This window comes from Coturnix japonica, chromosome 20 (genome assembly GCF_001577835.2).
Source record: "Coturnix japonica isolate 7356 chromosome 20, Coturnix japonica 2.1, whole genome shotgun sequence".
NCBI classification, from domain to species: Eukaryota; Metazoa; Chordata; class Aves; order Galliformes; family Phasianidae; genus Coturnix; species Coturnix japonica.
Window position 1 is genome coordinate 11,789,371 of NC_029535.1, and position 70,208 is coordinate 11,859,578.

General features: G+C 46.0%; 2 protein-coding genes and 1 long non-coding RNA gene across 6 annotated transcripts in view; 2 read left to right on the forward strand and 1 right to left on the reverse strand.

Moving 5' to 3' along the window:
- Positions 1-9,606, forward strand: part of SALL4 (spalt like transcription factor 4) — a 14,399-nt gene extending 4,793 nt beyond the window's left edge. For 3 of the 4 annotated variants that reach the window (XM_015882030.2, XM_015882031.2, XM_015882032.2), the window contains exons 2-4: positions 3,237-5,762; positions 6,389-6,696; positions 7,443-9,606. In XM_015882030.2, the coding sequence (XP_015737516.1) occupies positions 3,237-5,762; positions 6,389-6,696; positions 7,443-7,865 (3,257 nt within the window). In that variant the 3' untranslated portion in view covers positions 7,866-9,606. Of the gene's footprint in view, positions 259-3,236; positions 5,763-6,388; positions 6,697-7,442 lie in introns of all 4 variants that reach the window. The other variant, XM_015882033.2, reaches the window with a different exon arrangement.
- Positions 8,397-11,715, reverse strand: LOC116654285. Its single transcript, XR_004309407.1, has 2 exons — positions 11,561-11,715; positions 8,397-10,780 (listed from the first exon to the last, which is right to left on the reverse strand). It is a non-coding gene; the product is annotated as an uncharacterized LOC116654285 (long non-coding RNA).
- Positions 11,716-13,318: 1,603 nt separating this feature from the next.
- Positions 13,319-60,735, forward strand: ATP9A (ATPase phospholipid transporting 9A (putative)). The gene is made up of 28 exons (XM_015882050.2): positions 13,319-13,481; positions 18,715-18,859; positions 19,595-19,708; positions 21,986-22,094; positions 27,427-27,485; positions 28,290-28,341; positions 28,905-28,999; positions 29,739-29,819; positions 30,475-30,550; positions 33,005-33,081; positions 33,704-33,864; positions 34,603-34,745; positions 35,292-35,404; positions 36,747-36,959; positions 40,253-40,414; positions 44,978-45,070; positions 45,908-45,991; positions 46,755-46,925; positions 48,496-48,594; positions 48,703-48,792; positions 48,884-49,028; positions 49,666-49,730; positions 50,460-50,615; positions 51,709-51,773; positions 52,571-52,679; positions 53,954-54,011; positions 55,079-55,282; positions 56,403-60,735. The coding sequence occupies exons 1-28, from the start codon at positions 13,414-13,416 to the stop codon at positions 56,537-56,539; spliced, it is 3,144 nt and encodes a 1,047-aa protein (XP_015737536.1). The 5' UTR covers positions 13,319-13,413; the 3' UTR covers positions 56,540-60,735.
- The last annotated feature ends 9,473 nt before the right edge of the window (positions 60,736-70,208 follow it).

A 70,208-nucleotide genomic window follows, 5' to 3' on the forward strand; every position in this document is an offset into this window, starting at 1 on the left:
CCAGTGATTCAATCTAACCCCCCTGCTGGGTTTACTGCATTCTTCTAACTGATTGGATAACTAGATGCTGGGAGATAACATTCCTGAAATTCGGGGGTGGGGAGATTTAAAAGAAAAAAAAAAAAAATAAAGCAAAAACCACAGGCCAAAGCCAGGAGAAGCCCTGCTCATGAGCAGCCTTTGGAGATGGCAGAGCACAGCGCTGTGGCTCCGGCTGCTCTGGAACTGCTCACAGAGTTGGGGCTCTGCTGGGTTCAGGTGTGGTGGTGGTGTCAGTGGGGTGCTGGAGTGCTCCTCTGTGTCCCAGCTTCTGTGGGGTAACTGAGCACCGTATTCCTATGTGTATCTTCAGTACCACCACCAACAAAGCATTCTGAGATAAATGCTGTGTGCTCAGTTTCCCTGAGTTGTAGGGAAGTGTTAAGCCTTACTTTCCCTTCTGTGTCATAGCAGGTCAATGCAAGCTGGGAATTCAGTTCATTTGGAGCGCTCAGCTGGTGCCTTCTGTCGGATGGGGGAACTGGAGACCAGAATGTGATGGTAACTGTGCTAGTGGCTGCACAGAGCCCCACCTGCTGCTCCTGGACCTGGGGATCTGCTGCTCCATGCAGCGGCGGGGATGTGTGAGACCAGAAAAGTAATTTCTGGAGCTCCTCAGAGTTATGGGAATGGGGAACGTGGATTGTGCTGGAGCTGGAGGGGAATGACAGTCTTTGGATGTAGCACAGTCTTATTGGTGAAAAATAAGAAGGAGCTGTTGAGGGGAGGGAGATAAATGATGATGTGTTTGGAAGGAGTTTAGCTTTGAGAACTTGTCTGGACATGGTTATGCTGGAATAGCTCCTTGAGGTGGGCTGCAGTCTGTTGTGCAGCATCCCAGCTCCACCTGAAGCATTTCATGTGGCCACCACGGAGGTGCAAATGGCGATGTGATGTGTGTGCTCACAGGAGAGGTGGGCAGAAAGTGTTGTGCTTCCTGAAGGAAAACTTTTGGGGTATTTTGCAACACAGGGGAAGGTAAAGCTCCAAATACTAAAGGGCTCAAAAAAGAGACTTTGCTGTTTATGGTTCTGTGAAGTACCTGCTGGGTGGGAATAGTTACCCATGTAGTCAAAGAAAGACACAGGGCTTGTGCAGCTCAGAGAAGATGCCTTTTCCATTCTTTGGTGCTTTCTTTCCCATTGTAACTGCTTGGATTCTCCCAGAAATGGGAGCTTGAAGACATCCATTCTTGACCTCAGCTGACACTAATTATTGACCAAGTCCTGCATCATGTACGTCTACTTAAATACTCTACAGATCAGACTTGGATTTCCGTAGTTCAATTGAATTCAGACACATCAGTTTCCCATTTGCAATGGGGAGCACGTCAACAAAACTCTTACTTTCTTTCATTTTCTTTTTTTCATTTGTGAAAGTTGTTTGGGGGGGGGGGGGAGGAATGAAAAAAAGTCCATCGCTCTCCCTGTGTTGCTGTTTAGATGTGAGGTTTGAGTCAGTGTTGATCGTAGCTGAGAACGCCTCTTCTCCTTGCTCAGGGAGATCTTGAAATGTGACCTGTAGTGAATGTGTTTAGCAGAGTTCTGTGCGCACAGACCTGGACGTGTTGCCCTGCAGTACAGCAGGTCTCTGATACGCAGAGGTTTGAGTTGAACTAGTTTTCTAACAAAGCTTTTGTGTGTACTTCCATCACTCCACATTCAGCAGTCGAGGTTTGGATTAGTTGAATATATATGTATTTGTTATACCCTTTTTACCCGGACGAATGTCAAGGTTTACAATATCACCCCCCCACAGAGCTCTTATGCTGCCCCAGAGCAGACGGTGAACATGCTGTGGCTGCTGCCCAGACACCTCCACCCTGCCGTGTACAGGATATACATGTATCGGATGTGTGGTTCAGTTACACCTTTAAAATAAAAGCCACAGATAACTGGTGCTTGCAGGGTGCTTGGTTCCATTTCAGGATGGTGTGGGTTAATAGTGTGGAGCTGGAGCTCAGCCCTGGGGTGAACCACTGGAGGTGCAGGACCTGAATCCAAGGGCTCTTTCAGTTTAGAAGTTGTTGCGTTGGGGCCTGCAACGTGGCCCTGGTGTGTGTGGGAGGTGAGCGGAGGACTTGCTTGCTGTACCCATGGCACCCATAAAGGCTGGGGCACTTAGTGCAGGTTGCAGGATACTGCATGGTGCTGGACTGTTCAGAGCTGCGCCTGTTTCCCCCTCACTGCAGTGCAGGAACCTGGGGCTTTGCCTCCTGTGTGCTCACCCACCTCAAGCTCAGCTTGGTGCTTGAAGGGTGGCTGGGTTGAACAAAAACATCCTGTTTTGGTTTAGAATTTCTCGGCCTCTTTTCCCATTCTGGTACTTCCCTGAATCATATTTTGTGCGTGTCCTCTGCGAATAGTGCTCTGTTGTGGGGCAGCAGCAGGTGGGGGGCAGGAGTGGATCTGTGGGCTTTGTTTCCTTTTAGGGTGATAGAAGGAATAAGTTACGGGTGCAACTAAGCACTGCATCCTCCTTGGGTCTGAAACTTCATGTGTGTCACAAGCAGGGCTACAACTCTTTGCTCTGGTAGTTGTCAGCATCAGTGTAGGTTCATTCCTGCCTCTGGGATTCTTGTAAGTTAATCGTTGTCTTGTTATTGCAGTGACTTTCTGGAGGCTTTTTCAGTTTGCTTCTGAAATATTTCAGAGCTAATATTGGAGTTAAATTTTGCCTCTGTCAGCCCTCTTAGGTAGTAATTACCTTCGTAATGGAGGAGTAAATGTCATTTACTGTATTGGTTTACGGTGAAGAACGAACTGCTCTGAACTTTGTGCTAGCAATTTCTGTTAGGCCATTAACTTAAGAATTTTGAATTTCAAACAAAAATAACCAAACACAAAGCTTACAGCAATCAGGTTTTTCTTCTGTTAAAGTGCTTGTTCTGTCTCACCTGGGTTACACTCCATTTTGCAGGGACAGACTGGCTTGTAGTGTTTCATTTCTACCTGGATGAAGGGATTTGCAATAAACTTCTCAGGTCTTGTGAGACTTCCTTTTGGTTGGATTTCTGGAAAGCAGAACTGAGATGCATAATTTCTTAAGGCTGCAAGTGTACTTGTGGCAGAGGAGTAGGGTTTTAATTTGCAAACTGAGCTGTGGGACTCTGAGAGCATCCTGTATCCTTGGTTTGCAGCTCTCATGGGGCCAGTCTAAATCCAGCTATTAACGTTGTGACTTTCTTTTGTTTTAAGGGAGTCCACAAGACGTCCCAGGTGATAGAGATGGCGAAATGAGCTCCAAAAGGTGCCGAACAGAGGAAACCAAGATCTGTGAGAAATGCTGTGCAGAATTCTTCGATCTCTCTGAATTCCTTGAGCATAAGAAAAATTGCACTAAAAATCCACCTGTCCTAATAATGAATGACAGTGAGGGAGCCGTCCCTCCTGAAGGCTTCTCCGAAGCAGCTGTCGGGGGCTTCTCAAGTGACCGAGGGGATAGCAGGGCACGCAAGGATACTCAGGCGAAGGGCTGCACTGGTTCTGCAGAGAAGAGAGAAGGAAAAATTGATGTAGAATCGGTAGGAGGAATGTACCTCAAAATAGAGCCCCCAGCTGCACCCACCACTCCTGGGCTGAGTTATCTACCAAAATCCAAAGTACCGAACACTAATGTGACTTTGCAGACGATACGTGGCACTAAAGTGGCTGTGAATCAACGTACCACTGATGCCATCGCTTCTTCAGCCGCCAGCTTTAACGCTATTCCGATGATCCTGGAGCAGCTCGTGTGCTTGCAGCAGCAGCAGCTCCAGCAGATCCAGCTGACGGAGCAGATCCGCATCCAGATCGCCATGATGGCCCCTCATGCCCTGCACCCCTCCATAGCTGCTGCCACCGACCCACTGAAGGCGCTGGGTGCTCACATGTCTCAGCAGCTGTCGGCCGCCGTGGCGCTGATCGGGCAGAAGGCGGGGAGCCAGAGCCTATCGCTGGAATCCTTGAAGCAAGGCAAACTACCTCATGCTAACACTGGTGTTGCGGCCGCTGGCTCGCTGGCTGCCGGCCTCTCCTCCTCCTTCCCCCTGAAGCCGGAGGCGAGCAGAACCTTCGCTGGCTCCATTTCTCGGTTCCCAAATCCTTTGCTACCTCAATCCTCCCACTCCGTCATCTTCCAGAATCCACTGTCAGCAGTTTCTTCTGTCATAGATTCCTCAAAGAGGGTGAAAGGAAAACCTCCCAATATTTGTGTGTCTGAAAGCAAATCGAGCGCAGAGGAGCCGTTCTTCAAACACAAGTGTAAATTCTGCGGGAAGGTCTTTGGCAACGACAGCGCCCTGCAGATCCACCTCCGTTCCCACACTGGAGAGAGACCCTACAAGTGTAACATTTGTGGTAACCGCTTTACAACCAAAGGAAACCTTAAAGTGCATTTTCAGCGTCACAAAGACAAATACCCTCACATCAAGATGAACCCTTACCCGGTTCCTGAGCACCTGGACAATGTTCCCACAAGCAGTGGGATCCCGTATGGGATGTCTGTGCCACTGGATGAGTCTAACCTAATCGTGGATAGTAAACCCCTGCTGACAACCCTGCCTACCTCCACAGCCTCCAGCGCTCCTCCGAATGCCCCAGGCCTCGCAGGCACCAAGGAGCCGGCTGCCTTCTCCGCCGATCTGCCCTCACGGCCTTCTCCAGACAGTGAAGGTGGCTCTTCCTCATCTGGGGTGGTCGGTCACGAGTCAGGAACGGAGCAGAGCTTGAGCTCCCCACAACCTGCCTCCAGTATGAGCATCTTCCACGTGGGCGGGTCGAATGAGCAAGGCTCAGAAACATCCAAGCTTCAGCAGCTGGTTGAGAACATCGATAAGTCCACTGCGGACCCCAACGAGTGCCTGATCTGTCACAGAGTGCTGAGCTGCCAGAGCTCCCTCAAAATGCATTATCGAACCCACACTGGGGAGAGGCCCTTCAAGTGTAAAATCTGTGGCCGTGCCTTCTCCACCAAAGGGAATCTTAAAACTCATTATGGTGTCCACCGGGCCAATACTCCTCTGAAGATGCAACACTCGTGTCCTATCTGCCAGAAGAAGTTCACAAATGCAGTTGTGTTGCAGCAGCACATCCGCATGCATATGGGGGGACAGATACCCAACACACCCATGCCGGAAAACACCTGTGACAATGCCGAAGTGGATCCTGCTGCAGCTGAGAAGAACGATGACATCAGCCGCCCAGATGAGAGCATGGAAAGCATGGAGATGGAAGAGGACCTGGAGTCTCAGGATGGCCCCAGGAGTTCCTCGAAGCCTCCTACCCCATTCGATGCACAGTCAGAATTGCCGGCCACAGCTGCTGGCTTCTCTGGCATTGCAGCACTGGAGAATCAAATGAAGATTGTTAACTCTGCTCTGAACCTGCAACGGCAAAGCAGCTTGAAGTCCAGTGACAATGGCTCTACAGAAAGCGATGGCATGACAAACGATTCATCTTCTGTGGCTGGAGATCCAGAGTATCAGAATGGCCGGAGTCCTGCTGCCTCTGAGTCTGCCTCGCTGCAGGCTCTGTCCCCAGCCAACAGCCAGACTGAGAGCGTGAGGTCAAAGTCACCGAGCTTCACCAGCCAAGAAGATGTAGGCATGGGAAGTAAATCAGAGGGTCCTGAGAGCGCTCCTGGAGAGATGGAAGGGGTTGTTGCTTTGGATTTAACTTATGGCAACATTGGTCGCAAAGTCATTAAAGAAGAGCCTGGGCTACACTTTGCAAATGGAGAGTATGGTGAGTAATGTGAAATGCTGGCAGTAAGCTGGGTTGGGGGAGTGGGATGGAAGGAAGCCTTCTTTAGCAGGACTGACAGGAGGCAAAACCTATTCAGTTTCCCCTTCTCCATTCCAACCAGGAGATCTTTTCTGACTCAAGACTCAAAATTAAACAAAAGTTCAGAGCTTAAATACTGTCTTCTTATGTAAGGGGGGAGCACAGGTCCTTTAAATAATTAGGGGCTGTGTACTTGCTGTCTTTCTTGGTCTCACCTGATACCTCCTTGTAGCTATTTAAAATACACACATTGATGTTCTATGGAAAACTATTTAACCCAGGAATGTGGCATTAAAACACCAGAGCATTTTGTGGGGCTTTTGTGAACTCTTTAGCACTGATAATGATGTTTAGCTGAATTTGATGAGGAAGTGAGAATGCTGAAGTCTTAAGTTTGCTAGGAAAAAACAGGAATGAGAAAATTTGAGTGTAGCAGCCCTACCATGGGGCTCTATATGGCTCTGCAAGCGTGCGTTTCTAAAGGTGGGGACTTCTGTATCCCAGACAGCTTTTTCCTTGAATACAGGTGGAGGTGGGATAAATACTGTGTGTGTGTATATATGTGTATATTCCTTTTTCCTCTCAAGGTCGAAATAGCATTCCAGCTGCTTTTGTTAGAGCCCCGCCAGCCCTCATAAAAATGGAAATACCAACTGACCGTCCCATTAGCACTAGCCATTTCATTGGCCCCCCAGCTCTGTCCCCTGGTGTTGCCCCTCTCCTCGTGCCACGACCGAAATTCTGCCGTCCAGCCAAACAGCACATCTGCACTACGTGTGGGAAGAACTTCTCCTCCGCCAGCGCCCTGCAGATTCACGAGCGGACCCATACAGGGGAAAAGCCATTTGCCTGCACCATCTGTGGGAGAGCCTTTACAACAAAAGGGAACCTGAAGGTAAGCTGCCTCCTGCATTGTTGATCCCCTTTGCTGGGGAAGGCCTTACCAGGGAGGGAGTGACTATTGCTGCTAGTGCAGCCTCTGGGAACAGCTGGGGCTTTCTTTTGGTGCTTCAGTCACTTGGACTCCTGTCTGTCTGTCTTCAGATTAGTCCATTTGCTCTACAGGGGACTCGCAGCTCCCTCGTGCAGTCTTATGAGAACCTCTTCAGTTTGCTTGCATAAATGCAGCTGGGGTGGGAAGAACTTTAAACTGTGCAGTTTGTGAGCAGTCACCTGTGGGAAGCAGCAGCACCTTGTGTGTGGCATGGAAGATTTTAGCTTAGGTGTAACAACTCTTCCAAACTGCTTGGTGAGGCTTTTTTTTCCCCTTTTTTTTTGCATTGAGTAGTACTTTTTCAGTGCAGCCTGTTGATGGCAAACCATGTGGCTTTTCCTTTTTGAGAGGTAGGGGAGCAACAATGCTGATGTCATTCCACAGAAGTGTGGGAACACATTCCTACAAGCACTTCAGTAGTAAGCTTGAGAGCCGTGGTTACATAAGGCTGCTGAATGTTGTACAGGTGGAGGGGTGAGGATAAAGGTAGGGTAGAACAAACCAGCTTAAATACCTACCTGAAGGCACAGTCTGAATGCACACGTAACTACTTCTGAGCGGCTTGGCTGCAAGCAAAACTGAATGTGAGCTTGTCATAAAAGAATTGCGGCATTAATGATTCTCTTTGTTTTTCCCCTCTTGGAAAGGTCCATGTGGGAACTCACATGTGGAATAATTCTGCCAGACGGGGAAGAAGGCTTTCAATTGACAACCCCATGGCTCTACTTGGGAATGACCCCAAGAAGGTATCTGAAATGTTTCCCAAGGATATCATGGCTCCTTCAGTGAGCATTGACCCCACAGTATGGAATCAGTACACAGCGGTACTCAGCAATGGCATAGCAATGAAGACCAATGAGATCTCGGTGATCCAGAGTGGCGGCTTACCGACCCTTCCGGGCTCCGTTGCAGGTGGTTCGGCAATAAACACTGCTACGGTTACCAAAACGGATGGGACCCAGACTGGGACTGGTTCTGATACGGAAAAGGCTGGTGGTGCTGCTGCTGACAACGTGCCAAAACATCAATTCCCTCACTTCATGGAGGAGAACAAAATTGCTGTTAGCTAAGGACTCTACTGAAGATGACATACAGAAAGAACATATATATATATACAAACATATATTTTTAAGAGATTCCACTTCAGCCTCCTATTTTCCTATTGACGTGCAAATGATTTTATGGTTGTCTTTGTAAGATTACGTTGCCCAGAGTACAATCATGGTATTGCTTTGCAAATAGTAAATAATAAAGAATAGGATTTCCTTTTATTTGGAAAGATGCGGGTCTTGCAAAGTAGTTCTAACGTGTGACTTTAATGTGTACAGCCTTACAGAAGTTTCTACAACTTGAAATTCCAAAGGTTTCGATTATTTACCTCTTCATTTAGAGTGAAATACTTGGGGGTTTTGAATGGAGTGGAAACAGCCTGCTGTGGGTGGAGAAGCTTGTATTTACTGGTAAGAAATGAAAGCTGTTAATGCGGGTAAATATCCTAGAATGTCTGCCACCCTCTTAGAAGTAGTTTTTCTGTTAATTTTTGGCTCTGTGTGATTTCTGAATGTATTTTTTTTTTCTATAATGGTGATAAAAATGACTTTTTTTTTAAAAAATTCCTTTTTGCCTCAGAAGTTCTATGAAAGGAAGTTGCTGTTTTTCTTCAATCACTGCTTCTAAGGAATTCTGTTGTGCTGACTGCTGCTTATTTAATACTACTACTAGAACAGGCCTCCAAGTTTAGTGCCAAACTCCCTCCTTCCAAAGACGTGCAGTTTTTCCGAGATGTTTTATTTCAGAGCCCCAAACCAAATGTGGGTGGGTATGTATATACTTTTTTCTTTCTTGAAAGGGAAGACTTGCCTTGGGAAGTCAGGTCTGAAAGCTCTGCAAGGAATCTCAGGTGACTGTTGCAATTAGGCATGGGAACTAGCTTCCTTAGCAAGAGACTTTGTTGTGGTGTTTTGTTTTGTTTTTTACTTTTATTGTTTTTAATTTGAGTAATTTAGAAGATCAGTCTGTGTAAACCTGTATTTAAATATGAAGTATTCATGCTTAGGTTAAATGTCGTGGGTTTTTTGGGGGGTTTTGGATGGCATTCCTACTCTGGTCATTAAGTTTCTTGGTGGTCTGTGAAGTTACATTCTGCCAAAATGGTAATTAATGATCCGTGCATATTGTATGAAGGTTGCTGGGATGGTCATCTGGATTCTAAGTTATCTACCTCATTTTTTTCTTTTTGTAGATGTAGTGTCTATTTTTCTATTAATGACCACTGTAATAAACTGAGATTCAAGCAGATGCTTCCATGCACTATCTGAAACCAAAACCCAATGTATTAGTGGGAGCACCTGAGGATTACTGGACTGACCTTTCACTATTCCTCTAATGTCTACTGGAACTGTGTGTAATGGGATCTAAACCGGACTGGAAATAGCATTTGGTAAAGAAGGACTGAGCGATGGAAAGAAGTCTTTGTGGACCGCAGGAAATCAAGTCCAGTCTCTGTTGTGAAAGGCTCCAAAAGTACAGATTACCAAAAGTTTGTGTAATGTTGTTGCACCTGATTCTTGCTTATGATCTCTGTATGCCGAGTTGTGCCTTTCCTGCTGGACTTGTAAGTGAGAACATACCAGTACCTGTTTACACTGTAAGATGGATATTGTTACATGGAACATGCAAAAGGCATCCCTGTTGTCAAGTTTTCTGCATTGTGAATGTATGACTTTTATGTAAGAACTCTGTAGTTTTGAGTATCTACTGATGAGTTTCTGTTGACATTTTGAGAATAAATTTTGGGATGGCTTTTTCACACATAGTGCTCAAGTTTTTCTGCTGAAGCAGAATGTTTCAAAAAGTGAGCAGGGACTTCAAGGTGTGGGGCTCCCTCAGAGTTGGGTAGCAGCTCCCTAGGTTAGGCTGATGAGTGCAGGCTGAAGCAATGCATGAGTGGCCATGGAGGTCTGTGCTGGGCTGTGTGAGTGAGCTCTGGACATCTCGTGTTCATTGCTGACCTAGAAAAAGTGTCTTTTTGTGCACACCCAGCATGGCAGGAAATGTAACTCAGAAGCAAAATCAACCCAAAACCATCAGCTGCATGCTGCTGCAAATTATTACGTTATCTATTTTATCATATTTTCTGAACTTAGAAAGCAACTTATAAGCAACTGAACTTAGTTGCTTATAATGAGTAGCTTTCTTTGTAGCCTTGTGCTGTTAATGCCACTGATACTTGAGAGGGTGTCTGACAGATGCTGATTTATTGGCATGGGTTTTAGAGCTCATTGTGTCTAAATTATGTGCTGGCCATCCCAGCCAGTCTAATGCAGCATCCCTCTCCTTTCAGAGTTCCTTATGAGTCTCACTGCTTGTCGCACTGTGTAGCCCAAAGATTAACTTCTGGCATGGGCTGCGGAGGCACATACTCCAGTTAGCTATCAGCTTTAAAACCAGGAGGCTACAGGAATATGGGCCAGCTGTGCCCACATTAGGGCTGATGGGGCAGAACACTGCTGGGTGTAATGCACTGCTGCTGCGGTGAGGCAGGGTCTGCCCTGCAACTCCGCGTGTGTTACCTTCCTAGTTCACCAATGGCTGTGGGATCCTGTGCATGTGGTGACTGAGAGGGCTTAATCAGGTTAACAGAGCTGATTTAATGTCCCCTTGCACTCCAGAACACCTTCTTCTGCACATTTGTTGCAGGAAAAAACATTGTCCATGTTCAGGGCAGCAAACACACATCATTTGTCGGCATGTTGGCTGTTTTGGTGAAGCCAGCTTGGTTATGCAGGTCCTTAATGTTTAGCAGGAGGTTGCTCCATTTGCTGGCTTCAGTATCTACAGTGTCCTCGTGTGTATTCTCAGCTCCCGGTGTCCAGATTTGGAAAAGTGTGATTTCTTTGTTGTCCCTTCCTCAGCTCCTCCATCAGTGCTGTGGAACTGCCACGGTGCCCAGTGCCTAAAGGTGCTTTTGGTAAAGTTTGCAAACCTAAAATGTATGACAAATGGATAAGCCATTGATTCTCAGTTTAAAGGCTTACATTTCTTTGATCCCACCCACAGGACGTGTAACAGTAAAAATCAGCATGGGAACAGCTTAGAAAACAGCTGAGGCTAATTGCAAAATCATCTCAAGGGCAAACAGAATGAAATGGGTGCTTATTTTTCTTGAAAAAGCCCCTTTTTCTGTCTTTGTTCCTCATACCTGCCAGCTGTCCTAAAGGAACAGCAGCTTGACAATATTCCTGTTGTGAAAATGCGATATTGAGGGATTGTCCTCCTCTTGATCTGCAACACATGATTGTGTGAGGAGGGAAAGGATCCTATCCAAATACTGCACTTCCTCGGATCAGCGTGAGAAGTCTCTGCTCTGCAGCATCATTATGAGAACGCCAAATGTTCTCTCCGTAGCGGAGCCTATGGCAGTATGGGCTTTATTGTAGTTTCCCTTAGCAAGTGTTGATGGATTTATGGAGGGCTTCATTAAATATAGGCTTAAAGGATATCCGCTATCGCCCACTTGTCAAAAGAAAAAAAATAATATCAAAGCCATCCGCACGGCTCAGAGATGCAGGTGTTAACAGGGCATTGTAATCTGGTAGTGTTTAACTCACCCATTAATTGCAGTAGTCTTGTCTGAGTTCAGACACTTGAAAGATAAATTTAAGAGATGAATGCATCCCAAGTAGACTTGGGGCACACAAGCAAGGACAGCATGCAGCTAACGGCTCCTGCTCTGATATCCCTGTTCATTTTGTGTTTCTCTTACCAAAATGCTCCTTCCTGACGATGACTGTGCAAGCAGCCGCTGAGCTCTGGGAGTGGGCATCTTGCTTTGAGTGAATGCCATGGCCCGGGTCTGTCCCAGTAGTGCCTTGAGACTGTGATGTTTTACCTCCCCTGAGCTTCTGTTTCCGTGTCATCTGTGTGACTGAGCCCATGGTGTGGGGGAATCATGCACGCATGCCTGCAGGTTTGCAAGCCCTTAGCAACCAGCTCTCTGCGCCTACACGTTTGTGTGCCTTGCCAATGGAGCTGCACCGTGTGCACCGGGCTGCATTTTGAGACAAAGAAGGAGTATCCTGGTCTTTGTAAAATGTGCAGTTACAAAACGAGATAAAATGTCACAGTGTGAGCTGCCTGTGGAACCACGGGCATTTTGTGTGAGCAGTTACACAGCTCCAGCTGAGCCACCCCCTTTGATGTCATAATTGCAAAAAGCAAAAGCAAACAGAGTTACACACAAACTCTGACAGGACTTCTTTTGTTCTTCGCTCTTCTCCTTAATAAACAAATAACTAAATAGATAATTATTATACATATAATCTTTCTTTCCTTTTTCTTTCCTTGTTTTTCCCTTTTGCATTGGGAACGTTCTGACAGTTACTTCAGATTACATTAAGCTTAATCTTAAAAAAAAAGTTCCATCCAGTTGGAATTTGATAAGCTGAAAAATGGAGTGTGAGCAGCCTCTGAAGGATCGGAGCACAGATCTCTCTGCATGGAGGCCAATTCTAAGCAAATTATTTGGTAAGGGAAAGGTTTTGCCAACAGTCTGCAAATGGAAAAGAAAAAGCTGTCTCTGAACTAGATTTTGTGGTGACCAGGACTGCAGCAGAAGATGCTGAGATGGACACGTTCTATTTGTTCTATTTGATCCTTATCTGCACTGGGCATTTCCTCCATCCATAGAGCGCACAGCTGAGAATCTGGTGGTTTCAGGTAGGAAGGAGGTGGTCAGCAGGAGCTGGTCATCCCTCCATGCTGCCACTGGTGAGGCTGCACCGCAAGTGATGTTCTCATTGTTGGGCCCCTTTCTACAGAAAGGTCACTGAGGCCCCAGGAACATACCCAGAGATGGGCAGCAAAGCTGCACAGGGCCTGGAGCACAAGTCTTATGGGAAGTGGCTGAAGGAACGGGGAAAGAAAAGCTTTGCAAAGAAAAGCTTGGAACAGAAATGTTGGGATAACGCCTATATGAATGTATGGCTGAAATCTGAACCAGGTCTGATTGATCTGGAAGTAAATCTTGGCTGGGTGTGGGTGACGGTCACCAAGCAAGAGCAATGCAAGGGGCAGGGCTGGGAAACCTGGTCCTGTGATGTGGGTGGGGGGATGGTGTAATGGGAGACACTACCAGCACTTCCGTACGTTCACGTGAGCTGGCTGAAGGAGGCAGAGGACACGCAGGACGTCACGGGCCTTCTGCTCTGATGAAGCCCAGATGGCCGCACGTGCAGAGGCCGAACGTGCAGGAGGCCAACGGTGCCAGTATGGGGGTGCTGAGATGGGCTGGGAAAATGATCTGGGGGCACCAAGGGGAAGCGGCAGGTGGGATGAGGGATGCGGGCGGGCAGCGGGAGCCAGGAACACGGTACCCAACAACACGGTACCCAGCAACACGGCACCCAACAACACTGTACCCCTCCTGCGGGCTGCGAGCTGGTGCCGCCCGTAGGACAGAACCGAGCCGGGGCGGGGCGAACCGGGCGGGGCGGGCGCAGCACCTGCGTGCTGGGAGTGCGGCCCCCTCGGCGGAGCCGCCAGACGGCGCGGGCCGGGCCGAGCCGAGGCGCTGCTGGGAAGCGCATCCCTCCCCGCTCCGCCCCGGCAGCCGCGGCCATGACCGACAATATCCCGCTGCAGCCGGTCCGGCAGAAGAAGCGGATGGACAACAAGCACCGCAGCGGGTGAGCGCTCCGCGGGGCGGCTGCCCGAGGCCGGGGCTCCGCCGTCTCGCCCCGCTGCTGCTGCTGCTGCTCGTGTCGCGGTTCTGCTCGGGGAGGACGAGGCTCCGCTCGGGGCCTCTGCGGGGCGGGGGTCGCCGCTGGGCAGCGGCTGAGAGAGCGAACCGGGAGGGGAAGGAGGAGGAAGAGGAGGCCGGGGCTGGGCGCCGCTGACAGGTTGCTCCTGGCGCCATTGCCGTGGCACGCCCGGCGCTGGGAAGGATCCAGCCGGGCGGCCCCGAGAGCCGGGGCTGGGGGACAACGCGGCCTGCAGGTATCGCAGCCCGCGGGGGGTCGGTGGGCGCGGAGCCGCGCGGCCGGAGCAGCCGGTGTCGGAACCGGGAGCTGCGGAACGGTCCGTGGGAGCGGCTGCGGCTGTGACAAAGCTCTGCGACTGTATACAGCTTTAACTGTATCAGTGAGAGCAATACAGTATCCTTGGGTTGGGATGGTGCGGTGGGATGCGTTCTGCCGGTGTTTCCAGGCAGGAAGCTGAGTAAGATGAATGACCCGTTAACGTGATTTCGGTGGGAAATGGCACTGCCGTGCACACGGGTTGATGTGCGCGGGGTATCCACGTTACCCGGCTGTCAGGTTGCCGTACTGAACTTGGGCCTGCATTGGGTGTGTTTGTAGGAGCGGCGAGTGATGCTGGCAAAATAAAGCAAAGCCTCGAAGGAAATAATGCCTGCTAGAGCGAGAGGGGATGGTTATTATAACAAACATTATGGTCTGTGCTGATGGCCTTCATTCAGGTTCCTCTGATTGAAGGTACTTAATAAGGAGTAGTTCATGTAATGAATAAACTACCAGCACAGTTTCTGTGAGCTGACGTAGCAGTGACTGTGGCAGTTAATACTGAGCTGGGAGGTACGTGTGATGCAGCACAGAACTCTCCATCTCCTGCGTGACATGCGTTGCTGGACAGGTTCCACAGGGTGCAGCCACCATGGCATTAAATTCAGTGATGTGATTGAAAAGGCTCAGAGAGAAGAGGCAAAGAGGCAGCCAGAGAAATTTCTCAAAGCTTCTTGAATCTTTTTTTGTCAGAAAGTGCTGTGATCTCTGACACGTCTCTATTGCCACGTGGTTGGTAGCAGCTGACAGTAATAACTTCCATTTAACCTAAGTTGCAGCTCAGTGGCTCTGGACCTCACCTGGTCAGCAGACACACAGATGGTGCTTCTGTGCCATCAAGAAATGCTGCCGGCGTAAAGTTATGAAGGAAGATTACGTGGGATTTTTCTTAATGGCAGTCTGAGTAACTTGGCGTTGGGTTTTCTGTTTGGGTATGTGATTGCTTCCTGGGAGCTTACGTCTTGTTTTGCTGATTATTAGGCTGTAATTCAATCAGATGGTAGTGTGGGTAGCAAAGTACTGAGGTGGAGGAAATCCAAAGCAACTGCAGGAGGAGTCAGCCTGCAGGCCAGGGCAGGACCTGGGGTCAGGTCCAGGATGGAGCCTGGGGAGCCCTGAGCTGTCATCAGGACCTTTCTTCTGTTTCCTCAGAGAAAAATGCAAACAAAAGCACTCACAAGTCATCTTTGTTTGTACATATGAAAACCTGCTGGTAACCAAGCTGTGAAAGGCTTCATTTGGACATAACCTGACTGCAGTTTCTAGCATGTCTGTCTTTTTCCCCAGTGGGGGCAAGTTCTTAGACACCAAGCCAGCAAAATCTGTCTTTGGGAGTGAGAAATAGATTCCATTTCATGGACTGAATGACTTCATAGAAATCTTAGCATAAATGCCCCATTCTCATACCTAATTCTTATACAGGCAGCGAAGGGCCGGTGTCATCTCAATGCTGCTTTGATTACAGCCTCAGCCTGTAGTGCTTTGAAGAGCAGGCAGGCAGAGACTCACACAGAGGCTTTGCAGAGATGAATAATAGTCCAGACAGCTGAGATCTGTGTCAGAGAGAGAAAGCATGTGCTCAATAAACCAATGGGAGTAGTGGTTATCTGTTCCTGAGCATAATTTCATGTGGATCTTCCTGGCTGTTGTCAAAGTGTGTGTGCGCTCTGTGCTTTGTGCTTTGCAGCTGTACTCCTTGAATTCAGCCATCTTTCCCAGAGGCCTTGCAGCACTGTGAAAACCACTCAGATGTGAGCCAGCTGGGAGGGGGGAATGGCACAAAGTGTGGACTGTTGGTGGTGTGGCTTGGGAGCCCCAGCTTCCCAGGGTTGGGTGCTGATGGGATGTGAGTTATAGGCTCCCAAAGCACCCGGGCACTCCTTTCAGTGCACCACAAGTTGTTCCCTAAATAGCTTATGGTCTCATTCTGCAATCATGCAAGGCTTTTTTTGAACCCAGCAAACTACTGTGCTCATAGAGCCTCTGCAATGTAGAGAGGCCTTGATCCAGGAACGCGGGAGGGAGAACAGGGAATGAGACGGGGGAGGAGGAGCCTTACGGTCTGTGTGTGCTCTGTGGCTCCGCTTAAAATGGCAAATTCCATTTCAAAGTCAACAGAGGGAGATGGGAGCTCCTGGCCACCGCCTGCCTGGGTGGGTGTGCCAGGACTGGGCTGGGACAGCGCTGTGAGGACGCAGCTTTCCCAGCACCGGCTGGTGGCAGGACATGGGCTGCAGGGCTGGGCAGTGTGCCTGCCTGGCTTGGCTTAGTTCGTTTGTTTTTAATATCAGTAGACAATTGTTTATATGCATTTAATATACTGATCTGCGGGAGGCTGGTTTGTAGGTTGCAGGTCCTTAACAGTGTCACCTGTGAGAAACACGGAAATGTCATCTGAGAAATAGGATTGTAGGAATGATTATAAATATGTGGATGTGCTTCAGCTCTGATTGGGCCAAACCTACTCCAGTTTTAGGAAAATGTGGCACCTTTTCACTGGTTTCATAAATTAAAAGTTTTTATAAGCTTTTTTTTTTTTTTTTTTTTTTCCATTTTCTCTCTAAAATGTTTCTGTCCAACACGCTGCCTTTATAAACAAGAACTGCTGCTGGTGGCTGCTGTTCATCACACACCTGACAGTGGAATGGGCAGCCCGGGGAGGTGGTGGAGTCACAAAGCCCGGAGATGTTCAAGGAACTTTTAGACATTGTGTTGAGGGACATGGCTTAGTGAGAACTGTTGGTGATGGGCAGATGGTTGGAGTGACTGACCTTGAAGGTCTTTCCCAACCTTGGTGATTCTGTGATCGTTCTGTGTTTGAGCCTTGTCTGTGTTCCTACCAACAGCTCCATTGCTAGCAATGTACCAGGCCATGCACTCACTGGCACAACTCTGAGTGCCCAGCAAGGCGCACAGGGTGCAGGCAGTCTGTGGGACAGGAGGGGAACAGGTTCAGGGAATAGGGGTGAGTTAAATGCCATGCTGGGGACTGGTACCTGCTTTCATTTAGGAAAGCAAGAATGAAAAACATTCTCTTTGGGGATCTCCTTGGATGTATTTGAGATAAAGATCAGCCCTGCATGTGTTCAGCTGGGAGCAGTGGGGCGGTGCCTGGTGGGATTCCAGCTCTGCAGCTGAATGCTGTTGCAACACATGGCTTAGTTATTGCTGGTTGTAGTATTGTTGGTATTATCTCATTGGTTGGAAGCTTCATGGGGTTGTTTTGTTTTGTTTTTTGACAAATTCCTTTATGTTGCTTAGAAGCCTTGTGTACAAAGGCTGTGCAGGAGACTTTGTGGGAGAAATGCTGTGGATTCTTAATGCAAACGTTGATACTTCTGGTGCTTACCTTTGAAAACTTGCTGAGCAGGAAGTTTTTCCTTTGTCCAATGAGGCTTTAGGTTTGCTTTCCCTGTAATTCAGGATGTTGCAAAAGCTGTGAGTGTAGCAGGGCAGGAATGTCACAAACCTGTGACTTTGCATGGCAAGGCCTTCATGTTTGTACTGAGAACTCTTATTTTTAGATGGATTCTCAAACCTCGTAGTAACACATCGTTTGTGCATTTAAATTCCAGCAGCCCCAAGTGTCTCTGCAGTGGGAACGCGCTGGGAGGTTGTGGCTTTGATTGCAGAACATGTGTGAAATTTGGGGTTGTTTCATTTTTGAGAAGTTATGTTGCACTTCCGTCCCTTTGGAGGTGCTGTCAGTGCTGGAGGTTGCAGTGCCCTTCAGGAAGGAGCAGTTATAAGGGGTTTTGCAGTGCTAGGTATTAACTTCCTTCTAGACTGACAGCAGTGTAATTGCATGTAAACAGCTGGGTGGAGCACACTGCTCTAAAGGTGGAACATCCTGTGTACCTGATGGGGTTCACTCGCTGTTTTCTTGTGCGTTCTGGACTAAATATTCTGTAAGTTATTGAACTTAATGTGTCTGGAGTTCTGTTTGGAGGTTTAGGTGTTGGCCTGACAGTCTGCCCAGATGGCTGGAAATGGCTCTGGGGCATGTTGGTGAATATCAGCTCAAGTAAAATATCTATTATATGACAGTAATTTGCTGTTTAAGCTTTGTCCTATTGGGAATATTTGGATGTAGGTACCTACCTCCTTTTGCTGTTAAGTAGAATCCCTAAAAGAGGCGCAGCCTACAGAATAAACAAAGGTGACTGGTTTCAGGTGTCTGGAAGGGTTGAGTGTTTCCCACCATAGCTGGAAACCCATCCCCATGAAGCTGTGAATACCAGCCTTGTTCCTGTGGGCAGAGCCTCTTGTCTGGATTGCTATCATTCTGAGTTCACTGGAGTTAAAACATGAGATCCTGACTAATCTTGTATGATTTCCTCCATTATGGAAAAAAGGGATACTTTTTTTCTGTAGGCCATTTTACTTTTTCATTACAATCTGAACATGACAATTTAATCTGTTATCCATTCAAACTTAGTTGAGAGACAAGTTGCTTGTGAAATGACTATTTATCTTATCTCTTCATCTTCAAAGGAAAAAGAGAACTCCCAATTAAATGTATCAAGCTAATAAAATATATCGCTGATGTTAAGTTTGTGAACATGTTTGCCCCATGTTGCAAACAGCTTTTGTGATGTGGGTATCGTGTGGAAGAAAGACTTGCTCTTTAAGTTTTCTTAGTAAGACAAAGATTAGTTTGTAGGTCTGCCCCGCTGGCTGGTGAAGAGAGCTCCTGGTTTAAAGGTGATTTAAAGTGGTGGAAAACCGTAGCAGCTGAGAGTTGACTGTTTGTCCTGGTTGGTGGAGAGTGCCTGGGGTGTGTGTGAGAATCATGATTAAAGGGTAACTCTTGGTTTAAAATCAGGTGTTCCTCTCGTAGGTGCTGTGAGTGCTTAAGATGCTGTGGGAGAAGAGACCCAAGGCCTCGTACGGTTTGGCTTGGCCACCCAGAGAAGAGAGACCAGAGATACCCCCGCAATGTTATCAACAACCAGAAATACAACTTTTTTACCTTTCTCCCTGGGGTAAGTGTGAAGAAAGTTGCTTCTTGTCATCCTACCCAATGCTGTGCCCAGTTCCAGTGCTGTTACATTGGGCGAGCACAGAAGTGAATGGTACCATCTGGTTTGTGTTTGTGGGTTGCCTTCAGGCTGCCTGGGCCACAGCAGAACAGCCCCATGTGTAGAGCCTCTCACCTGTCACTGCTGGGGGAGCATCCTGCTGTGTGGGATGGGCAGCAGCTCCTCGGCGTCCATCATCCCTGGCAGAGCAGCTGGATTATCCATCCTACCCTTCAGGTAGCAGCAGCAGAAACAAGTCTGATTCTGCCTGCTTTTAATGTCAGAAAGCAGTCACTGTCTGGTTGAGTGTTAAAATAAGCCAAGTTTTCTAAGTTCATCATCTTCTTCTAATGTCTACACTGTGATTTTTTGCAAACCAAATCCCGTAGCTAGCAATGTTACTGTTTGCTATGAGTGTCTCCTTGCAGAGTGGAGGTAGTCAGAAGCTTAAAACCAAAACAAAATGACTTATTTGTGTTAAAGTCTCGGGTCTGGCTGTGTGGCAGTGTTATCCAACCAGGATAACATCAGCCAGGCAGAGTAGGTTGATCTTCAGAACAGAGTTTCCAGGAGTACTTTAAGACTCCTGTAAGTGAGCGTGTATGTACTGACAAAGCAAGCAAAAATGTTTCAGAGCATTAGTTCAACTTGTCTAAACTCTGTAATGGACCTCTCTTCTCTTTTTGTCTTTTCTATTAGGTGTTATTTAACCAATTCAAATACTTCTTCAACCTTTACTTCTTGCTTTTGGCCTGCTCTCAGTTTGTTGTTGAAATGAGGCTTGGTGCACTCTACACATACTGGGTTCCTCTGGTAAGTGATTGGCAGTTTATTTATTTAAGAAACTTTCATTTTTTGACATTATTTCTTTTGCTGCCCTTTTTCCAGGGTGTAAGTTTATACCTTAAATCATTTTGTTAGCTGACTGTTTCAGGCTTTGCTCTGTACGTGTCTCATAGATCATTGCTCTGGCTTTAGGCTTTGTTTTGTACAGCTGTTTCTGGGGTGTGAGAGGTGTCCGCCTCTACCTTGTTCATCAGTGGGATGCCAGCAGAGACAAAGCTCTCAGCCACTGCACATGGTGACTACAAAGGCATCAGGGTTTTGTGTATAAAGTGATGAAGTAATAGACTTCCCCGTGAAGATGGGGACTGGAGTAAACACGTTCCCCTGATGATTTGTGTGTTGCTCACAGCTTCTCTGAAGGCAGGGTGTGCTGGTGGAGGGTCTGTGAGGGCATGTGGCCCTCCCAAGGAGCCCAAGCACAGGGAGCCCAGACCAGCCTGGTTACTGCAGTGAGGGACCAAAGGGCACCTCTCTGAAGTGACCTTAAAGAGTGGCCATATGCGCAATGGAGGCAAATTATGCTCTCCTGCCAAACAGTTTGACCTGCAGTTTAGGCGTAGGTCAACAGACTGATTCATGGTTTAACCACATTGTGAAATACAAATGAGAGAAACCTGAGAAACAGCCCTCAACAAACCTGCATGTAAATTAAATGCTATTTTTTATTATAAAAAACATATATATAAATATAGAGACAAACTTGCAGGTTTGTCTCCTACCTGTTCAAGGTGCAGATACTCCTTCTTTTGTCTGAGTGTTTGCCCTTTTCTTTTGATAGCCATATGTTTTGCCTGATCAAAGGAAATCAATAATAATCAGTTTTGAAGCAGAGACTCATATGCTGTCAAATGATGTAATAACGAATAGTTGTGTGGGGCTGTTAGATCTCTGAACTGCACTGCAGGAGCCAGTCAGAACTGTGCAAACGCTTTTATATGGGGAGCTGTATTTTTTTCCCAGCTTTTATCCAAGTGCAGCTGTTATTTCTCTCTTTCTGTAAATATCTTTCCTGCTGCACTTCAGCTGACAGAGCTGTGGAATAACTTTGATTCATCCTCTGCTGCGACTTCTGCTCAGAGCAGAGACTGACTCAGGTTGGGTTCATTCACCTTCCTGAGCTTTGAAAACTTGTTTTTAGAAATCTTTTTTTGCCTTAAAGAAGCATTTAAAAAAAAATGGACTGAGATTTGCTAATGAAAGCACAGTGCTCTGGGACACCATTTGTTTGCTGCTTTGTGAAAGAGCTGTGGTAAAAATCCATGGTTCTGTTGGAAGGGGGTGGGATGAGGAGGATGCAATGGGAATTTTTCTTGCCTTCCATTACAGTGAAATCCTCGGTGTAAGTCCAGAAAAAGTAAAAGTGCAGCTTGAGGACATGGCTGCTAAAGCTCTGTTTGTGTCAAAGCCTGGATCACACTGCTTTCTCTCTCAAATTAGTACTTACGCATTTGCAGTGTGAATCCAACAAGAATATCACCAGATCCTATTCCCCATGTACACCTTTCTGGTTTTGTATAGGCAGCTGTGACTTGTCTGTGCCAGGTGAGCAACTGGGGATTGGCTCCGGAGTGGCCAGAAAGCAGCATAAGAAAAGTCTTTGTTCACCACTGGCTGCTGGTCCCAGGGCTGGGGGTAGGATGACCTGTGTGATGGCATAGTGAGATTGCACATGTGGGAATATTTTGAGGTCATTATTTGAAGACTCTTCAAGTGGCTAAAACATAAGCTGAAAATTCCACTGCTTTATTTTCCCCCACCCCTTTTTGAGAAGCAGATAGGAATTTCTAGCAAAGCACACAGGTGCAGATTGCACACAGAAGAGAAATGTCTGTTGCTTTCTCAATTTGTTGGTTATCGGAATGAAAACTTGCGTGGTGTTCCAGAGCAGCACTGTGGGGTGCGGCGCTTCTCTGTAAAGGTTGTCTGATGGATTCCCAGTTTCAGCATTTGTAAAAACAGCAGCAAGTGCATTTAAAAAAAAATGAAGTAAATTGCCCCTGCTTTGGACTCTGCACGTGCAGTTTGAGCTGGGGAAGTCAGACAGGCATGTTGTAAAGTCTGACCTGTCCAGGTGATCCTCATCGTTCTCTGTGTGCCAGAAACGTTGCTTTTATTTGTGGCAGGAACTTTCCCTCTCAGTTAATGAATGGCATTACTGCTGCCAAATGTAGTGCACGGCGCCTGTTAGAGGCAGATGCCTTTTGTGCTGCCTTTCCATCCGCTCTTTCCCCTGCTCTCTTTCAGGGATTTGTGCTCGCCGTTACCGTCATCCGAGAGGCCGCAGAGGAGATCAGGTGTTACATGCGCGACAAAGAGGTGAACTCACAGATCTACAGCAAGCTCACAGGGAGAGGTCAGTGCTGTGTGGGGCTGTGCTGGGAGCTGTGTGTACCTGCAGGAGCTGCCCAGCATCGCAGCGCTGGGGCTCAACGCGCAGCCTGCAGCACCATGGGCTTCCATGCAGCTGATGGCATTTCTTTTTTACTCTCAATTCTGGCACAGGCCAAACCTTTTCTCCAGGTTACTGTTCCTTCTTGGTAGATTTGAGTTACTGAAGGAAATGAAGTTGGATGTGAATCGCCCTGGGGTTTGGGGGTGGCTTCTTCCAGAAAGGAAACACATTTACCTTTCTGCAGAGAGAAGTGGTGCAGGAATGAAAGGAGGGAGGCAAGTACTGCAAGCATATGGTAGGATAGATTCGTGCTGTGTTTCGGTTGCTGCTGTTGTCCTCATTTTCTCCTGACCTTCCTCTTGCCTGTGCTTCTTGCTTGGTCACAGTGCAAGTGAGAGAAGCAGATGTAAGAACAATTCCTATAAACGAGCACTTCATATTCCTTGATGGGAACAATTGTGTGCCAAAGGAAGCGAGGGGGGTCCACAGTGTCAGGTTATTTGCAAAAGTATTTTACCAAGAATTTAAACCTTGGTCTGTGAAACTGTCAGAAGGTGCTTTCTGCAAAAGGAGACTCAACATGTGAGGGTGGACGTGGGCCATGTGGCCATGTCTAGTGCTGGGAGCCCTTCCAGTCTGCATACTGCAAACCATAGTTCAGTTCAAGTACTCCGTCCTGCTGGAGCTTGTGTATGCACATGCTACCTTTTAGGTGAATTGCTTGACACACTGACATACTCCATCCCTTGCTGAAATGCAGTACTGGTTGAGTTTCATAGTTGTTTTGTGGCATGCATCGTGCAGGTTTTTTGCTAGAAGAGGTTGTGTGTGCTGTTTGCGCACCTTCCGTGTGTTTCTGTAAGCAGTAACAAATGCAGTTCCTTAGTATTGATCTCTCATTTTTGTTTGCATCTTCTTTAGCCCCATCCTCCAGCAGTGAGGAATGCAGACCCTCACTTCCATGAGCACAGCCTGCAGCCCTGGTGCTGCTCGCTGCCTCTGCCTGTTGTTTACACTCTGTCACACCTAACAAAGGCATTTAAATTCTCATCTGAAAAATTGAATGCTGCCTTGCTATAGTGACTGCTAATACTGTGGCAGTGTTGGTGATACTACAGCTTTGTTTTTAAACAGGGAATTAACTGAATTTAAGCAACTTTTTAAAAATTTTTTTTTTTCTGTTTTCAAGTTTCTTTGCTATGGAAGTTTACACCCCTGAAATAAGATGCAGTGCAGGAGCATGTTAGAACTGCACAGCTTCCAACAACTTCACTTTAAGAATAAGCTTGCTTTTAAAAACTGATTGCTTAGGGCTGTGTATGTTTCACATGCTGGGAATTATGAGACATCTCCAAACTGGGGAATCTGTGTTTCTGAATATTAAATCCTCTTTTAATAACATGTTCTTACTACAACACTTAAAGTGCTTGGCAACCAACAAAAGCCTCACCCGAGAGGGGTATACTACATCTATTTAAAAATATAAAAGAGTTGCCTTCTGGATTCCATTCAGTGATCTATAAGGGGCCTGACCCCTCCTTTAGTTCTTTTCATATTGCTATTACGTTTCCCATGAATGATTTCCCTTCCCCCAATCCTTTAACTTCTCTAATTTTGTGAAAGAACCCAAGCAGGATTGGCAGCTGGGCAGTGGTTGAAAATCCTAAGCCACTGTGTTTGTTATTTACACACGTTTGGTGTAGAATCGGTAATGAAACCCTCAAGCAGCGTAGGTTAGAGTCAGAAAACCACAGAAAATTCTTTGTGATTATGGAGTTGGTTGGGGAGCGAAGCCATTTTCTGTCTCACATGAAGTTCAGCATCTGTCAGTAGTTGAGCTTTTCAGAGGACATGAACATCCACGTTTGAAAAGGCCGCCACCTCTGAGAGTCATTTCTGACTGCGGCAGCAGTGTGTGATGCCAGCATGGCTGGGGTGGGTGGTGGGTCTGTGAGTGGATGTGTCTGTGTGAGTAGTGGAAAAAGGAGGCTGACTTTCAAGCAGGGGCTTCTTTGGGTCAGAAGTAAAAGCAGGCAAATAGCAAAGTTGAAGTTAAGTTGAAAACTGCTGAATGTAACTATGAATTTTTAGTGCAGCTGGAAAACTGCAGGTAGGGCTTGTTTTGTTTTTGTTTCACAGCACAGTTTGTGCTTTGGGATATTGGCACTGCCATGTAGTGCAGAGGGGCACTCTGCTCAAAAGCCCTTTGGATTGTTGTTGGCTGGTTGAAGGCTGACAATAGTTTCACTGCTAAAACCAGTGCTTAGGATGGGGAGATTAGGCGAGGCATGATGCTGAGTGCTGCTGTTCTTGGAGACTGGCAATAATGGATCTAATGGCTCCGTAGTTTTCTCCAAGCTATTTTTATTTCCCCTGAGTAATTGCACTAAGCTGCCATTAAGGTGACTGGAGAATAGTTTTCCCATCTTCAGCCTTACTTCCCCACAACATCCTCAAGGCTGAGAGTACATTCTCTGGTCTAAATAAAGTCAGGTTGACTTAAGCACGTCTGTGCGTAAACATACTGAAGTATCAACCAACAAAGCTGCCTGTGTGCTGTTCTGAGTGAGGGTACAGGTGAGCACAGATATGGGAGCTTCCCCTGCTCAGGGTGCTCTGGTCCCCACACAGCCCAGCCCTTTTAATAGAAAGCTCTTTCTTTAAAAGACATTTGTTTGGGTTGTAATAAAAAATAATCAGATCTCAGTCCCCTATTCATAAACTTACAAACCTCCTTGTGTTCAGTGGGCTGTGTGCTGACTTTCTGCATGATAGAAAGCTTAGAACCATGCTCACAAATTCTTGGTTTGTTTTTCTTCTCTCTCTCTTGCCCTCCCTGGGTAACACTGCATAACAGAGAGAGACTGCACTGAAAGGAATGGGAGGAGACCTCCTATGGAGGGGTGCTCCTAAAGATACAGATCATTGGCATTTACCAGCCATAGAAAAAACAATATTTTCCCAGCCCCTCTGAGCCCCACTCTGCAGTTTACACAGCGTAAAGCTGCAGAAACCCAAAGTTGGGTGCAGTGCATCCAAACCACCCTTTCATTTCTTGGCATGCATTCAGCTTGTTTCAAGAAACTGCTCCACAATCTTCAGTTCCAGATGAGCTGTTCTGAACTCTGCCTTAGCTGTGCACATCTATGGTGAGATCTGAAGTTCTCATGGGACAGAAGGCGGCGTCTCTCCTGGCTGATGTGCTGAGTACTTTAAATAATCTGCTTTGTGGTATGTCCATTGCACTGCAAATTGGGTGGTGATTCCAAAGGCCGCAGATGAAGTTGCAGTGAAGTGTTTGCATTATATTATCTCCTTCCTGTTTTTTCTCCAAACCAAACAATTCAGAATGAAACGTGAATCACGTTTTAAGAACTGATGTTTTTTTTTTTAACAGAAGATATCAGATTTAGCTGCTTTTTTTGTACTAACAGTCCTGGGTCTACATAGAAAGCACTTCTAAATGCCTTTATAAAAGCAGCTATTTCTTATTGCAGGCATACTTTAATGGCAGAGCAGTACTGGGAAATGAAGCAGTGGTGTTATTAGCTAGTTCCTGAAATGTGCGAGGAAACATCTAACGTTTAGGAGCTGGCTTCCCTGCAGAAGGAGAAAGGAATTGCAGAATTCCCAAGATCAAAATAAAACCCATTCCAGTAAGTTGCTTTATGGGAGTCCTGAGTCAAAGGAAACATCTGATTGTGTACCATTGTAGAGGGACATCTGGTGCAGACTGCAGAGATGTCATCCACGAGAGGACGGGGCTATGGCTGGGGAGCAGAATTAGGGCACCTCGCTTGCGTATACAAGAGTTGTAAAAGCATGCAGTGCTTATGGAGCTCCTCTCTTCTTTCACTTTAAACAGCTGATGTTGGGAGGGTTATTGAACAGGGAAATCTGTTCCAGTTATTTTTTGGAAAACATTTTGGGGCAGATAAAGCTGTGTTCAGAGTAGTGATGCAAAAAGCCCTTTACTACGTGTAATGATAGGAAATAATTGTGCTGTAGCTTTGCCAGAACGTTTGTTTTTTTACAGAATGACTTTATTTCATTGAGGAAAAGTGATACAAAACCAATTCTCCATTCCTGAGCCCTGCTGGAAGCACTTCTGCACTGCCAACCACCAACAGAATCCATGTGATCGTTAAGAGAAAATGTCCCTGTAGGGTTAAAGGAGTGCATCTCTCCTCCCATGGGCTGCTCTGCACAGGGGCTGCTGTGTGGGGTTCAGACCTTTGCACAGAGGAATATTCAAAAGCACTTTTTGTTGTTTCATGAATAACTGTATTAAAAGGGGAGGCAGAGATGTTATCTGTCAGACCCTTTTAGTGTCAGAGCACCTACGTAGCTTTGGCTGGCCGTACAGAAGGCTGCCAGGGATGCTTTTTTGCATCCTCTCAGAGCACAGCTTTTCTTTTCAAGCCTCTGCAGTAATGGACTCTTAATCCCCGGTGCTTTTCCTGCCTGGCAGGGATGTCTTTAGCCCAGCATTCATTTTGTTTACTTTTTTAAAGAAACAAACAAACAACCCCAAATGTAAATCTCTCAGATGGCAAAACCCAGAATCTGCAGAAGGACGATGAGATATTTGTGCAATGGCCCGTGACTGCTTATAATTTGTAGGAATAATTACAGCAAGCAAGGAAGTCTGCGTTTATTAGCAGCAGTGATGAAGCATGTTGTTAAGCACACAGTGTGTCACCAAAGCAGCAGGCTGCCAGGAGCCCAGAAAGGCTTTCATTGTTAATTTGGAGCAGAAACACTGAAGCATATCCTGGGAAGGATGCTAATGAAGGGACTGCCAGTAGTAAAATCCCAGTGACCTTTGTGCTTTGTGCTAATTTCTGCTCCCCCTCCCTTCCCCCTTCTTCACCCCTGTGCAGCTATCTGGCCAGTTAGCCCTGAATTTGGAGGTGCAGGCAGAGGGCTGTCTGTGCCAGGGTGAGCTGCCACGTGCCTTCCCCACTTCTACCCAAATCACAGCATGTTGTAGAGGCTTTAGTTGAAGTACAACAGAGAGATGCAAAGTTTAACTTAATTGATTTTTAAATCGCTAGTTAGTTTGAGAACATGAATCAGGAGCTGGCTAGTGATCTGAAATTACTGGCCAGCTGTTAAATTAACCCTCTGTTTTGGAGCTACTGCAAAGAAAGAAATATGTAGGTGTGTTCTGCAGTGCCTGTTCTCTGCAGGGATGGCTGCAGTGTCAGAGCTGTCACTGGGGGTGACGGGCAGCAGCCCTGCCCTGTCCTGCTGCACGGGGCTGTGACACGCTGCTGTCTTCCCTCTGCAGGGACTGTGAAGGTGAAGAGCTCTAACATACAAGTAGGAGACCTCATCATTGTTGAAAAGGTGAGCCTTTATGTGTGTTGTTTTTGGAAAGTGCTTTTCTTGGGGAACAAGATATTTGATTTGTGGTAGGCTTACAATATTGGGTGTTGAATAATACAGTATTTAATTACTTTTCAGGGTCTCCCTTTTTCCGCCTGGCCCTGGTAGTAGCATCATTGCCTTTACAAAGCAGATGTCAGAATAACAGCCTATAAGCGGCATTTTCTGATCGCCCTGTAGCAAGAGAAAAAGACTCCCTGACCCTGTCTCTGACTGCTGAACATTGGTTAAATGTCTGATGCAAATACATCATACAACATCAAAATGTGTTTGGTGTGACCAACACACAGGTGGAGAGACAGATCCATTTGCAGACACTGGGCTGTACATTTTCCCTTTGTTTTTTCCATGTGAGCAGCTGTGTCCTCTAAAACTGTTAGTGTGAGAATACTGAGTGAAAAAACAACCCTGATCCTGGTACCTGTAGGCCCCAGGTACTGCGCTTTCCTCTAGCATAGATCTTCCTTGAAAGGAAACCGGCATTGGTTTAACGTTTCTTCTGAGCTCAGGAGTTATCAGTGGCTCTTTTGTAAAGCTAGACATTGGCCAGTCTGGTCAGTGGGAGCTGGCTCCGGTTGTTATTCTGCACTCGGGATTCTGCAGGGAAGTGAGCTTAGGATTCAAAGCAAAATGAATCCCAAACCTCAGCTTGACAAAGAAATGCTCTTTCTCCTCTATAGCCTTTGCTTGTGGCCGGGGCTGTGGAAGGAGGCTGTGCACGCGTGTGGGGTGTGTGCACAATAATGGCCTTTCTTCTTGTAACAGAACCAGCGGGTCCCTGCTGACATGATCTTCCTGAGGACGTCGGAGAAGAATGGTAAACATCTGGAACCAATTGTCAATATAGCCATTAACCTTTCACTGGTTGTTTAGAGAAAATTGTCTTTTGAAAATGTGAAAGAAATAGATAATAGTAAAATTTAGAAGAGTTGGGGAATTCAAAGGCTGTAAGGGACCACCGGCTCTCAGGATGTTACACTCGGATTTTGTTTGCTACTCCAAGAATGTAGGAAGTTGAATGGAGGGTGAATGAGGTCACAAAATGCCGTGCGTTATAAATGTAAATCATTTTACGTGCTGTTCAGGTTTGTTTTGTTAAGTGTGGAATAAGGAAATGCTTGATCTGCATGTTTATGGAGCATGGTGACTAATTTCAAATGTCTTAAAGGTACAGAGCAGAATCCTGCTGTACTTTGGACTGGTGGGAGGAAACAAATGTATGATGTGGGAATATAATTCCTTGATTCTTACCTTATTAACAAGTATTACTTTAAATGAGGTACCGTTTCCAAAGAAAGGAAGATGTCCTAGAAACAAAACCATTCTATGAGCTGTAGGTGTACCTACACGAGGGCACTCATGGGTGTGGATGCTCCCCAGGGTCTTGCTTCCTTCGCACCGACCAGCTGGATGGTGAGACAGACTGGAAATTGCGGCTGCCGGTTACCTGCACCCAGAGACTGCCCACTGCCTCTGTAAGCTGCCTGCTAAACGTACTCGCTTTGGTGAAGAGGTATCAGTCAGTCACCTGAAAAATGTTCCTCTGCTTCAGTTAATGGTTTGGAGAAACAAGTGAGCATTGTTGTGCGCAGGACTGGGTGCGTATGGCAGGTTAGGTCTGGCAACAAAGAGAAGATGTGGGGTGCGGTGAAGCTGGCTGGCTGTGCCACGTGGCCGTCCTGCCAGAAGGAAGAAAGGAAGAAATCTGGGTCCCTGCTTTACTGATGTTCTATGTAAAGTTGCAGGAAGATTATTTTATACCAGACCTCTTAAGCTAAACATTCTGTCTGTGAAGTGAGTAGTTTGCATGGAGTCAGCACTGGAAGTGCTGCTCAGAACTGACGTATCTCCTTGTCAGCATGGAACTGTTCTCATAGCCACTAAATATTGAGAGTTGGGATGTTCCTTGGTTACCTTGGAAGGTCCAGACCTTCTCTGGTAGGAAGCAATGTGTTTGTTAGGCTCTCTTGATTTTTTTTTCCAGGCTGCATTTGCTTTTATGGGGCACTAACAACCAAGTAACTCCCAGGAGTCTCTTTGGTTTTAGTCCAGTGAATACTTCAGACCTGCTGGCAAAATGGTTATATTTTCTCTTAGGTAGTTGGGCTCAAGAAAATAGTATAATTTAAGTAACTAGAAGTGTTTTGTTAGAAACATTTGTATGATATTAAAATGTGGTTGTCTAAATGCCTGCCCAAACACATCTGTTTTTAGGACCTGCTGCAAATCCGGTCATATATATATGCAGAAGAGCCCAATATTGATATACACAATTTTGTGGGAACCTTCACAAGGGTAAGTCCTGCTCACGTCTGCTTGAAATAATGAATGTACTGACTTCTGTACCAACCTGCTGAACACCAGCAGGATGCCAGACTTCTTTCAGGAGTGATGTGAAGTTCTGCTCTTCCTTGTGCCTTTCCTCTCACTCTCTTTTCTTATTTTTTTCCCCCTCCATAACCAACATGAAATAAATCTGAAACAAGAATGTTGTTTTTGAAGCTTTGACTTGGCAACAGGTTCATGGGCTGTTTATGATGTGGGACCTTCCACGGATGGCATTAGGTGTGAGCATTTGGACTGAGGTTGGTGGTTGTGTATGTGTGGTACTCAGAAGGAAATCACCACCACAGTCTCTGTAGGGTTAAAACCTTTTGCCTGTGAGAAAGCAGGGGTTCCTGGTGAGCTTCTCACTAATCTCTTTCTCAGTGCATAGTGGCTTTCAGCAGGAAGTGTCTTCACACATTTTCTTCCAACCCTACTTTCTCTGCTGAAATCAAGTGTTGTTTTTCAACCTATCCAGAGATTTCACTGGGTTAATGAAAATCCTCCATCTCTCCTAGATGCCCTGTGCTGATGGAGCGTCCCTCTTCAAGCACCCGTGTGTAACTCCAACAACCTGCTGCCTTTTAAGTTACTGACACAGTTTCTTATTTTCCCCCTATTGTAGGAGGACAGTGACCCTTCTGTGAATGAAAGTTTAAGCATAGAGAACACCCTGTGGGCCAGCACAGTGATTGCATCAGGTAAGGAGGAGGCACGTGTAAATTATTTTTAAGGGAATATGTTAACAATTTTGAAGGGTCTTTTTGTAATGGAATAATAATCTCTGTCAGTTGGAGAAATTAGCAGTCAGAGTGAGGTTTCCCACTTGTCCTAACACCTCTGGGGAGCTGGACTGGCAGCTAATTGCCTCTTGGACATTCCTAGATGAGAAAGAATTAGAGAGGCCTTTGGGCACTTCTCTAGCATCTAGGACCAGAATAGCACTTAATTGCTCTCCACATTGACATCCTAATCTGTAACAGAAACAGTGTCAAATAGATTCTGGTAACAGAAGCTAAGATGAAAGATTTCCAGGTAACTGCTTCCACCGAGTTCATCTTGCATAGTTTTAAAGAAGAAAATAAATACAATCTTTGACATACTTTAGTACATGCGTACGATAAGCTTGAAGGCCTGAAATTAATCAGGGCCCTCCTGCAGAGGCATGTCAAAGTAAAAGCCTTGCTCCTCTCCTGCTTAGCATGTCTGTCAGGATCACAGGACAGCAGCTGGAGGAGAGTGAAGCTCAGTAAGCAGTGCTGGAGTAGGGGCTGCCGAGTGGAGGGACTTTGCAGTGCAGTACCGTGATGTGCCTGGATTGTTAATAGTGGGAAGGAACATGAACTTTGAAAGATGTTTATGAAGTACTGGAAAGATTCTCATTTTCCCTTTTAAAAGCGGAACATATGATCAGATTTTATTCCTTTATGTTTCCATCTAGCCTTGCTCAGGATCTTCTTTGAAACATATTACAATATTGTTGCAGTGATGTGACCAAAGGATGCTAAAAACTTAGTCATCCATGTGTAGTTTGGCCAAGTAAATAGTACTTATAGATTAGTAATTGCTATGTAGAAAGTAACCTGCCTTCCTGCTTCCTGCTTGCAAACACCTTGCCTGGGGCTGGGTGGCTTCTGACACCCAACAGGCTGTGCAATGCTCTGCCTCAGTCCATCCTGCTCTGGGGCAAAACCCACCCTCCTTTCAAGTATGAGTAAAGCTATTTGTACAGATATCTTTGAGAATATCCTTCAGATACTGTTGTCATTTCAGCTGGTGAGTACCTATGACCTATAGCATGTCCATTTTTGTTTCTCCTATGGCAGCAATCAATAGCATGTTGCAGTTTATTTCTGCAAGGAAAGCCTGTAAAAAGAAAATGTGAATATCATTTTTCCTCCTCTGTAAGCAAATGCTGTGAAGTCATGGTGCTGCCATCGCTGGGGCAGCCCTTGCCTGTAGGATGGAGCAGGGCTATGTGACTGTCTCCATCTGCTGCTGTGGTAGGAGGGTCCAGCTCTGACTGTTAGTAGCCGTGCCATCTGCTGATTTAATGGCAGTGATCTTACCCCTCCTGCCATCTGCCCATAGTGATTTGTTTTGTTTTTTCTTTATTATTATCTCCAAAGGAATGTTGCTCAGCGTTTTTAGTAACCGCCTCTTTTGAGTTAATCTTATTTAAAAATGATACGCTTTCAACTTGTTAAAATTCTGGTCATTAATGTCAGCAGCAGAATAGTGGTGTATTAAAAAGGCAGTGTATCGGCGACAGTGCTTTGGTTCCCTTTAGTGGTGGTTTTATCTATTTTTATAGACCTGTAACATTTTCTAGTAGCAACCAGTGCTGGCAATAGCAGTTTTTAAACTCATGACTGCAGCTGCTTTTTGCAAAGTCTTTATGAGAAAACTGTAGAAAAACAGTGGTGATAGTACCAAACCATGTTGTATGTCTGCAGGAAGAAAAGGGAGAAAGGTGTTTCTCTCAGATCTCTAGAAACTGCAGGACACAGCATTAAAATACATGGGCTCCCAGCAGCTCCATCTGTTGCAGTAAGGTGGGAGTTGGTATGATTCAGCTTTCAGTAGGAACAGCATTTAAAGGAATACTCAGCTAAGATATAGATTTTAAAATAAGATTATTCTATCTTTAAAGCTTGTGGAATTTGTTGGTTTTACTCTGATTGTGGCAAACTTCACCAATAAGGAGCAATCATATCCCAAAGCACCCATTTTGTGTTGGAGTAAGGCATACTTTAGCACACCTAAGTGGGGTTTGAAGGGGTGGGAAGAAGCAATTAATCCTTCCTCCTTCTCTGCTTTTATTTATTTATAGTGAGTAGTGACAAGTACCTTCAAAAGCTGGGGGAGGGTCATGAAAAGCCAAGCCAGCAAAGCATGCAACTCATCTCTGCATGCTCCTCAGCTGCATCAAGTCCAGCCATAAGGGCAGAGTGGTTGGAGACTTGCTGACTCCTCGTTGGCTGTCCTCTGTTCAGCATCTGTGATTGCATGGATTCTTCATTTCAGATAACTCACCTTTCTAGTCCTCGTTACCATTGCTTTAGGAGCTGACCTGCTAGAAGTCAGTTTTAGCTGTGAAGGCTATGAAGCAGAGGTTGTACTTCTTAGGCTGATGCATGTTCTGCTTTGCTTAGGTACTGTTGTGGGAGTTGTCCTCTACACTGGAAGGGAACTGCGCAGTGTGATGAATACTTCAAACCCGAGAAGTAAGGTAGGGTAAGGAAGCAGTAATATGATAACTAAAATTGGCAGTAATTTGTCATTAAACAGAAAAATAAGCCCATCCAAGGACAGTACATACATGCTTTAGGGACAACGTCAGGTGAACAATGATTTATATTTTTCAGCCTACTCTTTAAGGTAGTTACTATATCAGAGGTTGTTGTTGTTTTTCTTTAATTTGAGCCTGTTCTTCATGTACCTGCTCACTTTTTTTAACACTAGTAATGCTGATGACTTACATGGTTATAATAAAGCAGTCCCAGGTAGAATGGGAAAGCTTATTTTGCTGTGTTCTGCTGTAGCAAAGCTAAGATAGGGAGTGGGGGTGTTTATACAGCCTGCAGCTTTTGACAGCATGAGTCTTTTCTTGGCTCTTCAAACATTTCTCAGCTTCCAAGAGATGGAAATCCGATTTAGTAGGAGCTCTTATTTAGCAATCTGACAACAACATTGTTTATAAATTCAAATAAGCTTGTAGTGTTTTAAATAAAAAATAAACGTTGACTGGTGAGGAATAACTCTTTTGAATACAGGGCCTCGTTCCTTTTTTGAGTATTAAATTGAGCTGATGACTTTAGTGTGGCTGGAATGTCTTGATTTTATTTCTTTAGATTGGTCTCTTTGATTTGGAAGTGAACTGTCTCACCAAGATCCTGTTTGGGGCCCTGGTGGTGGTCTCACTTGTCATGGTGGCCCTTCAGCATTTTGCTGGCCGTTGGTATCTTCAGATCATAAGATTCCTCCTCCTGTTCTCAAACATCATTCCAATTAGGTGAGTCAACTACTAGTTCTTCCCAGCAAGATACCACTTCCTTTGCATCCTCTTCCCTGCTTCTGATGTGGGCAGACACGTGAAGTCTTGTGTATTCCTCATTTGACAACCAAATTTAGAAATAGAATTGCTGTTTGAACATAATAGTTGCTTTGTTGTTCCTGCTGAATTGAAGAGTTTTTGTCTGCCCACTGTCTGTGCGCCCTAGCGTAGGCTGCAGGTCTGTGTTTTAAGGCCCTGCCACCGTGTTTGGACTGCCAAGTTACTCTGATAAGAACAGAGGAAAACATAGAGAAGGAGAGATACTTATACAGCATAGGACCCAAATGCCTTTAGGAAGGGACTGAAATTTTAATATTTAATTGCACCAAATTAATAAGCAGATTGTTATTTTCAGCGTAGGTCAGGGATTCATTTTGGTTCCATTTTTAACCTGCTGTCCCTTTATCAATTACAGCGTCCTTACTTGTCTACATTCATCATCCTCACAAATTATATCTGTCCTTCTCCATGTAATGCTGTCATATATCTTTCTGAATTACAGTACCAGTGCAGCAGTGCGTACTTCTCCCCATCTGCTGCCCAACCGCTCATTTTGAACATCCTTCTCCTCACACTCTTTGGCAGTTCAATTGCAGCATAGAAGCCCTGTGCTTTCATTACACTGTGGCAATTCATGATGATTTCTTTCCAGAGTTTTGCTTCAGACACACTTTTTCTCCCTTTGCTCCTCCATAGTTTGCGTGTGAATTTGGACATGGGAAAAATTGTCTACAGCTGGGTGATCCGCAGAGATTCCAAAATCCCTGGGACCGTGGTTCGATCCAGCACTATTCCTGAGCAGCTGGGGAGGATATCCTACTTGCTTACAGATAAGACAGGTATTTATGTAGAAAATACTGCTTTGAGTTGTGGTGTCTTGTTGTTTGGCTTTTGAATTGTTATATTAAACCCCAAGTTGAAGGTAAACATTAAAAAAACCAAACACTTTTAGAGTTAGTTTTTACAGCAGGATGAAGGTAGCCTGTGTGTATGGGCAGAAACATGCCAGCAGTCTGCCCGCTGCCTTCCTTGCTTCTTAAAGATGAGCTGATTCAGGGAACTAAGCTGTAATCCAAAGCTTTGTCCAGCATAAAAAGCCCTGCTCTGTTTGTTCCCAGAAGCTGTTTTTAGTTCCAGCAGGACCTGAGCTCTGCCTGCAGCGCTTCCTGGCACTGACTTTTGGGTGAACAATCTCATTCTTACTTACTGGTACAGGGATGTGCACTGTCACCTTTAGCCCCAGCCTGTGCTGAAAGCCTGGTGCAGTGATCGATCCAACTTCTGGACCAGTTTCTTTTGCATTTGAGATACAGCGAGGACAAGAACATGCCCTGCGGAATAGGGATGTTCGTTCACATTCCATGTTGGTGCTGCTTCTGTTGCAGGAACTCTTACGCAGAATGAGATGGTCTTCAAGCGACTTCATCTGGGCACAGTGGCGTATGGCCTTGACTCCATGGATGAAGTGCAGAGCCACATTTTCAGTATATACACACAGGTAGAATTAAATTGGATTGTTTAACTCTTTATTCAAAAACTGGTTTTCCAGGTCACCAGGCTAGCGATGAATTAATCTGCACGTGCTGTGTCCTGAGGTCAGACTGTAAAATAGTGTACTTCTATGTAGTTATTCACCACTTACAGCAAACACAGCATTTGCTTCACTGGGAAATTAACACAAGATTACGGTTACTGTATTAAGTCACCGTTTGAAATGCTGCCTACAGGGGAATTAATAAAGGAAAAGAGGAGCCATCAGGACTCGATAAGCAGGAACAGAGCACTGTACTTAAACAAATTAAAAGCAAACAACAAAAACGACTAAACAAACCAAAAAACAAAAACAGACCAGATTTATTTTCTGTCATTTCATACTCAATCTCCAGAGAAAACTGGACTACTGGTTAATTATTTGCCAATGTTTTCAATATGTGTCGAGAACGTTTTGATGGCTGACTGTCCCGCTCTGAGGACAGTGCTGCATGTCGATCTAAATGCCCTTCAGCACCTCCAGGAGTTTACTGTGTTCGGTGTGGTCAAAGCCTGTTGCTGCAGCGCTCATAAGCTGCAATAGTAAATCAGAAAATCTTGTGTGCTGTAATCACTGCAGTGTGGAAAGTAGCACTTGGCCTTACACTGAAGGACGTGTCTCATGAAGCAGTCATGGTTATGGAGTGAGATCCCCAGTGACGGGAAGCATTTGCAGGCAGTGATTCATTTGGAAATGTAGTCCTTATTATTTGCTCTTATTTTTACCACGTTGTGGCCTTTGACCTGGAAGTGAAACTTTTGTCCTCTTGACACTAAAGGTTAACAGAGCAGGAAACCAGATTGCTGCGTCCCCTCTTCCACCAGGATAATTTAGTAATTGTGCAATTATCTGACGAGTCCCACTCTGATACTAAAAATAGTATTAAAAATTAAACGAATGCAATTAAGATTTTCTGTCCATAGAACTCATCTGTTTTCTGTTTCCAGCAGTTCTGTGCTCTTGCACATGGAACCCAGCTGAGGCACTGATGTTCTGTGGGGGCACAGTGGTTTCACCAAGTCCTGTGCCTTTGGCCTGGCACCCATCGACACTGGGCAGATCTGTGTCACCGTACCCTTTCCTCATGTATTTTATAAAAACGTGGGTGATCTTGTTGGGCATACCTTCCTCCATCAGCGACACCAATAAACGAGTTGCTGGTGTTCAGAATTACAGTGCACAATGAGCACATTTCATCCCGAGGATATAAAAGTTTGCACAGATCACATATTATGTGGTTTTCATTGAGGTTAAGTGTTGATCAGAGTCATTTTCTCTGCATTGAAGCTCTGTTCTCCTTTCCCATAAGCAATCTCAGGAGCCGCCCGCTGTGAAAGGCCTTGCCTTGGCCACCAAGGTGCGTAAGACCATGAGCAGCCGCGTGCACGAGGCGGTGAAGGCGATCGCGCTCTGCCACAACGTGACGCCGGTGTATGAATCCAACGGGGTGACGGACCAGGCTGAAGCTGAAAGGCACTACGAGGACTCGTGCAGGGTGTACCAGGCCTCCAGTCCTGATGAGGTCAGTTTGTGGAGTTCAACTTGTGTTCCCACACTCGTCTTTTGTCCAGGGTGTATTTTGTTTGTAGGTAATCACTGCAGTTCCTCTGGCAAAGGTGGAAGCTGTGCTGGGTAGCCCATCTGTCTGGGGAGGTATCACTTCCTATGTGGGGCAGCACTGCAGGATGACCCACATGAGCCAGAGGTTCACAGCCTTTGGGCTGTGCTGTGCCATCTTCCTCCGGCTCCTGGTCCAGCCGGGGCTGTGCGTGGTGCTGCAGGAAAAAAAAAAAAAAAAGAGTTTTCTATTAATTTATATAATTACTTGTGCTCTGTACTTTTGGAAGGCTGAAGTTTTCTGCTTTCCATAAGAATCCTACTGAGAACGCCCATTTGATGGATTCTTCCATTTATTGCCACAAGTAAAACAGACTTCCCTCCTTTGGCATCAGAAGAGAAATTAGCATTCCTCATAGTTAGAGGTGAGGACTTGTTTGCAAATAAATGAATTAATTGGCTAAAGACCCCGAGTTGCCAGTTTTCTGAAATGTGTGTGTAAGCACTGAAAGGCTGACACAGAGCTTCCATGTTTGGTGCCATTCAAAACATTCCCTGTGGAGTTTTTTGTCCCCAGGCTGGCAGTTCATTCATTTCAGGTCGTGTATCTTGCCTGTATTATGCAAAAGCTGCATCTCTGCTTTCCCCTGTTCCACTGAAGTGCCTGTAGTGACAACCAATGCTTGGCCCTCCCTGGCCTGGGAGCTGGTGAGATCCTCGTACCCGTAACCTGGGTCTGTTTTGCTTACCTGCTTTTCTCCTCCAATGTGTCGTTCCCCCCATGAAGGCAGCTTTACAGAAAGGAACTGCCTTTGGATTGAAACGAGATCTGAATGATTTCCAGATGGAATTTTCTGCATTTGAGGGTTTTTTGTTTCTTTTTCCTGAAACATTCACCAGATCCTCAGTTTATTTACAGAGAAACTATGTCATATATATGTCAGAGATTTTTTATTTTTATTGCATTATTCTACCTTTAAATATTTATGCAGCAATTTGTCTCAAATGCCAAAGGAATTACTGTTAGTTTGTTCATTTTACCACAGCACAATGACTAATCTTTCCAGTGTTTTAAGTTTTATTTTCCCTTTCTCCAAATGTCTTCAGTGGAGAATTGCAGTGTGTTTGGAAATCAGATATGCTTTGTTGCACTGAAGAAATCTCTTCTGCGGGTCTTAGATACACAAATATTGTTTAGATGTCCTATGTGTGTGTCACTCTAGATGGTGCAAAATGCAGGATCAGCACAAGTCCTTGAGAAGAGAGCGATGCTGTTAAATAACATTCCCTGTAGGGGAATGACTTTGGGCTCTGGTTAAAGGCAGCCTTTGAAATTCTATATCAATAAAATATTACCATGGCAGGGAAGGTCAGTTTATGAAATGAGTACAAAAACTTGTATTCTCTTTACCTTAACAGTGAGGGTAATTTCTACCAGTTGGCACAGGATTCATTTCCTGTAACAGAAAGCAGGATTTCCTAAATTTGTTTCCTGTGCACACTGCCATTTAGAAGTCTTGAAGTATCTGTATTCAGATATCAGTTACAGCCTTGGGGCTCTGCATGCGTGTCAGTTGTAGCCATACAGTAACTAACAGGGGAAATGAAATAGATATAATCTGATCAGAGATAAGAGTGCCTGAGATTCCTGGGCAAACAGTCTTTGACCCTGACAACCCACCACAGCTGCCAGGACATGAAAGGGTGCTGTGATCAATGGGCTTCTGCCTGTTGCCTGTATGCCCAGGCAACCCTAAAAGGGACGTTTGTAGAGAAACTCATAGCGCAGGAGGATCAATTTGTCTTCTTAGAATGAAGCTTATTAGTCAATATTCACTTTGGTGGCTTGGATAATTCAATTATCAGAAAGAGCAACGTTGGGGGGATAGTGTGCTGTGCTGCTGTAGCTGCTCTGGTCTGTAGTGCACAGATCTGTGTCTGACCTGGACGGGACAGAGCTGCAAACTCCCGGAGTGCACTCAGAGATGAACTGTATCGCTTTTCCTCTGGGGTTACTCACAAAGCAGTGCGGAGACTGGGAGGTGGTGAGTTACAAGGGGTCAGCCCCACATCCCGAGTTGGATGTGCTTCACCTGGAGGGCTACTGAGGGCTGAGAAATATGATGTGCACAGTGTAGCAGGGATCCCACACTGCTCTTCCCATCACTTTCCTTTCTGGAGGTTCAAATGCTTTCTGATGTAGGATTGGAATGAGATGTTGGCAGGAGGGAGGAAGGGGGTACCTGGAAGAAAGTAGCAATGGAGATGCCTTAATAGCCTGAGTGGGGAGCAGAGATTTGTGTCTTCTGCCCATGCTGGTGAGCTGTAAATGTCTGATGAACGTTTAGTGCCACATATACTGAGAGTGTGCTTGTGTAACATCACAATGCAACAAATTCAGTCATTGCTTATTAACCAGAGCATTAGAAACCTGTGCTCCGTTTCTGCTCTGGGAGGTGGTGAGGAGGATTATGTGGCTGTGCACTGTAATGCACTGAGGATGTCTCAAGGAAAGTTGAAAAAGAACCTCAGTGATCCTTTGATTTGTTGCAAATGTTGTGAATAAGCCTACAAAAACGTGCTAACATAAAGATAAATCCTGATTCAAAATGACATAAAAGCCTTTAAGGACAAAGCCTAATCAGCTTATGGTTTTTTGCCTGATTATTTAAGACTAACTTGAGAAATATATTTTGGGTTGTTTTTTTAATCCTAACAGTAGATGAAAGGAACTCAGAACACAAAGGATTGATTGTCCAATTAGACCAACTGCATTAACTTCCTTAATAAAATCCTGAGTTGATGCGAGTATTTATAGATTTAATTTCTACCTGTATCTAATGATTTCCCACAATAAACGCCATTTACACCTAAGAAATTTTGGGTAATTATTAAGTAAAATTAGAGCTCCAAAAGCCCAAGGAATAATTATCCTTCATTCAGCAGCAGCCCTGTGCCCAGTGCTCTCAAGCTTTGCAAATGTCACAAAATACTACAAGGATTTTACAGTGTTTGTCTGTATAAAGTGTCCCTTGATCTTTTCATCGGGCTGCTGATACACGGGCTCGTGTCAGCTGTGCTGCCATGCTGAAAAAAGTAGAAAGAAACAATTGATGTGTGGAGGGAAGTATTTCTCTGCTAAGAAGTGACAGTTAGGCAGCTTTTTTTTCACTTTCTGGCTCAATGAATGGGAAGGGTTTTAATTCATAAAGTGTAATTTCGGAGCTAGATTACAGCCTGCTCTGCCTTCCCTCTCAGGTGGCCCTGGTGCAGTGGACCGAGAGCGTGGGCTTGACTCTGGTGGGCAGAGACCAGTCCTCCATGCAGCTGAGGACACCGGGCGGCCACATCCTGAACTTCACCATCCTCCAGATCTTCCCATTTACTTACGAGAGCAAACGCATGGGAATAATCGTCCGGGTAAGTGGCTTCAGCAGCGCCCTTCTGTCTTTGTGACTGTCCTGTGAGTGCACTGTGGGGGGGTTCGGTGCATTTGCTCCTGATGATGGGGAAGCGCTGCCCACACCTCTGCTGGCTCCCATGGCAGGAAGCATTTGATGTAGCTGCAGGGAGTATGGTGGTGTTTTTTCCTGAGCTGGCAGCTCGAAACCACGCTGAGAATGCTACATTGAGTTTGAAAATAGCTGAGTGGAGGCAAGAGGGTGCATCAGTGCAGGTGGGTACGTTTAGCAGCAGGCAGGCGCTGCGGAGGCTGAATGTGTGCCCAGCTGAAATGGTGCACGTACCTTCGTCATTCTGTCTGCAAACACAATAGGAGATCAGACTCTTAGAAGCTCATTACCTTGGAAAGAAAAAAGAAGAAAGTGTGGGTGTTTAAAAAACACTAGGAATGAATTGGTGCCATTATTGTTATTAGTTTTCATGATAGTGCTACTGATTGGAAGTTAGGAAAACGAAGGAGCCCAGCTGAAGTGAGCCACTTCCATTCTCCTGCAAAGCAAATGAGAGGAGGCAGCTGAAATATTTCTTTTGCAGATAATTAAAACATCCTTGTTATTTTTACTGAAAGCACAGACGGATAATTGGTGTCAGGAATTTAAAGTATAATATTTAAATAAATGATTTGCCATTTCACTTCACGTGATCCACAGCCTTGTTATTTAGAGTAAGTAAGTATGGGTAAGACTGATTTTTTTGCCTCCTCTTGGTTTGAGCTAAAACTAGATTGCTTCCTATTTATTTTGGGGTATCTGGGAACAGGGTGTAAAATTATCTTCTGCCTCATGTTTAAGGTACAGCAGTAGTAGGAATCACCTTTGTTGTTGTTAGAAGCAGTTGCAACCAGTATCTCATACGTGGGCTTCCTATACAACAGATTTATCTGGTTCGTTTGTGTTTGTTAGCCTCATAGACCTGAACTTCTTGGGAACTCAACCCCTGTCAGAAACTGCACCATGAAGGGATGATGTTGTCATGTTACAGAGCAAGTGGTGTATTAAATGTTTGAGTCTACAGCCCCAGCTGAATGTGTTTGAACACAGAGTCCCACAGATGTGCCATGCTGCATGGGATAGCTGCCATGAGCAGCAAGTGCGATGTCTGCAGGTGGATTGTATCTTACAGTGAAAGTGATACAGAGACAACAGGTGACCTTTTCAAGTCCTAGAAGAAAAAGATGGGTGATTAATGCCCTTCCTCACACCACGGCTTGTAATAAAGCACAGACTTTTGTTGTTGTGTCAGAGGTGTAAGAAGTGGGCTGAGCATCAGAACCAGAGAGTGTTTCATTAAATTGTGTGTTCAGCAGAAAAATACGAGATCTGAAATTCTTTCTTCTCTATGTGGAAAGGTTCCCTTTTATCCCCCCCTTTATGTATGGTAAAACAATAAGATACAAAGCGGAGATTTGAAGCTTATGCCTTTTGGGATAACTGTTAGCTACATTCCTCTCATTTAGGAAGAAAAGGTTTCCTCCTGTGCATTGCTGTGTTTAACAGCACTGCTGAAGAAAACAGCAAAGCTCCCACTGCTGGTCAGCAGGAGCAATGCCAGGGCCAGAGCCGGTGTCTGTAGAGCAGGTTTGTGCTGTGAGCAGAAGCACTGCCCGCCCTTTGTGCTTGTTAAATGCCTTCATTTTGCAGCTGGTGAGCTGCTGCTGTGCTGTTATAGCAGCCCCCTCTGCACCCCATGCAGAACCAGGGTTTGAGGAGCAGGTGCTGACTGCCTGCAGGTTACCCACCTTGTTCCCATGTGCTCCAAAATACTGTCTTAAGGCAGTTTGCATTAAGAATAGTTTAACAGTAACTGACAAATAAAACTATTGGATGTACATGTGTACATGTGTAGGCAGTCATGTTGGTTCTGATCCAGGGCTTGCAAGGTGGTGTGAAGTGTCAAGGAGACAACAGCAGCAGAGTGCTGGGAGGGGGAAGAGAGCAGCTGCAGGGCAAGACTTCACGCAGAACTGCACCAAGTAGGATTCAGGCGGTGGTGTTTTCTGCTCAGCCTTACAGCTATCGCCCATTATTAGAAACTGCCATTTTTCAGCCAGCAGGAGCCATTGTGAGTGCCCTGCCAGGCTTCCTGCACGACTGGGGTCTGGGGTTTCAGTAAGTGCTACATGCACAGTGCTGAGCAGTGTCACAGAATCCTCGCAGGGAATGCAGCTCCTTTGCTGGTCCTGTCCTCTCTGGCCCTCACAGAAAGATTTCCTCCAACACACAACTCTTAGTAAATAAAGCAGTCGCTGATAGTGAAAACAAGCAGCAGATGTTGCCTGGCTTGGGATATTTTTGCAAGGTCTGTTTGTTATGTGTGATCAACTGTCATTTCTGTAGCCGATTATTTCAGTTCTAAGAAGTCCTGTTTCAACAAAGCAGCCGCTCTTTGCAGTGCTATTTACTTACTTATCTTCTTGTAAGGAGGCCTGTTTGTTTGACCACAACTTTTTCCATTCTTCTTTCTCTTTGCTTTTTTTCCCCTTACCCATGTGGAATGATCTTTGTTGCAAAGCAAAGATAGTGCTATTGTCATATCTGGAATTGAGAGAAGCCTTTGAACTGCGGCCAGAATCAGACCACGGTGGAAAAAGATGCTTCTCCAAAACAATGTAACTGGCAAATCTCTGTGTGGATTTATAGTGCGATCTCACCATAATATGAGAACGCAGTAACCTCCTACTGAACTTGCTGAGAGGAAATGACTAATGCAAGGAGATAGCTGATACAGTATTTATATTGGACAAAGCCTCTCAACTATCTTAGCCAGTTCTGCAGCAGGGGAAGTGGAGTCCTTATGCAGTTTCCTACAGAGATGTTGTTGGACACTTGTAAATCAAATAATTGAATAGATACCCCCTTACCTTTACCTCTGACAAAAGTGTGTTGTGTTTTATTTCAGTACCTTCTGCTTGGTTTGATAGTGGTGCTCATTTTGCTTTGGGGAGCTGGGAAGTATGGCTGCTGGTACATGAAGGCTGAATGCTTCAGGGCTTTGAAATGAATTCTGAAGCTTAATTGTAAGAATTGTACTCGTGAAGATCTTTGAGCTCGGTTAAAACACTCAGTAAAGGGTCTTTGTTGTCTTTGTCCACTTAATTTTCCCATCCAAGACACCTACATTTCCTCTTTGGATTTTTAGTGCCAGCATCAGGTGTCACTTTTTCTTGCTGTGGAAGTGGACTCTGTGTCACTGGTGCCATGGGACATCAGGCTTTCACCTGCTGACTTGCACTCTTTGTGTGGAATTGGCATCATCACCAGTTTCAGTAACAGCAGAACGAATTAATGCCCATATTACACAGCGCAAAAATGAAAGAGCATTTATTATGCTTTTAAAAATTATATTTAATTTTCCTCCTTTGTTCATGGCTGTGTATTTCCAGACCTTCCTGAGCTTTTGTTTTTGTGTGTGAAGTTTATTTTCCTCCTATCCCTGGTGGCTATCTTGGTTGATGGAGCGGTTTGTTTCTTACTCATTGTTTTGTCTCCTTTGAGGAAATTGCCAGAGTTTCCATTAGCTTGTAATACTGATAGCTGTGACCTCCTTTGGTATCTACCCGCTTAGAAGGGATTTTTTAATTTGTGGTAATGTAAATAGGCTTTGCTTGCAGCCTGCAAATGACTTGTATCAGATAAGGCAGGCAGCAATCTAACCTTTCTGCAGCAAGCGTAAACTTTAATTATGCCTATGCTGTATAATGTAAAGGAGGCAGATTAGAGTGACTTTCAGTCTGTTAAGCCTTGTGTGTCTGTTTTATTGTTTCGATAAGTATGAAGCAGCTTTTCGGGGCGAGGGCCAGAGGCTGTTTGAAGGCACATGCTGTCAGCATCACATGTGGCTGATTAAGAAGCTGATCATACTTGGCCAAGAAGGCCAATGGTATCCTGCGGTGCATTAAAATGAGGGTGGCCAGCAGGTTGAGGAAGGTGGTCCTCCCTCTCTGCTCTGCTGAGGCCACATTTAGAATGCTGTGTCCAGTTCTGGGCTCCCCAGTCCCTGAAAGATGGATCTCCTAGAAGGAGTCCAGTGGAGGGCCACGAAAATGGAGAGGGGTCTGGAACATCTCCCTTATGATTAAGTGCTGAGTAACCTGAGTCTGTTTAGCCTGGAAAAAAGACCGAGGGGAATTTGTTAAATGCTTATGAATATCTGAAGAGAAGTGGGGGGCAAATGGATGATGTCAGGCTCTTCTTGGTGGTGCATAGCGATAGGATGAGGAGCAGTGGCCTAAAACTTGACCGTAGGAAGATTCTTTACAGTCAGGTGATGGAGCACTGGCACAGGCTGCTCAGAGAGGAGTTGGAATCTCCTTCTATGGAGACACTCAAGACCCACCTGGACCCCACCTGTGTGATCTATAGTAGGGAAATGCTTTAGCAGGGGAATTGGACTCAGTGATCTCCTGAGATCCCTTCCAACCCCTGAGATTCTGTGATTTTGTGAAATATTCCTTACTTGCCTTTCTGAGCCCACTCAAAGTGCTCCAATATTGCCCCAGCTTTAACTCTTCTGCTTCTTCAGGATGAGTCAACGGGAGAGATCACCTTCTACATGAAGGGAGCAGACGTGGTGATGGCTGGGATCGTGCAGTACAACGACTGGCTGGAAGAGGAGGTACGGGGCAGTCTCTCTTAGTACAGGGGTTCCTTGTGTAAGTGCTTTTCTCCTACCAGGGCAACACCTGGCAAAGCTTCTGTTGTCATTGTGCCACTAAGGGGACAAGTGCTAAAATTCCTGTAGGCCAAAAGATCATATGTGCTGGCAGTTCAGTGGGTTAGTCTTTGGCCAAACAAATACCAAGTAACAAGGAAATTGTGTGGCAAGTTCAACCTACTTAGTGCAGAGTAATTTCCATCAATAAAGTGGATGTTGCTCAAAACTTTTTGCCATCCAAGGTCACCAAATGTGTCATGAGCCTGGCTCTATGTCTGGATTTATTTCAGACTGAAAAGTCTAGTTTCTAAACTCTGTTTGGCAGCTTTGTGCTGGGATACGTGCATCAGATTTGCAGTAATGTTGACACACAGTTTGTAGCAGTGGCTTTGGTTACTGGTTCTTTCCAGCCCCACACCTCGACATTCACAGAAATAATGCATTGGCCTTATTTTACTGAGTTTATGGCCATAGATTTCAAGTCATCAAATCAAAGCTATGTGTTCTTAGAGGCAGAGCAGACAAAATCAGTGGGGCTGTTTTTTGCTGCAGTGATATGGCAGAGGGGACAGTTTTGTTTCTGATCACTGGGATAGATTGCAAACCATTTCAGATCTCCTTTTTCTCCTTTTGAGTTTATCATGCACTTTATCAGATGTTACAGACTTGCTGGGGTTGCTCAAATGGGACCGTTATTTTCTTAACCTGCTATCTTGCATTGCAATCTCTGAAATGCTGTGCATAAATCATCTTACTTGAGATGCAGTTTATGGTTTACAATGTGATTCTTCTTTCCAGTGTGGTAACATGGCTCGGGAAGGCCTGAGGGTTCTTGTTGTAGCCAAGAAGTCTCTCACTGAAGAGCAGTATCAAGACTTTGAAGTAAGTGTCTTGTTTTTTCTGTTTCATTTTCTTTTTTAAACAAATAATGGCAGAATTGGCTCTCACAGACCTTTCATGATAATGCTGCCTCTCATCTCCCTAATCCTTCTGCTAGAATTGCCATTTTTCAGTGTCTTGCTGTTCTTTTAATCAAAGTGACTTTAAAAGTGATATGTGGGAAACTGGATCCCATCCAGGAACGTCCCAAACAGTTCCCCATTCCTGCTTTATAATCCTCTGTGCTGACATGTTCTGCAGATCTCCATTATTTGTTAGCAAATAGTGTTTGCTTGGGGCAGGGTATTGGCTTTTAATTTGCGTTGTTGCATTTTGAGACTGGGGAAAGCTGCAAACATCCCACATCCAACACAGCCAGGCTTTGTGCGTGGGATCTGTTAGATGGGCTCCTCTGGGCAGGCAAGATGTGAAGGAGAACTGCAGCCAAACACAGAGATGAGATGGCAGAAAGGTTTAAGATTCTCTGTGACCCTCATCTGGGGAAGTGTCAGTCCCAACAGCCACGGCTGGGCCCTGAGGTGCTGGGGGTCATTCACAGGCTTTTCTGTACATGCCAGAGCAGAAGAACGCAGACAGACTACCCGAAACACTTATTCTGTAGCAGCACCTTGTGCTAAAGGGACATTACAGGAGGTGTCTCTGAATGACAGCTAAGAGATTGCTTTGGGGTGGTGCTGCCTAGCTCTGTATTGCACGAAAATCTGAGCTAGCTGTTTGAACGTGGCTTTGTCTGCTCTGTCCTCAGGCACGGTACGTCCAGGCAAAGCTCAGTGTGCACGACCGCTCGCTGAAGGTAGCCACGGTCATCGAGAGTCTGGAGATGGAGATGGAGCTGCTGTGTCTCACTGGGGTGGAGGACCAGCTGCAGGCAGATGTCCGGCCCACTCTGGAGACGCTGAGGAATGCTGGCATTAAGGTCTGCATAACCCACCCCTGGCATGGGCACCTGGCCCCTCTGAGTCTGCTGTCCTGCAGGCAGAAAATGGGAGCAGTTTGGGGCTGTGCTGGAGTATCGAGCGGGTGCCCTTTGTGAGCCGGACCAGCGAGTCTGGCTGATGTGTTTGTGTGCAGCTTTAGGTCCAGAACGTGCTGGAAGCGGGGGCTGCTGCTGGGCCGGGGCTGTCAGTGCTGCGCAGCAGCCACTGGAGGGAGCGTGAGCCACGAGAATGACGGGCTGGGGACGCGTCCGGCTTTTCGGGCTCCTGCGTCTGATGCGGGCACTGAAAACCCGCACCCGCCGGTGGGGGGTCCCTGCTTAGTTTTCCTCCCCGAGAACCTGTCGTTCAGATCCCGGGGTCGCAAAAGGGTGAAAGGATGGACTGCCTTCAGATTTGAACTAGAAGAGTCAGTAGAAAGTTTGTGGTTTTTTTCCTTTAGCTTCTCTACTTTTCAGTATCAAAGCAAGCAAAATCTTGAGCAGTGCTGTGAATCCAGCAGCAGGGCTGTGCTTGGGGTTTAGTTTGGAAGTGGAACTCCTGGCTTAGGGACACCTTCCAGGAGTGTTTTCAGTTTGGGGCTGTCCCCATGAGCAGGAGAACCTCGATCCACTCGCTGGGCACGCAGCAGAGAGCCGAGCTGCTCAGCAGTGCTGTGTGTGCCTCCAGCTGGGAGCTGGGTGTGGGGCTCACCCTGCAGTGCCTCCAGCTGCTGCTGGGGGTTCCTTAGCACAGGGCACGCAGGAGGTAAATCACAGCTGGGGGCAGGCTGATAATTCATCTAAGGGACTGTTCTGCTGAGATCGAATCATTGCCCAAGCTAAAATTACTGAGCCAATAAGTGAGTCTCTGTGTGTTGCCTTGAAAGTGTAGGAACAGCCCTGCAATAAAAAAGGCAACAGAAAACAAAGGAAAACCAACCAGCAAACTGACATATTTACTGTATGGAGGGAATTCTGTGCCAGATCATAGCAGAGCATTGCTGCTTAGTATGGCTGCTGGCATTGCTTTCTAAAATCCCCCCCTTGCCAGCATGAAATAAAAGGAGCAGTGTTTGTATATTTATGTGTGTGTAAAATAAAAAATATTAAAGAAGAATACAACAGAAAACCTTAACGCAAAACCAAGTCAGTCTGTTCCAGATGCACACATCAGCAGTGAGCTAACCCCAGTTGCATCATCCGCATTGCAGGCAGGGCCGTGAGGGATATTTCTGCAGAAGGGCCTGTTTATTTCAGCACATAAGGAATGGTCGGGGTGGGACATGTGAACACACACGTTCATGTTCTTTCGATTGCGTTTTGTCGAATCTTGAAAAACTGCAAGTGGAGAAATGCTTTATGGAGCTGGTAACCTCTTCTGCATTTTGGCCTCTTGAAATCTTTATTTTTAATCAGTGAGAGTTTTCTTGTGCATGTTAAAATAGGGCTTTTTTTCTTTTTTTTAGAAAGAAAACGTGTGTATGTGTATCCTAAGAGTCCTTTCCTCTAGATGTCCTGCAGACGTGGCTCTGAGGTTCTGTGCTTAACACAGTGCATACTTGGGTTTTAGGTGTGGATGCTGACAGGGGATAAGCTGGAGACAGCCACGTGTACAGCAAAGAATGCGCACTTGGTGACACGCACACAGGACATCCATATATTCAGACTAGTGAGTAACAACCACGTGCCCCAACCAGGACACCCAATTCTGGGATGGGAGGGAGAACTGAGGCTGCCCCGCAGAGCAGCCCGTCCCTCACATTGTGTTTCCCTGCAGGTGACGAATCGTGGGGAGGCTCACCTGGAGCTGAACGCCTTCCGCAGGAAGCACGACTGTGCGCTGGTCATTTCAGGCGACTCTCTGGAGGTAGGGCTGCACTGCACGCTCCGTGTCTCACGTCTGCTAAGGAGCGTTTGTGGAACAAACGTCAGTGATGCTTCTGCTCTTTGTGAATCAGGTGTGTCTGAAGTACTATGAGTATGAGTTCATGGAGCTGGCGTGCCAGTGCCCTGCCGTCGTGTGCTGCAGGTGTGCTCCAACACAGAAAGCCCAGATCGTGCGTTTGCTGCAGGAAAGGACAGGCAAACTCACCTGTGCTGTAGGTAAGGGCTGCAGAGGAACCTGAAAACAGTTTTGTCTTCCTTCGAAAGTGAAGAGTTTGTAGTTTAGTGTCTGTAGGGGCATCTGTAGCTGTGGTTGGTATGGCTACATGCAGACAGAGATTGAATTAAGAAGTGCGTTTTGGCTGCATACACATGCAATTAGAGATCCTTTATTCTCACCAGGGATGAGTGACCATGTACCTGTAGCAATGGTGTCATCCCATAACCCTGGAAATGCTGAGATAAGGAGCTTTTTAATCTGTGTGTGGAGGATGACTGATACGATGAAGATTTGCATCTGGGGATGCACTGATGTTTGGGGTTGTACCTTCGCACAAGAGAGTTTGAGCTTCATCAGACACAGTGCTATTGTTAATGTGAGCTCTATGGCAGCATCGCAGGTAAAGTGGTGCACCTGCCAGACAATTAACTCCTCACTGACCTCCAGTTCATGTGGGTGGAGCAAATGACAACCTTCTGAAAGAACTAAAATTCCCAAGTGGTAATTTTAGATCCCACTTTTGTTAACAGAGTTCAGTCTTTCTTCTGGTATTGCAGCCTGGTCCAGGCACCTTTGATGAGGCTGAAAGTCATCTTTGTAGCTAAACTACCAATTAATCCATGCTGTGACCTGCAGGTGACGGAGGGAATGATGTGAGCATGATTCAGGAGGCGGACTGTGGTGTTGGAGTTGAAGGAAAGGTGAGATTTTCTTCCTGCAGCAATTCAGAAACTTGTTAGCAAGGAGCTCTTAAATGAATCCTCTGTGCAAGAATGTGAGAAGCTTCCACAAGAGTAACCCGTGAACCCCTGGGGAAGTCACAAGCAGCTTTAGCAGAATTAAAGTTTCTTATTTGATTATTGGGAGATTCCCTAAGCTTGGACCACCATGTGAACTTTGGGATTTTTAGTCACATGTAGGTGCTCCAAACACCGGGGTTACGATTGCTTTAATAGTATGCACTCTACACATGCAATTAAAATGGGCTGTATTACTTTAGAAAGCCCCAAGTTAGAGCTCCAGTTCCTGCATGTGGTGTTGTTCCAAGTGAAAGGACTGGATCTGGTGGTGGTAAAGACTGCTTGCATCATGCCAGACACTAGTATTGAGGGAGCTGCAGAGCCTGAGCATTTGTGTTCAGAACCAATGGGGTTCAGAATGAGCGTGGTGTTAACATGTGTGTTGTGGATCATAATGCAGAGGGTTGCTTATAGTCGGAGGCCAGGATTCAAATGGGAATTCTTTTCATAGTACTGCTCTTTGCTTAAAGGCTGTGGTGGAAAGCAGAAATGCTGAGGTAATGTTCTTCCCCACCTAACGTGTTGCACGTTCTCATGAAATTCTGTCATGATAACTTAGTAGGAGTAATATATTTCTCTGTTACCAATAATGAAATGATCTGACCGTGCTTTACTTGCTGTTGTACGCAGGAAGGCAAGCAAGCATCCCTTGCAGCAGATTTCTCTATCACTCAGTTTAAACACCTGGGTCGTTTATTGATGGTGCACGGGCGGAACAGCTACAAACGGTCTGCAGCTCTCAGTCAGTTTGTCATCCACAGGAGCTTGTGCATCAGCACAATGCAGGTGAGGGCACGTTGTATGGGCTTCTCCCTTGAAGAGGTGGCCAAAAAATGTCGAAAATGAAGGTTGTGTTTTTCAGTTGGAGTGCTGCTATTTCTTATGAACATTTGCATGGGTTGGAGGCTGTTACTTTGTTATGAAAGCACACAGGATCTTCGTGTAGGACAAACATCAGGAAGTTTTCCAAAACTGGACAAACAGTACTTTGCCTTAGGAAACGCTGCTGTGTTGCAGCGTGGTGTGGTTGCTTAGTAATGTTATGAAATACTGAAGATCTAAGGGAGGACAGTTCTCTTAAGGCCTGTGCTGAGAAAGTGCACTGATTTCCAGGTGTGTTTCAGGTCAGGACTTCAAATAGTGGGACCAAGGGTAAGCGCCTGGCTGACTGGGCCTGGCCTGAGTCACAGTTAGATGGGGGCTGTTCTCCAGGACGTGTATTCCTGTGCCATGGAGTACAAACACGTTCCTCAAGAGTACTAACACGTTTTAGTAAAATACTTGAGCTTTTGAGATGGCTCGTTCTTCCCTCCCATCCTTTTAGAATAAACATGTTGGAGGCAGATAAGTGGAAATGAGAGACTGAAACTCAAGAGGACAATGAAGCTGCTTCAGCAGCAGAAATGTATCCAAAACTTAAAATCAGAAAACAAACCAATAATTTCTTTAACTGACAAAAGATTAATCCTGAACTCATTGGAGTTCGTAACTTGTATGAGTGAGCGCTAATTGTTTTACACTGTAAAGGCATCGTCCAGGGAGGGAGGCAGGAGGAAGTTCACACCTGTCCTTTATGGCATCAGGACAGCTTTGGTCAGAGCTGTGGGCTCTGGAGGAGACTCTTTGTGTTCTCTTCTCTGGAACTGCATTACAAAATGTTTTCCACGTCCAGTTCTCCAGTGTTTGCTATTAAACTTAGATTTCATCCAAGGTTTGTGGGAATAGAAGGGGTTGATGTTACATTCTTCTTTGTCTCAGGAATTTGGAGAGCTTCCTCCATGTACTTTTCAGTTTGAACAGAGTGTGTTCTTAAGCTGCTACATGAACTGCAGTATTTAATGCCTGAAAAGCTTATTTCTATTTCTTTTTCTTTTTCCAGGCTGTTTTCTCATCAGTATTTTACTTTGCTTCAGTCCCCCTCTACCAAGGCTTTCTCATCATTGGGTGAGAGCTCATGTTTTACTAATAGTGTGGAAAACACGTGCATAGTGATGGATTTGGGTTAATTAATATAATACGCAAGGTGTGCACATCTCTGTTCTGCGTATCTCACAATACTGCTTTGGAAGGGTGTGATCCACTCCCCTCTCTCTGCTCCTCTGAGCTGAGCAGAGACACCAACAAAGTGCAGACACTTTTAGAAGCCTTTTCAGGAGAGTGTCACGTTCAGAAGGTCAGACAGTAACAGCAGTCCTTGTTCCAGGATGAAGTCCTGGTGAAGAGCAGGGAGGTGGTCACTGTGGGCTGGAGCTGTGCAGTATGGAGAGCCAGCACCCAGCAGTGCCAGCTGGGGGGCAGCTCAACATCTACAGCAGGTGGAATTGATTGCTTCAGTGAGCTGAGAGATGCCATTAAAATACACTACTGTTGCACTTGCAGTCCCATTACTTTATAGGCTATAGCATGCTTGATTAAAAACAACCCAAACCAGCACATATATCCCCACTTCCTACTGGTACAAGCAGAACTCAGCATGAGCTGTAGAGTGGAGTTCAGGGTGGAGACAGGTCTGTCCTTGGCTTTGTTAATAAACCTATAACATCACTTGCAGTACTCGAATCTGATCTGCCTATGGATGTTTCTAATCACAAGCTATTCAAAAAGCAAATCCTACAGGTTTTTCCTGTGTTTTATAGTACATCCATTAATACTTGGATACTGTATTTCCATTCTCAACGTTAGCATTTCTGTTTGTTTATCTGGAGTTTAAATAATTTATCAGTCTTCTACCTTCTTCTCAGGTACTCCACAATTTACACCATGTTTCCAGTGTTCTCCCTGGTCCTGGACAAGGATGTTAAGTCTGAAGTTGCAATGTTGTACCCAGAACTCTACAAAGATCTCCTTAAGGTAGGAGAGACTTTTGTTTGTTTGGATTGAGGGCAAAACCTGATTTTGATTGGAAACTCTCTGAACGTTTTAAATCAAATGTGTGATCAGTAGGTGTGGGGCTCAACGTTAGAAATATGTATTTTCAAGCAAAATTGTTTTAAATGGAAGCTTGAATTAACAGATACAGATTTCTGTATGGTTTGTTATTGAATGCTGCATGAAATACAACTTATTGAAAATGGATGGGAAATAATAGTTGCGTTCAGTGGGAAATTCAAAGTAAATAATATCATTGATTTTTTTCAAAATAAGGGAGAGGAGAAATTGCGGTGGGGTCTGCACTATTCTGAAGCCAGAAACAGGGATAGTGGGTGTGAGTGTTGGATCCAGGTTGGACAAGGGAGGAGGTTGTCATGCAGCTCCCTGGACTTTGCCTTCAGGGTCATCTGAAGGGACCTAGAAATTTGGTTGCTGTGTGTTTTGTCGCTGCTTGAGCATGAAGGACAGAGGTCCTTCTCAGACAAAAGAAGATTTATCTGGTACTTATGTAGATAGATCAGAAAGATAAATCTTGTCCTTGGTTCCTTTTTTTATTTTTGGTTTTCTTTTCTGGAAAATTTTTGGGATAGCTGGATATGTGGACTGGGAACATCTTTCTTAACTGGAGGAAAGGATGGACTGAGTCTTCAGCAGAGCGTTTCCCTCAAGGATTTCTGTTAAACAGATACTCTTAGAAACAAAGCCTGTTTTTCCAGCAGCCTGAATAAGTCTCCATCTGGTTTCACTTGTATGTTGTCTCTGATGTCATAAACCACTAATTCTCCAACCATCCTTAGGCCTGGTCTAAACACAGGGGGTTTTGTACTGGTATAGCTGTGTTGGCTGGAGAAGGTTTTTTTTAAAACCTATCTGCCTTCAATATGATGTGATTTGTGTGTGTCTAGAAGTACAATATTAATATCTCCACATTTGTGGATGCACACATCTTATATTTCCCAGTACAGTGACTAGGCTTGGGAGTCATCTTTGCATTGAATTAATTGCGTGTGCAGTGAGGAAGAGATTGTACTGATCTGTGCAAGCAGTGAGCATCCATGGTCCCAGGCCTCCTTCATGCATCATGAAAAATGAGAATAGAAAGGCAGCACCGCAGGGCTGCATGGTCTGGTTTGCTTTCTCTCCAAGTCACCCTCAAATTCTCTTTTATTAATTGGTAGGTTGATCTTTAAGTGAATGTTTGTAGCAGATAATGCCAACACAGCTTTGTCTTTTTTTTTCTTTCCCTCTCTTAGGGACGACCACTGTCATACAAAACATTTTTGATATGGGTCTTAATAAGCATCTATCAAGGTAAGAAATCAACTTCTGCTTGTACTTCTTCAAGTTCTAATAAATACTTGTTTGTATTGTGGGAAGTGAATTTAGCAACATTATCTGCTGAAATCTCATACAGTAGCACCCTGTGACAGAGTTAGCGCCTTCTGTTGCTGGATAAATATGATGGCAAGGCCAGGGCATTTACAGAGAACTCACAAGTGGTGGAGAGCTAAGGCCAGAGGGTGGTGAAGTGAGGGAAAGATTTATCCTTGAGCTAAAACCACTATCTCGTCGATACTTGGCCAAGGTGACTTCACTTCTGCTGCGCTAAATAAGTCGAAAACAATTGAACTGGTTGCTAGCAGAGATGAGACTGAATGAAAACTTGAGCAGCCCTAAATGTTGGAAAGTTCACAGCTGGATTTGAACTTTGTGGCTGGAGCTCCAGTCACTTGAAGGTTTTCCTTCCGAAAGGAGCCTAGTGTGATGGATGTTGGTGCGGATTACTCATGTTGTTAATGTGAGTTATTTGTGCAGGTGGCTGTGCAGGGCGTAGTGAGCATTCCCCAGCAAATCCAAAATAGGAGCATGAAACAATACATTGTTAATCGTGCTTTAGTGTGAACTCCTATTAGGGAGAAGTGTGAAGGAGGAGAGAACTTGGCTGAAGTAGGCAAAGAGAAGCTGACTTGAATGTACTTTGCTTCCATCTGGGCGCTGAGACAATGCAGTGGGTCTTAGGAATCTTTGATATCCTTTAGTTTCTGAGCAGTGACCAGCTGCTTTTCTGGGAGGATGGATTTTCATGATTATAGGAGTTACCAGCTGCCAAAATACTGTGTGTTCACTTCCAATTTCCACGTGTCTGTGAATATGATAGGCTATTAAAACAATCTGGGCAAGTGTGCAGTAACTTTTTTCCCTGTCTTATCAGTTGTCTCCTAAATAGTAACGGATCCACTGTTTTTCAGTAAACCTGTGGGATGTAATGACAGTCTCAAGGCACAGCTGTGTTTCAGTCTCTCCAAGACATAGCAGTAGGATTTTAGAGTTTTGACTGTTGTTTGGTTAAAATACTCAACTGGTCTACGCTCTTGCAGGTAGCATCATCATGTACGGAGCGCTCCTCCTCTTTGAGTCTGAGTTTGTTCACATTGTCGCCATTTCCTTCACATCGCTGATTCTCACTGAGTTACTGATGGTGGCACTGACGATCCAGACGTGGCACTGGCTCATGATAGTGGCTGAGCTGCTTAGTCTCTCCTGCTACATAGCTTCTCTGGTCTTCTTACATGAATTCATTGGTAAGGTTAAATACATTTTTCTCCATCCAGTTGCTTTATGACCTGAATAGTTAACTGGGCCATAAGAACAATAGTTGGATTTAAAGGGTTGTTGATGATGTCAATGTGATAATAATAATGATGCTTCTGACCAGAATAAACACATTTTGTTTTGAAGGTTTATGGTTTGTTCGTACAGCAAAGTGCTAGAGGAAATAAAGTTAGTAGGCTGTGCCGCTCAGCGAATCCCATCCCTGCTTTCAGAGCTTCACCACATATCAGCTGTCGAATGGAACAGTGATCTTTTATTTCCATGTGGGAACTGGACTTGAGGCTGAAAATTTGATCCTCTCGCTTTGAAAAATTTCACCTTTTAACTGGATGAAGTAACTGCCTCCTAAAACTTACCCAACTTTGTCCACTTCCTCACAGGCCCTTCTCTTTTTTAGTTTAGGTGTTTTTTTTGTTTTTTTTGTTTTTTTAATTTTGGCTGGGAGGGAGCTAATCCATTTAGTCTCCATGGCTAAAGGGAAAAAGGTGAGGAATTCCAGATTTCCAGATCCCCCCTGATAGTTATCTAATTACACATCGGGTTTGTAGGCTTTGTTCCAGTGTTTGTTCAGGGATCCACAAGATGTCACTACTTCTTCCATAAAGCTCTTTGCTTACACTGGAGGCCGTGAGGGTAATTTCCTCGTGGGCAGGTCGGTGTCTTTTACAGATGGGTACACTAGCTCTATCTCGAGTAATGCTGTAGCTATTTTTGTAGTGCCTGAGGTATAATTGAGTTGAGAGGTGTTTGTTTCAACTACCAGCCAAGTAGCAGAGTCTAAGTCTTAAGAGTCAGTGTACAAGTAGCCCTTTTAGGGAGAGCTCAGTATTTCCAGGAGGCGATAGCCCTGCTTTAGATGGGGTTTGCATGTGCACTTGCCTGTGGTGACTTTCATGCCCTGCTGAAATCCTGCAGGAATGGGTCATGCAGAAGGCTCAGGCATTTGTGACAGAGGCAGAGAAGTGAGGTACCAGGGGCAATTCTGTGTGTGGGGGAGGTGAGGCTGTTTGAGAAGCACCATCAAACTGCATCACCTCTCTGTACCTCTTCCCTGAACGTGTTTCTCTTTTGTTGTCTCTCTTTTTACAGATGTTTACTTCATTGCTACTCTGTCGTTCTTGTGGAAGGTGACTGTCATCACTCTGGTGAGCTGTCTGCCCCTCTACGTCCTGAAGTACCTGAGGCGAAGGTTTTCTCCTCCAAGCTATTCGAAGCTCACGTCCTAGGGCTGCTTTCCTTGTGCGCCAGGGACAAATGCAGCACAGGGCTGAGAGACAGAATCATGTAGTTGTTACTGTAACAAATGCGTCTGATATTTGCATAAGGATCATGTGGTAATCTCTATTACATGCTGCTTCACTGAAACAGACTTCACAACTAGCATGAATGGAAACTGACCGGTACAAGGGGGCTCTTTGGAGAGTGCAGGCACTTGTTAGTTCAGCCGCTTTTTGTCACTTTAGTTCAACTTAACTGGGGTCAAATGCATGCAGCTGCGGTGATGATTGGTTTCCCAAGTGTGGTTAAAAGCATCCAAAAGCTGCTAACTGACCTCAAAACTGATATTTGACAGTTTTTAATTTACTTTTTTAAGTATCCGTGGTGTTCCTTGCAATGTGTTGTGTAGTTTTGTACTATTCATCTTTTCGGTTCAAGTAGGTACGTTCCTTTTACATCTTGGAAATCCCTTTATGTCGGTGATGCGCTGTTGTGCTGACAGCAGATCCCTGATTTATGGCATGCTGTTCCCATAGTGGGGCTCCGATCTACACACACTTGAGAATCTCCCAGCAGCGCTCACCCTAGTGATTCTGGTGGTATCCAGCCATCAATAACTGCAGAGAAATGTAATCCAAAATGAAGAAATGGAGATTTGTTTAGCTTTTGTGCTTCCTGTTAAAAGGAGCTGGTGACATAATAGCTTTACTGTATATTTATTTGTATAGGAGAGAATTATCTAAACTAAAGCAAATTTCCTTTGGAAAATAAAATTGCAGTTGATCAGACTTGAAACGTGTTGACAACGTGAGAAGAGACTTGTGCTGTTCTGCAGACAGTGTGGCAGACTGTCTTGAATCCTTGGAGACTGAAGGAAAGGTCACAGAGCTGCTGCTCCTCACAGCTATACCGAGTCTGTTTCCTGTTAGGGCGGAACAGTGAAGATGGGCTGCAATAAGCCGTGGCACTCCTTGGTGGGTGCTGTTCGTGACAAAGTCCCTACAGAAGGCAGTTTTTGAGAACCTTCCAGGTGCTTCACTCTAAAAACCAAACTTGAATCAGCGTCAGGAGCAGGGTCTGGGCAAAGGCATTGGGCTTGTATGCAGAGCAAAATATATACATATTTTAATCTGGTGAGCTTTGCTTTTGAAATGAGATTCAGCCCCATTGTAAGACTGTGAGGACAGTTGCATGTGCACAGACAGCTCGGGAGGATGGAAGTTACAGGAACTTTTTGCTGTCGGGGCTGTGCATCAATCGTGGCTGAGCTCGTGTAGTGGCAGCCATCCTCATCTAATGGCCGTTCAGTCTGTGATAAATTAGTTGCTTTCTGTCTGGTTCCCACATCACAGAAACCACGGTGGTGGCTGGCACTGCCTGGCGCCGCTGCAGGAGCGGCAGAGCTGTGTGCCTGCACACCCCGGGGATCGGGGCAGCCCGTCCAGGCCGGGCACTGCATGGAGCAGACGCTCCTGCTCGTCTCTGTGCCACGCAGGGCGCCTTTCATGGGCTGCCAGCTTCTGCTGCCATTGCCACAGCCGCTGTCGCAAGCGGCATGAAAAGCTCTGGTGTGAAAAGCAGTGGAAAATGGGAGCGTTGTTTCAAAAGGAGAGCTGGAGTCTGTGCGGATCCGCAGTGGTACGTCTCGGATTCTCAAGTTCAAGATTGCTGTGGATTGTGTCCTGATTGCTCCGAGGAATGCTTTGGGTGACCTGGGCAGCCTTCCTTGTTCTCAGTTATGGAGAAGTATCAAAGAGAAGGGAAGCATGTCCGAAGGAGTTAGAGCAGAAATGATAATCTGTGTAGCCTGGGGGTTTGGAAGCAGCATTCCATATGACCTTGTTGTTATTTCACGTGGGGAAAACCCCCTTGAGATCAGAAAGGCGTGTTTTCAAAATGTTGCCTTTCTTCTCTTCCAAATTTTTCCTAAAAACAGTGATATTATCATAGTGTGCATTTCCACCCCCCTGACACATGTTTGCACTGGGAAAGGTGCTGTAAGTCCTGTACCGCTCAGCGGTTTGTCTCCAAGGATGAAAAGCAGTGTCTGTGCAGCCCTGTCTTGGAACAGTTGGGCCAGCAGCATGTTGTGAATGATGCCATGTGCCAAAAGGTGCTTCACATTATCTTCATTGCGACTTGCTGTGATTCCCAAACAGTGTCAGACCTGCAGCTGTTCTGAGCTCCCGTCAATATCTGGTTTAAGTAGATTCAAATACAAGAATCCAGTTTCTTTTGGCAGCTTCTTGCCACTAAAAAGTCCCCATCATCCTTTAGAAGATGCATCGTGATACGCATCTATGTAGGAACCCCATCCCTGTGTGTGTGAACGTCCCACGGGGACAGCAGTGCTGTGCTACCGCCTGTAAATATTTGAGTTGTGTCTGTAGTCGAATTCACTGTTTCCCAAAGTCAGTACAGTTTACACTGAGTGGACCATATTTGCAAAATATTGGCTTGCACCGAGGAAGGGAGTGACCAGTGATTTCAGTAACATTTATTCAATCATAACCTGAGTGCTGAAGGCCCGTTTGGTGGCAGTGGAGCAGTCTGTGGCTGTGCTGAGGTGGAGGTGGTGCTCCTGTGCACAAGGTTGTAAATCCAGCAAGGAATTTCTCTCTGGTTGGACTCTGCATTTTTTAAAGCAACCAGAAAATTCAAACTGCCATCGAAGGAACAGCAGGAGAGAGGAGGGACTGTTGTGTTTGTCAGCTTTAGCACTTTACGTCTGCAGTTAATTAAGTTATTTAAACATCTTTTTAAAAGCAGAGTGTAATAAATATGTTCCTGCTTACCCTACACGTGAATAAATGCGCTCTCTGTTGGAAATTTTAGTTATTCTTTTTCATCCGGTGTGATCATAACTCGTGCTTCTTGGGAGCAAAGCGTTGTTTTCCTCTTGTGAGCAGTACCTTGTGTGCAGATTCAGTCAGAGTTCTTTTCCCTCCCCTTTCTGTTGTTCTGGTTTGTGTACTGCAGCAGCTTGTGCAATGTGTGAGCTTTGGGACTGCGCCCCAAGTGCAGCTTGTGGGACGGCAGTGCTGCAGTGTGCTCCTGCTCCGCTGCCTGCTGTGCTTGGCAGAGTGCAGGTTTTGTGACACACACTGTTCTGGTCTTACATCACAGCAGTAACTCCAGGTGTATTGCATCCTTCTTCATTTTTTTCCCTTTACTCTCACATGTGTTTCCTATGGTTTGCCCCAGGTTTATCCTTGTGAACACTTGTTCAGATCAGCTCATACTGCAATTGAGTTGCAGCATTCTTTATTCAGCAGCAGCAGCTTAAATCTGAGCACAGCCTTATCAGAACTGGGCTGAGTGATGAGTGGCATCCCTGGTGTCCTCAGTGTTGAGAGCTACATGCTGAGAGCTGCAGCTGTGGCTGGATCTGACTGAGCAGCACTGAGAGCGTTGTGTGTCTGTGGTCTGCTGCACGATCACAATTAAATGTTGTGACAAACTCCTTTGCCCTCTGGAAGGGATTTCTGCTGTGGTTGGGCAGGATTGATCAGGGAGCTGTGGTGAGTTACACGTGTGAATCCCTAGAGCTTGTCTCCTGGCTTTATCTTTTAAAGTGAGCTGCTGCATCATGAGATGCATCGTAAATCCTTTGTTTGCAGGAGCAGTGCTCAGCCCGGGGCAGCTGAGCTGTACTGCATGCAGCTTGTGGTCGGGTGTTATTGCACACAGCTGTTCAGGTGGGGTTGGAGCATCTCCTTGGCTGTGCAGTGAGGGCCATCTCAGGGCCTGCTGGGATCTCCAGAATGAGCTGGGTAGGCTCATTTATTTTGTATTTATTGTTGGTTACTTCAGAGTTCATACACCCTTTGATTTGCATGAAATCCTGGGTTCTACAGCTTTGCCAATATGGTCCATCATTACTGCCTACTACAATATGTGTACTTCTATGCCTTTGAGAACATTTCTAATTGTTAAAATTTGTTAAAAGTTAAATGTTAATTTAATTTTTAATCAGGGGAGATGGATTCTGGTGTCAAAATGGTATTTACTGTGATGCCAATGTTTTGTACCTGTCATCTAGTTAAACAACGTGTAAATATACTCTCTGGTCAAGAGAAATATGAATGCCAATTATTTATTGTTCTGTGGAGTTGTACGTTGCAGATGTGTAAGAACTTAAAAGGGAATGTTGTAAAACAAGGTGGAAAAATAAATTTTATGCAACTTCTGTACTTCATCCATATATGCTGGGTGTGATGCACCGAGTCGGGCTGGGTGTGATCCATCCAAGGGCGATAAGCATCTTTTCAAGTAAGAAGAAAGACAGCTTTCATAGCAGAAACAGATAAAGTAAATCGGTAACTTGAGAGACTGGTTAATTAGAACAGGAATTAAAAGCTGTCCCGTGGACAATTACATCCATAGGAAAAAGCTCCCTTTAGATTCTATAGGACATGGATGCCAGCATCGCACCCTCTCCCAGCATTAACCCATTGTGTACAGTGTTAATGCAGATATTAAGTCAGCAATTTCTGTGATGTTCGTGCACGTCAGATGAATGTTGAGGGCTCCAGAAATTACAGGAACAGTTTTCTCTCCCAAGTGTTCCCAATTTCCCACCCCAAATGGGTTACATAAGCCCTGGTGGTTCTTTTAATTTATGGACGGTTTCTTTTAATGGTGAAATGTGTAAGTTGAAAGAGTTAGAAATAGTTTTTCTCAACTCACTCTGGAAAGGGAAGGGGAAATTCTCCATTTTTTTTTTCACCCAAATGTTGCATAATAGCAGAAATGTCAAAGATTTCCATGGGGTTTAATTTCATTCTTCATCTGGCTGTGGTCGAACCAGCAGTTTGAACACTGCAGGGGTTGGCAGATTTTTGGAAGATCACGCATCGTGGGATAAGTTTTCAGCCTGAGCTTCACCAAAGGATGCCAGAGGCCTTATTTTTCAGATTGTGGTTGTATTATTATATGCTTGTGTCTTTTTTCTTTTAAAGAGACGAGGAGGGAAAAAAAAAGGTGCTGGCTGGTAATTGGGTACCAAAGTGTGGCCCTGAGCCTCGTGTGTGGTATGAGAACCCATAGAACATTACCTTCAACCATTTGTAGAGAAGAAAAGCGTGTCCGTGTGCTCTCTTGTCCTCCTGATGTCTCGAGTAATGACAGCTGTTCATCCACTCTGCATCTCCGCTGCATTGACGTGGCATTCAGTATCACTGCCATGACAAATATGTGCAAGGAAGGTAATGCTGCTCTTCCTGTCTTGCAGCTGGGAAATGGGGGCAGGCAGAGGGGGTTCCCTGGGCCCTACCCGACACCCATATTGGAGCATGGAGTGCAAATCTGGTTTTGATTGTCAGACTTCTTCCCCACCTTAAAGTTAATCTCAAAGCAAAGATACTTATTCCACAGAGTATCCCAATGGCTGCTTTTAAATCAGCAGTGTGATTGAAGGCTTCAAAGCAAAACAAAACACTGTTCTGTTGTGTGGAGTTTTGATAAAACACAGTCTGTTGGTTGTATTTTGCTGTGTTTCTCCATCTTGAAATTGAGCCTGCACCAATGTATCAGCCTAGTGCCTGCTGGGTGCTGCGGCTTTCTGGGGCTGCAAACATTTCCTTGCCCTAAAGCTCTGGGCTGGGGGTTCTCTGGGTCACACTGAATCTCTGAGTTTCTGCTTCTTGTAGCTAAAGGTTCGGATGGTGACAGCCTTGCAGGACCTGGCCTTCAGAAGAACGTCCCGTCCTTCCCTCTCTGCTCTTTCTCCCTTTGTGGCGCAGGACCTGTTACTGACTGAGCGGGTTACACAAAAGGGCTTTCAAATCATTGCGTTCCCACTTTAAAGCCTCCTTCTCTGGGCCTGCTGGAGTTGTGCACGTAAGGAGGAATATTGTGTGCTGTTCAGATTCTCTCACAGAAAGAAGTAGTAACAAGAACAATCTGTGCAAAAGAATTTAGCGCATTAAGGATGGGGGTAATAGTCATTCTCATTTGTCCTTTTATGTGAACCAGATTTTATTTTAATGTACGCTCTGAGTAGCTTAACCATATCCAGAAACTTGTTTACAAGGGCAAAAGTCGAATTACTCGCAATATAAATTAAGAGCACGAAGAGAGGTGGATTGATGGTGCTGTGTGCTCCTGCTCCCCACCCCGAGGTGCTCCTGCAGCACACACCTTGCTGGGCACGTGGGACGGGGCTGCTCTTCACTCCTCGTTTCACCACACGGGACGTTTACCCATGTGTTGCACATCTGCTCCAAACGAGCTGTGCTGCGGCTCTGCTGTAGGCGTTATATTTCTCTGCTGTTGGACACGGATCTGTCCTGTGCTGGCTCTTGCATTTTTAAGACATGTCACTTCTGATTCATTCTGTACAGTGGTGGGTTTCAGTAACATGTGACTTGTCAAAAAGTGATGCTAATTGCTACAGATTTTTAAAATGAGGCTTAGTGTGGCTATTAGATAAAGTGCTGCAGGATGGTGCTGACGGAGCACGTTAACTGTCCCAGCAGCAGCAATGCCATGAATAGAAACACAGCTGGTGCTGAGCCCATGGTAGGGGATGCAGGATTCCCCTTTATGAGGACCAGTGTTACCTCTGTCAGATGGTGGCCCTGTGCTCCTCGGTACCTTGCTGTGCTGTGCCTGCAGGGCTGGGCAGCACATCAGCCCACTCCCCCTGCAGCCGTGGCTGGCTGGGAGCCAGAGCTCATTTCTCTCATCACATCTTATTCCCTTCTGTCTCACTCTGCAGGATCTGACCTCTGGGAAGAGAGCAGAGTTGCAGTGATGGAGGTGCTGCTGCCAGCAGGTGTCCACTGAGGTGGGACCCACTTTCACCATGGAGGTGGTGCTGGAAGCATCTACAGCTCTCTCCAGCCATGTCTCTGTTAGGCTCCATCCTGTTCTTACATTTAACATCCAGCAGCCATGAGCTGTGGAGCTTCAGAGCCCTAGTGAAGAGCAGCCAGCGCTTTAACTGCTCTCTTGCCAAGGCTTCCTTAGCATGAGCCAGCAAGGAGAGCTGTGCTCTTGGAGCTGCTCTTGTGCTCAGTGAGCCCGGGGAAACCCAGCTGTGCTCACCGCCCTCCAGCCCTGCAGAGCACCCCAGGCATCACAAACCACTTGGGCTGCACATGCAGTCCTTCCCTTAATTTTTGGAACAGTTGCATCCCGGTGTTTGTTAATATAACTTCAAATACTTAATAGGCCATCTTGGATTCATTCTACACTGCAGCAATTCAAGCCCAGTGACAAACAGAGAAGTGATTTTAAGGCGAAGGTGAATAAAATTAAACTCGGGCAAGCAATTTTTCCGCTGAATTGTGAGCTGGAAACTAACACTGTTCTTCCCTCATCTCTGTTTGCCTGTGTCCAAGGTACATAAAATCCCCAGAGGTGAAGACCAGTTTTGTGTAGGACCCCGTGCTACCATGGTCACAAATGAACAACTCCAGGGAAGCGTTTATCAGCGATGCAGTATGGAACAGGAGTCGGGACCTTCTCCACTCTGACAGATGGGCTGTAAAACGAAGACGTTTCAGAAAGACCTGGGTTAGATGTTATCGGAGCTCAGCTATTTTCCTTCTCCAGATGTGCCTCTTTCTAGACTTCAGACGCCTTTTATTTGTTTGTCAGAATTCAGAATGCATTGCTGCCTTGTAGCTGGATCCAGATAACAGACCCAGTGTGACAGTTTGCATTTTAGGTTGAAATTTGTCCCAGAATCGATAGGGCAGCTGTTCCCGGCCAGAAGTTTCATTCAAAGCTGCCCACTTCTGCTCCTAGGCAGCATCGGGCCTCCTGCTGTGATTGCATTTTGACATCTGATCTTTCCTATACACAAGGAGAAATGATCCAGGAAATAAATTTGTAAAGTAAAATTGCTATTTGCAGTGCTGAGGCCTCAGGGGAGAAAATCCTTCTGAACTCAGAGAGAAGCGTGCAGGCTGTGCTGTGTTGTGCTGTGCTGGGGCTGCGCTGCTCCGCACCTCCAGGGGTCCTGGTGGCTTTTGTTGGAGTCCCAGCCTAATTCTTGCAGCTCCTTGTTACTGAAGTGTGGAACTAATTTTTACAGGTGCGCTGCTCACCATAAATAGTCTTCAACAGAAAGAAACGTCTTGTATTTCGTATCTGAGTGACAGCTATTTCCTTCAGCAGCCTCTGTGTCTTTTGGGCTCTTTCCCCACAAGGATGCGTGCGGGCGGTGATTTATGTGATCCCCCTCCCCTTTATTTCAGCTCCTGTTCTCATTCTGCCTTGGAAGAACATAATGTGGCAAAGCCTTCAGTAAAACCAGAGCCTGAAGGAAATATCAGGTGTTAACATCCAATAAAAAGCTAACACACTTGAATGAACGGGGATTGCGAGGTACCTCTTGTACGGCTGAGGCAGGACCTGACTGAGCGCAGCGTTTTTATGATGGTTACAGGTAAGCACTAATTACAGCCCTGGACTCCATCACGAGCCGACTGTCAGGCTGACTTACTGCCCCAAGTACCTAAAGTGACATTGCGAGTGCTTTCTGCTCCTTTCTGTAACTGAATGCAGTTGCTCCTGAAGGAACTTAGGGAGTAAATCTGAGGTGCTGAAAGAAATATTGCGCTAGAAATTACGCTGTAGGGAACGTTTTATATGCTATGGGGTAAATTAATGCCTGGGGTTGGGGTTTTTAGGAAAAAAAAATCTTTGTGCACAAATACACACTTAAAAATACACTTTCTTTCAAACACCAACCGCTTTAACAACGGTGTAAATCAGATTTTACAGACCACATATTTCAAGTATGAAGTTCATTAAACGTGTGAAATTCTAGATTAGCTGCCGGGTGTGGCCAGAGCTCCAGTAATGAGTCGTAAATTGTGCTTGGGATGCAATATCAGATTCCCAACCCTGGCGGTGATACTGAAGGCGCAGAACCACCTGCATAGCCTTTCTTCATTATCATTGTTTAGTTTAGCCATCGTATGATATAGTAAATGACCACATCAGTGTTTCCATCCCAAACCCACTGTGCAGGTGCCTCACTGGATTAGTTTGTTGTTGTTATTAATAAACCAACTTCTATCTTAATGTAACTAACACCACTTATTTACAGCTGCTGCCCCAGCAGGTCCTTCTGGGTCCCAGCACCCTGGGATGGGATCTCTGTGCTCCTCTGTGCACTGTGTTCACTGTACAGGGCAGGACGTTAAGAACCATTTCTTATCCTGATTTGGCCAGCAAAGGGAACTTCCCAGGTAGCAGCATGGCAGGGTTCAAGGTGTGCTGTTCCAGATGTCAGAATGCAGCTGGTGACCACAGCTCCGGCAGCCCAAGCACTGAGAGGAACAGGTAAATGGACATGTGTTGTTTGCTGCCTTTCCCTGCACAGAGAAGCACCCCTCCAACTCCCAGATGTGACTAATGTCCCTCTCAATTACTGCAGTGTGTAATTGCTCCTTTCAGCTCTCTCATTCCTCTCAATCTCACCTTCAAAACTTGGGAGACAAAAACAAAGAACACCATGTGGCTTTATAATCTTAAAGAGAAAAAGACTTTGGCATGAAACCAGTATCTTTATGGTCTCATCCCGGGCTCTTAATTGCTTGGTTACTCCTGCTTTTAAAAGGAAGTTCAATTTTATCCTACACGCTTGTTTGCAGAGGGCCTCGGAGCTGCTACCCTCATCACTGATAGTGGTTTGTAAGGCAGTGCCAATGTGGAAGGCTTAAGTGTTCCCTGAGAACAATGTTTGATGTTTGGATAGGAGCATAAATCATGGTGCATAAACATCCGTCGCTGTACAAGTTTGCTAATTGAGTGCACCAGGAGATCGTCGGTTGTGGAGAAGATCTAGAGCCATTTGCAGCACAGTAAATCCATCCATTGCTCTTATCTTTGAGCTGTTGTGTCTGGGTGCTGCTCGCACAGCTCCTGCTCCACCTGCACCTCCCCTTTCCCTCAACACATGCCCTTAAACCCCTCATTCTAGATCCAGCATGCAGAGCTGGGGCTGGGGTCTGCAGTGATTGTGGGATGCCTGTGTTCAGAATGGGTTTTGGTGCAGCTGCAGGTGCAGGTCCGGTAGTAATTTTGCTTGCAGCCTGATGTGGGGATGGTGGGCACTGCCATACACACGGCGTTGTGCCGTTGTGCGTCTGCTTTGCAAATATGTTTTGCTCTGTCTGGAATCCTGAGAACTACAGGAGCCGGATGTGTGATGGGTAAAAGAGAAGAGTGCAGCCCAGGATGGGATTGTATGGGGTCAGCTGCAATAATTACATCCTCACGTCCCTTAAGAGGACACTAATTCAAGAGCTGCCTGAGTAAAGGCAGTGAGAGTGGGGCCCTATTGTTCTGTGAGTGAGGAGAAAGACATTTATTTTTTCCTTTACAGGAAATTTTTGAGGGGAGGGGGAAGAGAAAGAATGTTCTCTACACTTTCTTCACCATCTTTCTTATTTGTGGTTTTGTTTGCTGAAGCTGCCTTTGTTGAGGGGCAAAAATGAAAATCCCTTCTTACTTCCAAAAGTTAGTTTTAATATTCACAAACAGAATCCTTTCGCTGAAGGCCAGTTCTTAGGAAACACAGTCACTGTGACTCCAGAAATAGCCTTCCAGTTTATTGGATGTCGTAGAATAAAAGATTGAGCGGTTTTCATTGCAGATGAAAAGCTATTTTTCTTGTGGAGAAAACGTTCAGATGAGGACAATCCGAGTGGCTCTGATTGCAGCCTGTGAGAGCTGTGAGCCTTCCTGAGCCACGTGGAGATCATTACCAGATCAGACACTCCGCTTGCAACTTAATTAAGTGCGCGAATACTTTATTCAGACAAGTGCATTGTCAGAACAGGCTTTGGTTGGTTACACGCTTGCTGGAGTCACGGTGCTCTGGGGCTGTTACAGAAATGGAGAGAGATGCCAGTGTGCAGCAGGCAGGCTGTGCTGTGCTGCTGGGTGGCTCAGCCTGTGCTCACTGTGGTGAGGGCACAGCGGGTGCCTGACTCTGGTGGCCATGTGGGGCTGTGCCCGCAGCACCATAACCCGGTGTGTGCTGTACGTGATGGGGAGGACTGTATTTACCTTGGAAGGGCCATCAGCTTTTGTCCAAAGTGCTGTTGTTGTGAACCTGAAATACCTTTGCAAGTGGAAAACAGAGATGTCTCCATGAAGTCTATTATGATAAACTCTCTGGGCAGCTGCCCCGATGGCCCGCGAGCACATCCTCAGGAAGCCTTGATGTCTTATCTCCTGGAGAGCATGTGAATTTTTTTTTAAACAGGCGATTCGGTTTTTATTGCTAATTAACGGCACAGAGCCAGGCAGGCCGCGTGGCTCCCAGCGGGGAGTGATGCTGGGGGGTGGGGGGGTGGCTGGCCTGGCACCCAACATGCTGCTCCCCGGCCGGCTGCTGGCCCTGCCTGGCACTGCAGCTCTCCATGCCAGGCAGGGAGCTCCTTGCTCAGCTCCTTGCTCAGCTCCTCGGCTGTGTGCCCAGCCCACAGGGGCTGCAGCAGTTTCCAAACTGACCTGTGGGCCAAGGCTGGGAGAGATGTGTCCATCCCCCCCCCCTCCTCCCCATCTCCATCCCCCAAAGCTGAGGGTCCTGGTGGCAAATCTCAGGGTGATGTGCATGCAGTGGGGCTGCCACTGGGGGGTAGGGATGCGGTCCAGAATATGCCCCTGAAAGGAAGAGGAAGTATTCTCCTAAAGAGGGAATAAATAGTTATAAATATTAGCTATTAATAGCTCCTTACCTCCAAAAATAAAATCCCTTAGTGATACCAAAATAAGAAAGCAAAGGAAAGTCGGAGGTATTTGGCCTTCCTTTGAAAAGGAAGCTAAAAATAACTATATATATATAAAAATTTCTCGTTTCTAGGGAAAGTCTCTGCCCCCGCATCCAGCCTGCACAGTTATATAAGACTTGAACTATATCCCCCTTCTCCTCCGCGGCCGCTCACAACGCGCTGCGAGCAGAGCCAGATGGAGAAAGGTTCCGTCAGGAAAGTTTAACTCAGCGGGGAAGCTGCAGCCAGTGGAGGACAGGATTCTCTCGCTGAACTCTCCAAAAGACTTGGAAATCTGACAGTTGTGTCATATGCTGGTTTGGGGAATGCTCGCAGTCCGGAGGAGCCGCCAGCCCTCTTTCACTTCGTTCTTTATTTATTTTTTTTCGCTTCGAGCTGAGTTTAATTTGGGTAGCAGGATTCAGCATTTTTAAGTTGGAAAAAACTTGGTGGAAGAAGATATTTTAGGAAAACCCTGTCATGTGAACTAGCGGGAGCCGATCAAACCGAGCTATTAAAAGAAAGACATTGTATTTTTAAACGGTCCAGACTAGGGAAGCCAACCTGTGTGCCATAACTGCTGAGCCGTGACTGCTCCCCCGATTATAGCTCAGCGTGGGATGAGGTGAAGCTTTCCATTGGGGTCGCCCATTCTCCGCTTGCTCTGGGATACCCTTTGGCAGGGCCCCCTGGGCTTTCCCCCCACCTCCCTGCTCTGCTGTGGTGCCCTGTTCCCCCTCACCTCTGCTGCAGGGCTGTGCTCTGCCTGAAGCCCCTCAGATCCTCCTCAGCTGCTGATGTGACCCCAGTGAGAGGGGCCGGGGTGAGCAGGCAGTGCTACAGAGAGGAGCATGTGGGTGAACACTGCAGAACTATGCTGCACTCCTGTCCAAACAGGGCAGTACTGCCAGATGCCCCTTAATATTTGGAAATAGAAAATGAATGGCTCTGACTTTGCTTCAAGTGATGCAAATGGGGATCTGGTCTGGAACTGTCTTGAGAGTGTGCAAAGCTGGCTCTAGGGGTGAAACCTGTGGGCTCTGAAAAAGAGCAGTGTTTCTGGGTGCAGTAGGACCGCCTCCATCCTGGAGGAGAGCACCCACACCCATTGCTCCAGTGGTGCATCATCACACACAGTGCCAGCAATGCACAGAGCTGAGAAAGGGCAAATCCTGTAGGTGCAGGGGCAGTCTTGTGGTGCTGCCCTGCTGGCTGCTCCTTCCTCCAATGCCGCCTCGTGTACCCTGTGCTCAGCAGTGCCTTTGTTGTGAAAGGAAACCTTCCACGATGCAGCCCAAAGGGGAGACTTGCAAGTGGTATTCCTGCTCAGAGAGCAGTGGGGCAATAGAGCTCATCCTCTGCAGGGTTTCCCTGGGAGCCCCCAGGTGTGTGTGCGGGAGGGATGCTCAGCCCCGTGGGGTGAATGCACTGTGGGACAGCGCTCCCCAGCACCCTCGGGGCTCAGTAGCAGCACACTGCATTTACAGGGTGCGGAGCTGGGGAAAGTATTTCCGCCCTTGCACGTCCAAAAATGACAAAGGCTAGGAAAGTGAGGTGCGCTGAGTTTCCCTGGCCTGCCTGCAGTTGCTAGCCTGCAAGACAACAAACTAGAGAAGCAGAAAGTTTGATTGTGATACCTCCTTCGAGTCGATTTTGGGACTCAGAGAGTGAAAAATGGAAACGGCGTACGGGTGCCAGCCAGCCCTCTGCGCAGCGCCGGCCAAGTCCCGCTGCAGTGACTCACTCCCCGCTGCTGCCCAGGGCTCCAGCTGACCCCAGCAGCCACCCCGGCTCCCAGCGCGGCTCGGCGGGGCTGAGCGGTGCTGTCGGTTCGGGAGCTCACGATCGCTTCTGGGGAGGGACACACGCGAACCCAGGCGCATGCAGGCACCGCACCGGCACCGAACCAAGAGGCAGATGCTCGTTAACGTGGCAATGA

What these genes read in the sequence shown, in the direction of transcription:
- ATP9A (XM_015882050.2), top strand. Translation starts at nt 13,414, where the DNA reads ATGACCGACAATATCCCGCTGCAGCCGGTCCGGCAGAAGAAGCGGATG. An exon ending in GACAACAAGCACCGCAGCGG is followed by an intron (nt 13,482 to 18,714) that starts GTGAGCGCTCCG and finishes TTCCTCTCGTAG; the next exon opens with GTGCTGTGAGTGCTTAAGAT. An exon ending in CTTCAAACCCGAGAAGTAAG is followed by an intron (nt 33,082 to 33,703) that starts GTAGGGTAAGGA and finishes TTATTTCTTTAG; the next exon opens with ATTGGTCTCTTTGATTTGGA.